General features: G+C 45.6%; 1 protein-coding gene across 1 annotated transcript; it reads right to left on the reverse strand.

Annotated features, from left to right (window-relative positions):
• Nucleotides 1-16183: 16183 nt before the first annotated feature.
• Nucleotides 16184-18376, reverse strand: LOC115931699 (disintegrin and metalloproteinase domain-containing protein 21-like). The gene is given in 3 exon segments (XM_031004731.2): nt 16184-17000; nt 17002-17542; nt 17545-18376. Coding segments are annotated over 3 exon segments (2190 nt in total).
• Between the last annotated feature and the right edge of the window lie 53713 nt (nt 18377-72089).

Here is a 72089-nt window from a genome sequence, read left to right on the forward strand (position 1 = left end):
CAACCTCCTCTAGGAGATTTTAACCTTAGAGTGACTATTGGACCTGAATAAAGCAGTGTGGTCTTGTCCATGGGACAGGGCCCATCTGAAATGAGCATTTCCTTGCCTTCTGGCCTCTCCTGGGGCCCCAGGCTGGCTGTGCCTGCTTGCAGTACAGCCTCGGAAGCCCAACCAGGGTGTTTCCTGGGGGCCCTCATCATAGCTCCCTTGCCAGCAGACCATGCCTAACCATTGGAGACCTCCAGCAAGCCAGCCTCTGCTGATGTGCACCAGTCCACCCGTAGCACCTCCCAACTGCTTTGCTGGCATGAGTGCACAGTGGGTCACAACTCCCTCTACCACCAGCAAGCATGTGCATGTGCACCCCGCCACCGTGTCCCTGCCAACACACAGGCACCTCACTGTCCTGTGACTGCCAGCAGGAACCTATGTAGGGATGCTGCCACCCTGCTCCTGCCAGTACCCGCCCCCCAGCAGAGGCATGTGCACCCTGCCATGACACCACAACTGCTGGCACCCATGAGTGAGAATGGATCCCACTGCCACCACTCTAATGAAGTGCTTTGGCCAGCACCACCTACTATAGTGTTGTGGCCAGTGGACTGGGAACAACTCAGCCCCTCCAATGCAGCAAGTTTCTAAACTCAAGGGGCCAGAGAATAAAGCCAGGGGCCCAGTCCCAGAGCAGAGAACACACCACAGGAGTGCTGAGGTGAGCCTGGACCCCCTAAGATTTTCAAGAAACACAGCTAACTGAACCCACTTTATACCACAATCAAACCTGCAAGAGTATCAAAGAAGATAAGAGCAAAAAACAAACAAATGGACAAACAAACAAAATCACACACCAAAAAACAACAAAAAAGAAAAAAACATCCAAAGGACAGCCACTTCAAAGATTAAAGAAACAGCCCACAAAGATGAGAAAGAATTAATGCAAGAAACTCTGCAACTCTAAAACACAGAGTGTCTTCTTACCTCCAAACGACCACACTGGTTTCCCAGCAATGGTTCTTAACCTGACTGAAATGGCTGAAATGACAGACATAGAATTCAGAATATGGATAGGAAAGAAGATAACTGAGATTCAGGAGAATGTTGAAACCCAATCCAAGGGAGCTAAGAAATAAAGTAAAATGATACAGAAGCTGAAAGATGAAATGGCCATTCTAAGAAAGAACCAAACTGATTTGATAGAGCTAAAAAACTCACTTCAAGAATTTCAGAATACAATTACAAGTATTAACAGCAGAATAGACCAAGCTGAGGAAAGAATCACAGAGCTTAAAAACTGATTCTCTGAATTAACTCAGTCAGACAAAAATAAAGGAAAAGAGAATTAAAAAGAAGGCATAAAACCTCAGAGAAATGTGTGATTATGTAAAAAGATCAGATCTATGACACATTGGTATCCCTTAAAAAGAGAAAGAGAAACAAAGCAACTTGAAAAACATTTCAGGCTATCCTCCATGAAAATTTCTCCAACCTCACCAGAGAGGCCAACATTCAAATTCAAGAAATGCAAAGAACCTCTGCAACCTATGCAAAGAACATATAGCCATCAGACTCTTAAAGGTTGAAAGGAAAAAAAGGTTGAAAGGTTGAAAGGAAAAAAAATGTTAGAGGCAGCTAGAAAGAAGGTTCAGGTCACATACAAAGGGAACCCAATGAGGCTAACAGTGGATATTTCAGCAGAAACTGTACAATCCAGAAGAGATTAGGGGCCTATATTCAGCATTCTTAAAGAAAAGAAACTCCAAGCAAGAATTTCATATCTAGCCAAACTAAGCTTCATAAGTGAAGGAGAAATAAGATCCTTTTCAGACAAGCAAATGCTAATGGTATTCATCACCACTATATCTGCCTTACAAGAGGTCCTTAAGGGATTGCTAAATATGATAATGGAAGAATGTTACTGACCACCACAAAAACACACTTAAGTACATAACGATTGCCACTATACAATCAAATCTGCATATTGAGCAGCTAACAACATGATAACAGGATGAAATATGCACATATCAATATTAATCTTGAATGTAAATGGACTAAATGCCCCAATTAAAGGGCACAGAATTGCCAAGTTGGATAAAGAAGCAAGACCCAAATGTATGCTGTCTTCAAGAGACCCATCTCACATGCAGTGACATCCACGGGCTCAAAGTAAAATGATGGAGAAAAATCTACAAAGCAAATGGAAAACAGGAAAAAGCAGGTGTTTCTTTTTTTAAAAAATTTTTTATTATACTTTAAGTTTTAGGGTACATGTGCACAATATGCAGGTTTGTTACATATGTGTATATGTGCCATGTTTGTGTGCTGCACCCATTAACTCATCATTTAACATTAGGTATATGTCCTAATGTTATCCCTCACCCCTCCCCCCACCCCACAACATGCCCCAGTGTGTGATGTTCCCCTTCCTGTGTCCAAGTGTTCTCATTGTTCAATTCCCACCTATGAGTGAGAACATGTGGTGTTTGCTTTTTGTCCTTGCAATAGTTTGGTGAGAATGATGGCTTCCAGCTTCATCCATGTCCCTACAAAGGACATGAACGCAGCCTTTTTTATGGCTGCGTAGTATTCCATGGTGTATATGTGCCACATTTTCTTAATCCAGTCTATCATTGTTGGACATATGGGTTGGTTCCAAGTCTTTGCTATTGTGAATAGTGCCGCAATAAACATATGTGTGCATGTGTCTTTATAGCAGCATGTTTTATAATCCTTTGGGTATATACCCAGTAATGGGATGGCTGGGTCAAATGGTATTTCTAGTTCTAGATCCCTGAGGAATCGCCACACTGACTTCCACAATGGTTGAACTAGTTTACGGTCCCACCAACAGTGTAAAAGTGTTCGTATTTCTCCACATCTTCTCCAGCACCTGTTGTTTCTTGACTTTTAAATGATTGCCATTCTAACTGGTGTGAGATGGTATCTCATTGTGGTTTTGATTTGCATTTCTCTGATGGCTAGTGATGAAGAGCATTTTTTCATGTGTCTTTTGGCTGCATAAATGTCTTCTTTTGAGAAGTGTCTATTCATATCCTTTGCCCACTTTTAATGGGGTTGTTTGTTTTTCTTGTAAATTTGTTTGAGTTCATTGTAGATTCTGGATATTAGCCCTTTGTCAGATGAGTAGATTGCAAAAATTTTCTCCCATTCTCTAGGTTGCCTGTTTACTCTGATGGTAGTTTCTTTTGCTGTTCAGAAGCTCTTTAGTTTAATTAGATCCCATTTGTCAATTTTGGCTTTTGTTGTCATTGCTTTTGGTGTTTTAGACATGAAGTCCTTGCCCATACCTATGTCCTGAATGGTAATGCCTAGGTTTTCTTCTAGGGTTTTTATGGTTTTAGGTCTAACATTTAAGTCTTTAATTCATCTTGAATTAATTTTTGTATAAGGTGAAAGGAAGGGATCCAGTTTCAGCTTTCTACATGTGGCTAGCCAGTTTTCCCAGCACCATTTATTAAATAGCGAATCATTTCCCCATTTCTTGTTTTTGTCAGGTTTGTCAAAAATCAGATAGTTGTAGATATGCGGCATTATTTCTGAGGACTCTGTTCTGTTCCATTGATCTATATCTCTGTTTTGGTACCAGTACCATGCTGTTTTGGTACCAGTACCATGCTGTTTTGGTTACGGTAGCCTTGTAGTATAGTTTGAAGTCAGGTAGCTTGATGCCTCCAGCTTTGTTCTTTTGGCTTAGGATTGACTTGGCAATACGGGCTCTTTTTGGGTTCCATATGAACTTTAAAATAATTTTTTCCAATTCTGTGAAGAAAGTCATTGGTAGCTTGATGGGGATGGCAATGAATCTATAAATTACGTTGGGCAGTATGGCCATTTGCAGGATATTGATCCTTCCTACCCATAAGCATGGAATGTTTTTCCATTTGTTTGTATCCTCTTATTTCATTGAGCAGTGGTTTGTAGTTCTCCTTGAAGAGGTCCTTCACATCCCTTGTAAGTTGGATTCCAAGGTATTTTATTCTCTTTGAAGCAATTGTGAATGGGAGTTCACTCATGATTTGGCTTTCTGTTTTTCTGTTATTGGGTTATAGAAATGCTTGTGATTTTTGCACATTGATTTTGTATCCTGAGACTTTGCTGAAGTTGCTTATCAGCTTAAGGAGATTTTGGGCTGAGACGATGGGGTTTTCTGGATATACAGTCATGTCAGCTGCAAACAGCGACAATTTGACTTCCTCTTTTCCTAATTGAATACCCTTTATTTCCTTATCCTGCCTGATTGCCCTGGCCAGAACTTCCAACACTATGTTGAATAGGAGTGGTGAGAGAGGGTGTCGCTGTCTTGTGCCAGCTTTCAAAGGGAATGCTTGTAGTTTTTGCCCATTCAGTATGATATTGGCTGTGGGTTTGTCATAGATAGCTCTTATTATTTTGAGATACAGCCCATCAATACCTAATTTATTGAGAGTTTTTAGCATGAAGTGTTGTTGAATTTTGTCAAAGGCCTTTTCTGCATCTATTGAGATAATCATGTGTTTTTTGTTGTTGGTTCTGTTTATACGCTGGATTACGTTTATTGATTTGTGTATGTTGAACCAGCCTTGCATCCCAGGGATGAAGCCCACTTGATCATGGTGGATAAGCTTTTGATGTGCTGCTGGATTCAGTTTGCCAGTATTTTATTGAGGATTTTTGCATCGATGTTCATCAGGGTTATTCGTCTAAAATTCTCTTTTTGTTGTTGTTTCTCTGCCAGGCTTTGGTATCAGGATGATGCTGGCCTCATAAAATGAGTTAGGGAGGATTCCCTCTTTTTCTATTGATTGGAATAGTTTCAGAAGGAATGGTACCAACTCCTCCTTGTACCTCTGGTAGAATTCGGCTGTGAATCCATCTGGTCCTGGACTTTTTTTGGTTGGTAAGCTATTAATTACTGCCTCAATTTCAGAGCCTGTTATTGGTCTATTCAGAGATTCAACTTCTTCCTGGTTTAGTCTTGGGATGGTGAATGTGTCGAGGAATTTATCCATTTCTTCCATATTTTCTAGTTTATTTGCATAGAGATGTTTATAATATTCTCTGATGGTAGTTTGTATTTCTGTGGGATCAGTGGTGATATCCCCTTTATCATTTTTTATTGTGTCTATTTGATTCTTCTCTCTTTTCTTCTTTATTAGTCTTGCTAGTGGTCTATCAATTTTGCTGATCTGTTAAAAAAACCAACTCCTGGATTCATTGATTTTTTGAAGGGTGTTTTGTGTCTCTGTTTCCTTCAGTTCTGCTCTGATCTTAGTTATTTCTTGCCTTCTGCGGGCTTTGGAATGTGTTTGCTCTTGCTTCTCTAGCTCTTTTAATTGTGATGTTAGGGTGTCAATTTTAGATCTTTCCTGCTTTCTCTTGTGGGCATTTAGTGCTATAAATTTCCCTCTACACACTGCTTTGAATGTGTCCCAGAGATTCTAGTATGTTGTGTCTTTGTTCTCATTGGTTTCAAAGAACATCTTTATTTCTGCCTTCATTTCGTTGTGTACCCAGTAGTCATTCAGGAGCAGGTTGTTCAGTTTCCATGTAGTTGAGCCGTTTTGAGTGAATTTCTTAATCCTGAGTTCTAGTTTGATTGCACTGTGGTCTGAGAGACAGTTTGTTATAATTTCTATTCTTTTACATTTGCTGAGGAGAGCTTTACTTCCAACTATGTGGTCAATTTTGGAATAGGTGTGGTGTGGTGCTGAAAAGAATGTATATTCTGTTGATTTGGGGTGGAGAGTTCTGTAGATGTCTATTAGGTCTGCTTGGTGCAGAGCCGAGTTCAGTTCCTGGATATCCTTGTTCACTTTCTGTCTCATTGATCTGTCTAAATGTTGACAGTGGGGTGTTAAAATCTCCCATTATTATTGTGTGGGAGTCTAAGTCTCTTTGTAGATCTCTAAGGACTTGCTTTATGAATCTGGGTGCTCCTGTATTGGGTACATATATATTTAGGATTGTTAGCTCTTCGTGTTGAATTGATCCCTTTACCATTATGTAATGGTCTTCCTTGTCTCTTTTGATCTTTGTTGGTTTAAAGTCTGTTTTATCAGAGACTAGGATTGCATCTCCTGCCTATTTTTGTTTTCCATTTGCTTGGTAGATCTTCCTCCATCCCTTTATTTTGAGCCTATGTGTGTCTCTGCATGTGAGATGGGTCTCCTGAAAACAGCATGCTGATGGGTCTTGACTCTTTATCCAATTTGCCAGTCTGTGTCTTTTAATTGGAGCATTTAGCCCATTTACGTTTAAGGTTAATATTGTTATGTGTGAATTTGATCCTGTCATTATGATGTTAGTTGGTCATTTGGCTCATTAGTTGATGCAGTTTCTTCCTAGCTTTGGTGGTCTTTACAATTTGGCATGTTTTTGCAGTGGCTGGTACAAGTTGTTCCTTTCCACGTTTAGTGCTTCCTTCAGGAGCTCCTGTAGGGCAGGCCTGGTGATGACAAAGTCTATCAGCATTTGTTTGTCTGTAAAGGATTTTATTTCTCCTTCACTTATGAAGCTTAGTTTGGCTGGATATGAAATTCTGGGTTGAAATTTCTTTTCTTTAAGAATGTTGGATATTGGCCCCCATTCTCTTCTGGCTTGTAGAGTTTCTGCTGAGAGATCAGCTATTAGTCTGATGGGCCTCCCTTTGTGGGTAACCCAACCTTTCTCTCTGGCTGCCCTTAATATTTTTTTTCTTCATTTCAACTTTGGTGAATCTGACAATTATGTGTCTTGGAGTTGCTCTTCTCGAGGAGTATCTTTGTGGGGTTCTCTGTATTTCCTGAATTTGAATGTTGGCCTGTCTTGCTAGGTTGGGGAAGTTCTCCTGGATAATATCCTGCAGAGTGTTTTCCAACTTGGTTCCATTCTCCCTGTAACTTTCAGGTACACCAATCAGACATAGATTTGGTCTTTTCACATAGTCCGATATTTCTTGGAGGGTTTGTTTCTTTCTTTTTACTCTTTTTTCTCTAAACTTCTCTTCTCCCTTCATTTCTTTCATTTGATCTTCAATCACTGATACTCTTTCTTCCAGTTGATCGAGTCAGCTACTGAAGCTTGTGCATTTGTCACGTAGTTCTCGTGCCATGGTTTTCAGCTCCATCAGGTCATTTAAGGACTTCTCTACACTGGTTATTCTAGTTAGCTATTCATCTGATCTTTTTTCAAGGTTTTTAGCTTCTTTGCAATGGGTTCCAACTTCCTCCTTTAGCTTGGAGTAGTTTGATCATCTGAAGCCTTCTTCTCTCAACTTGTCAAAGTCATTCTCCATCCAGCTTTGTTCCATTGCTGGCGAGGAGCTGCATTCCTTTGGAGGGGGAGAGGCACTTTGATTTTTAGAATTTTCAGCTTTTCTGCTCTGTTTTTCCCCCATCTTTGTGGTTTTATCTACCTTTGGTCTTTGATGATGGTGATGTACAGATGGGGTTTTCATGTGGATGTCCTTTCTGTTTGTTAGTTTTCCTTCTAACAGTCAGGACCCTCAGCTGCAGGTCTGTTGGAGTTTGCTGGAGGTCTACTGCAGACCCTATTTTGCTGGGTATCAGCAGCAGAGGCTGCAGAACAGCGAATATTGCTGAACAGCAAATGTTGCTGCCTGATAATTCCTCTGGAAGCTTCATCTCAGAGAGGCACCTGGCCGTGTGAGGTGTCAGTCTGCCCCTACTGGAGGGTGCCTCCCAGTTAGGCTACTTGGGGGTCAGGGACCCACTTGAGGAGACAGTCTGTCCATTCTCAGATCTCAAAGTCCACATGGGAGAACCACTACTCTCTTCAAAGCTGTCAGACAGGGACATTTAAGTCTGCAGAGGTTTCTGCTGCCTTTTGTTCAGCTATGCCCTGCCCCCAGAGGTGGAGTCTACAGAGGCAGACAGGCCTCCTTGAGCTGCAGTGGACTCCACCCAGTTTGAGCTTCCCAGCCACTTTGTTTACTTACTCAAGCCTCAGCAATGATGGGCACCCCTCCCCCAGCCTTGCTGCCACCTTGCAGTTTGATCTCAGACTGCTGTGCTAGCAATGAGCGAGGCTCCGTGGGTGTGGGACCCTCCAAGCCATGCGTGGGATATAATCTCCTGGTGTGCCGTTTGCTAAGACCATTGGAAAAGTACAGTATTAGCGTGGGAGTGACTGGATTTTCCAGGTGCCATCTGTCACCACTTCCCTTGGCTAGGAACGGGAATTCCCTGACCCCTTGCACTTCCTGGGTTAGGAAATGCCTCACTCTGCTTCAGCTCACTCTTGGTGGTCTGCACACACTGTCCTGCCCCCACTGTCCAACAAGCCCCCATGAGATGAACCCAGTACCTCAGCTGGAAATGCAGAAATCACCCGTCTTCTGTGTAGCTCATGCTGGGAGCTGCAGACTGGAGCTGTTCCTATTCAGCCATCTTGGAACTGCCCCCTCATAGATTCTTTATATTAGACTTTTGTCACATGTTGATGTGGTTTGGCTCTGTGTCATTAAACAAATCTCATCTCAAATAGAAATCCTCATGTGTCAAGGGATGGACCTGGAGGGAGGTGACTTGGTCATGGGGGTGATTTCCCCCATGCTGTCCTCATGTTCTCCTGATAGTGAGTGAGTGCTCATGAGATCTGATGGTTTTATCAATGTATGGTGGTTCCTCCTTCATTCCCTCTCTCTCTCTTTCTCTCTCTCTCTCACCTGCTGCCATGTGTCACATGCCTGCTTCCACTTCCACCATGATTGCAAGTTTCCTGAGCCCCCGACCCTAACCACACAGAACTGTGAGTCAATTAAACCTTTTTTCTTTACAAATTACCCACTTTCGGGCAGTTCTTTATAGCACTGTGAAAACAGACTAATATAGTAAATTGGTACCAGGAGTGGGGAACTGCTATAAAGATAACTCAAAATCCAGAAGCAACTTTGGAACTGGGTACCTCCTGACAGAGGCTGGAACAGTTTGGAGAACTTGAAAGAAGAGGGGAAGATGTGGGAAAGTTTGGAACTTCCTAGAGACTTATTGAGTGGTTTTGACTAAAATGCTGATAGTGACATGAACAGCGAAGTCCAAGCTGAGCTGGTCTTAGGTGGTGAGGACTAAACTCTGATTTTTTTTTTATCTTGCCCAAATTCCTATCTAAAGAGTCTGGGGAGGCATGCTCTACAAATCATAAATTCTCATCAGATAGGTTTTATTTAAACCTATATATCATGATTTACTTTCCAAACTGACTCTGGCATAACATTATGAGACAAATAAGAAAATCAAAATATTTTACCCCAAAACATGTTTCTTTGCCATACTCTGAGATGGCCCTGCAGGCCGGGCATGGTGTCTCATGCCTGTAATCCCAGCACTTTGAGAGGCTGAGGTGGGTGGATCACCTGAGGTCGGGAGTTCGAGACCAGCCTCACCAACATGGAGAAACCCTGTGTCTACTAAAAATACAGAATTAGCTGGGTGTGGTGGTGCATGCCTGTAATCGTAGCTACTCAGGAGACTGAGGCAGGAGAACTGCTTGAACCCAGGAGGTGGAGGTTGTGGTAAGACAAGATCATGCCATGGTACTCCAGCCTGGGCAACAAGAGCAAAACTCCATCTAAAAAGAAAGAAAGAAATGAAAGAAAGAAAGAAAGAAAGAAAGAGAGAGAGAGAGAGAGAAAGAAAGAAAGAAAGAAAGAAAGAAAGAAAGAAAGAAGGAAGGAAGGAGAGAAGGAAAGAAAGAAAGAAGAAAGAAAGAAAGAAAGAAAGAAAGAAAGAAAGAAAGAAAGAAAGAAAGAAAGAAAGGGCCCTGCAAAGCTGTTCTTTGTGGGGGGAAATTTGCATCTGTAAAGAATCTCTATTAACATGGCTAGATCTTTTTCTTCTAGAACTTCCCAATCCTAAAGAGTTGAACTGAGATCTGAATAGGAAACATTTGCCACCTATTATTTCTAAGGGCAGCCACTATAAGACTTCAAAAGAACTTTGGACTCTAGAATCTTTATCTTAACCTGAACATTACCTTTGTATCTATCCCAGGTCTTTAGACAAACTCAACCAATTGTCAACCAGAAAATGTTTAAATTCACCTATAGCCTGGAAGCCCTCGCTTTGAGTTGTTCCACCTTTCTGGACCAAATCAATGTATCTCTTAAATGCATTTGATTGATGTCTCATGCCTGTATAAAACAAAGCTTGATGGAATTTTGTCCCTGACCTAGAAATCTGTGGAACTTTGCCCTTGAGAGAGATGATCTGAAATAGGAACTTATGTTTAAAAGGGAAACAGAGCATAAAAGTTTGGAAAATTTGCAGCCTGGCCATGTGGTAGTAAAGAAAAACACATTTGCTAGGGAGAAATTCAAGTTGGCTGCAGAAATTTGCATAAGTAATGAAGAGATGAATATTAATAACCAAGACAATGGGGAAAATGTTTCCAGGCCATGTCAGAGATCTTTGCAGCAGCCCTTCCAATCACAGGCCTGGAGGCCTATCAGGGAAAAATGGTTTCATGGGCTGGGTCCAGGGCCCAGCTGCTCTTTGGAGCCTTGGGACTTGGTGCCCTGTGTCCCAGCTGCTCCAGGTCTAGCTGTGGCTAAAAAAGTCCAATGTACAGCTCAGGCCATTGCTTCAGAAAGCCCCAATCATTGGTGGCTTCTACATGATGTTGGGCCTATGGGTGTGCAGAAGAGAAGAGTTCAGCTTTGTGATCCTCTGCCTAGATCTCAGAGGATTTATAGAAATGACTGGATGTCCAGCCAGAAGTCTGAGCCAGGGGCAAAGCCCTCATGGAGAGTCTCTGCTAGGGCAGTGCAGAAGGGAAATGTGGGGTTGCAACCCCCACACAGAGTCCCCACCGGAGACAGTGATTAATGGGGCTGTGAGAAGAGGGCCACCATCCTTCAGACCCCAGAATGGTAGATCTATTAACAGCTTGCACTGTGCACCTGGAAAAGCTGCAGGCACTCAATGAGAGCAGCCAGGAGGGCTGAACTCTGCAAAGCCCATGAGAGCAGCCATGGGGTCAGAGCTGCAAAGCCACAGGGTAAGAGCTTCCCAAGGTTGTGGGAGCCCCCACTTTGCATAAGCATGTCCTGAATGTGAGGAATGGAGTCAAAGGAGATTATTTTGAAGCTTTAAGATTTAATGACTGCCCCACTGGAGTTTGGGCTTGCATGTGACCTGTAGCCCCTTTATTCTGGCCCATTTCTCCCAACTGAAATGGGAGCATGTATCTAATGCCTGTACCCCCATTTTGTCTTGGAAGTAACTGACTTGGTTTTCATTTTACAGGTTCATAGATGAAAGGAACTTGCCTTGTCTCCAATGTGACTTTGGATTTGGACTTTTGAGTTAATGCTGAAATGAGTTAAGATGTTGGGGGACTGTTGGGAAGGCACGATTGGTTTTGAAATGCAAAGAGGACATGAGATTTGGGAGGGGTTGGGGTGGCGTGATCTGGTTTGGCTGTGGGTCTCTACCCAAATGACACCATTCCTCAGGGTGATCAGCGAGCTACCTGATGGCAGGTTGGATTATATTGGACCTCTTCCATCCTGGAAAGGGCAGAGGTTTGTCCTCACTGAAATAGACACTTACTGCAGATATGCATGCAAGGCTTCTGCCAAGACTACCATCTGTGGAGTCATGGAATGCCTTATCCACTGTCACAGTATTCCATATAGCATTGCCTCTGACCAAGGCACTCCCTTTATGGCTAAAGAAGTGTGGCAGTGGGCTCATGCTCATGGGATTTACTTGTCTTACCATGTCCCCCATCATCCTGAAGCAGCCGGATTGATAGAAGAATGGAATGGCCTTTCAAAATCACAATTACAATGCCAACTAGGCTCCAATACTTTGCAGGCCTGGGGCAAAGCTCTCCAAAAGGCCATGTATGCTCCAAATCAGCATCCAATATATGGTACTGTTTCTCCCATAGCCATAATTCATGGATCCAGGAATCAAGGGGTGGGAGTGGAAATGGCACCATTCACCATCACCCCTAGTGATCCCCTAGCAAAATTTTTGCTTCCTGGTCCCATGACATTACATTCTGTTGGCCTAGAGGTCTTAATTCCAGTGGGAATAATGCTGCCATCAGGAGAAACAGCAACAATTCCATTAAACTGGAAGTTAAGATTTCCACCTGGCCACTTTGGGCCCCTCCTACCTTTAAGTCCACAGGCTAAGAAGGGAGTTACAGTGTTGACTGGGCTGATTGACCTGAACTATCAAGATGCAATCAGTCTATTACTCCACAATGGAGGTAAGGAAGAATATGTATGGAATGCAGGAGATCCATTAGGGCATCTCTTAACCTTACCCTGCCCTGTCATTAAGGTCAACGGGAAACTACAACAGTCCAATCCAGGCAGGACTACAAATGGCCCAGACCCTTCAGGAATGAAGGTTTGCATCTCTCCACTAGGAGAAAAAACTCGACCTGCTGTGATGCTTGCTGAAGGCAAAGGGAATACAGAATGGGTAGTAGAAGAAGTAGTCATCAATACCAGCTACAACCACGTGATCAGTTGCAGAAATGAGGACTGTAATTGTCATCAGTATTTCCTTCTTCTTTTGTTAAAAACATGTTTGTGCATGTACACACTTGTACTAAGAAAATTCCTTCAGGATTTATTTCTTTTTTCCTTTATCATGTGACATAAAATTTATTGACTTCATATCAGCATTTAAGTGTTCTTAACTTTACATAATAGCACTTGGGTTGGGGATTGGTGCATTTCTGGTTGTACAAAAGATAGTTGTATTACATTAGGTGTAATTATGACCTTATTATTGTCTTTATTTGAAGATTATGTATGATCTCAGGAGATTCGTATGGGTTCAAGTTGACAAGGGTTGGACTTGTGATGGTTGATACTGAGTGTCAACTTGATTGGATTGAAGCATGCAAAGTATTGATCCTGGGTGTGTCTGGGAGGGTGTTGCCAAAGAAGATTAACATTTGAGCCAGTGAGCTGGGAAAGGCAGACCTACCCTTAATCTTGGTGGGCACCATCTAATCAACTGCCAGTGTGGCCAGGGTATAGAGCAGGCAGAAAACGTGAAAAGACTAGACTGGCTTAGCCTCCCAGCCTACATCTTTCTCCTGTGCTGGATGCTTCCTGCCCTCAAACATCAGACTTCAAATTCTTCATCTTTGGGATTCGGACTGGCTTCCTTGCTCCTCAGCTTGCAGGTGGCCTACTGTGGGACCTTGCAGTTGTGTGAGTTTAATACTCCTCAATAAACTCCTACATATATATAATATATAATACATACTAGGGTTCTCTAGAGGGACAGCACTAGATATATATATATATAGTTTCCATAGTCTGTGGTGTAGACTATGTGAAATGGACTTTACAACCTCCTGAAGGGTAACACCCAGACTGTCGCCTGAACTCCCTGAAATCCTGTGCCCTGGGGATTGGAGAAACCTTAAAACCAAAGCCAGTGTTAAGTTAGCTCAGTCTTTGATTAAACATGGCAATCTGCCTATACTTGGCTTCCAGGGGTGGGTGAGGGAGAATTCCTGCCTGGAACAAGGTCACATTACAAAGAATCTTCACAATGCTCATGAGACATCTTGGACCTTCCATCAGAAGCATTCGGGATGGCAGGAGACTGGACATGATGAGCAAACATGGGGAGAGGAGGAAGGAAACAGAGAATGGAAGGAGGTGACAGCTGACAAGGCCTTATGTTCCCAGATGCTGAGCGTGAAATGAAGCGTTTATGATGAAGGAAACAGAACAGATGTACGGTACAATATTAAATATAAAACAGTAAATTACATCAGGTAGCTTCACAGCAGCTTAGACACAGCAGAAGAGAAGAGGATGGAATTGGAAGATCGATGCTCAGGACAGATGCAGAGTGAAGCTGAGGACCTGAGAAAGAGGATTTGGGAGTTGCAGGCTCTGGGAGAGGATCCACCCCAGAAAGAGAGAAGGAGGGGGTGGGAGAAAGAAGGAATGTTTGAAAGTACTCCATAGAGAACCAGGACAGCCCCTTGGGCCAAGCAGCCCACGACCCTTGCAGCTTCAGAGGTGCAGACTCCAGCCTGGCCTCACATGCTGGTTGTTCTTATCCCAGCCAGGCCAGAACCCTCTTCAGAACCCAGAGCCCCCACAGCTCTCCCTCACCCTATTCCCAGGACATGTCTCCTGTGTACTCTTCCCTGGCCCACAGGTGGGAGTTTACACCTGCTTTGGTAGCCTCGGCATCCACACCAACAACCTGGTAGCAGTTGTCCTGCTCCCTCCACCTGGCACAGCTCGAATCTCCCACAGTGCAGGCCCCATGTATAGGAGTGATTAGGACACACAGGAGGGCAGGTCAGGACAACAGGTGCTGAAGCAGGCAGATTTCGAGGATTTAAGTGCTGATGCTCTTGGAAGACCATTTCCGTGGGGTTAATTGTGGTTTTTCTTGGTGAACTGTTTGCTTGTTTTTGATATTGTTGTTGCTCTAAATAGTGTTTACCTGGCTTCAATACCAACTCTATTGGTCATGTTCTTTGTTAAAATATGTATCATTCTAAAAGTTCACATGACATTAGATTTTTTGCTCAAACTACCTATAATATTTCTCCAACAGAGTGCACATTTGCCTTCCTTCTGCACATACCACCACCCCCTGCCCTGAGCATTGTTCCAGTGGGTCCATCTGTTTAGGGGTTGAGGAAGGGGACACAGGCCCTGACACAATGTGGGGCTGTGCCAAGCTTGGTGGTCTTGCACGGGCACTGAGTGGGTGGGCCCTGGAGAGAGGGGAGGTCATTCCCCCAGGGAACCCCCCAGGCCACAGGGAAGAGGTCAGCTGGGTGCGTGAGGTGGAGGGTGGAAATGCATAAAGGGTGGGACAGGGCCTGCTGTTCTATCAGCAAAACCCCTCACACCCAAAGGACACACAGGGCGAGGGCATTGTATTCACTGACCTCACACTTCACTGTCCATTAGCGTTCACCCACAAAATAATAGAACACACTGACAGAGGCACAGGAATGGATTGCTCACATCTTTATGACAGCTGAATGGAGGAAATTTCTAACAGGTTCAGAGAAAGGATATCAAGCTGTGTTTGGAGAAGGGTGGGAATTCTAAACAATATCTATGGAAGCAGGACATCTAGAACCACAGACGTATTCAGAAAAATGCTAGATCTCAGTACTACTATAGAATACCAGCAGTTTTCTGTTGATGGTATGGGAAGGGTGATATCTTCCGTTGGTGGGCTTTGCCTTTGAAATTCTCTGTGACATATCTACACTGCATTTTAAACGTCAATATTATTGTGAATTTTAAGTTAAAATAAAGTGTTACCTCATTCAGTTATTTATACATTTAACTTCCATTTTCCTTTACAATAACTTAGCGACACACCTAGCCCTGTTTTCCACCCAGACCAGCCTGTGCTGCTACGAGCCTGGTTTCTCTTCCTCATCACGACTTACTCAGCTTCCCTTCCTGTTTCAGTTCAAGGAAATGTGGGGGCAAGAAGAAAGGGGACAGCTGCCACTCACAGAGCTCACACTAAATGACAGACAGCTTGCCCTCACGTCTACCTATTTTTCTAGTCGAATTTCATTGCATGCAGCAATCAGCCTCAGGGATTCATTTTCCCACATACGGGAAGCTCGGCCCCAGGTAGGGGGATTTGCTTGGTGGGGGATTTGAACCCAAGTCCCTCTCACTGCAAAGCCCACAGCACCCCCGTGAGGAACAGACAGGGAACAGGGAGTAGCCCTGGATCAACCTAAACTGACTTCGGGTTTAGAGAAGGACTGATTACCTGGGGAATGAGGAAGCTTATCGCTCTGGAGCTCTCTTCTGGAGAAATGTCATGAGCGTGCCCTGTAAGGAGCTGGTGGCAACTTCCATTAATTCCGGGACCAGCGACCTCAGGTCAAGAGCCAGATGCTCATTCATGTCTCTCCAGGCCAGAGGTTCTGGCCAAATTTGGGCTCCCAGAGGAGTCTAAGAAAATGTGGAAGGCACCAATGTGTGTTTTTGAAGATTTATTTCAGAGTGAACATCAGTGACCTACAAGAACGTGGGATAGAAGCCAATGCCTCCCCTTTCCCTGTGACGTGAGACAGGACCATGTGCCTCCTGTGGACTTCAAGAAATGTGGACTTGAGCTTTGCCATCCCTTCCCCTGATCCTATTTCATAGATTTTGCTGTTATATTCTCTGTATCTTTACGGGGATTGGGAGGCTGAATTAGTCTTATTCAGGGTTAGTAACTGTCTCTTCCTTAACGGTGGTGGTCCTGATAGTTTGCACATTTGTGGCTGTCCCAAAGAGCAGTGCAATTCTGAAGGCGTAAATACGACCAAAGACCACTCTCAGATACATCACTGATTGTTGGCTTTGTCTGAGAGAACGTGTTCTTTTTGGAGGTGGCCTGCTGTTGACATTCCCACGAGCACCTCTTCTTAGGCACAGTGGAGGATCCCAGCCTATATGGCAATGGCAGTTCCTTCTGTTGTTGCAGACCCCTCTATGACTGCACTTCTCAGGGCGACAGTCATAGCCCAGTGAAGTGATAGTTGCATTGCACCGGGTGTTATTACAGAAGTTTCCATGAACACAAGGAGTGCCATCTATCACACGCCCAACATCAGTCATGTCTGTTGCACAGTGTTCATCCAGTCTAAAACACTGAAACCCTCCTCTCACTGAGTGATGGAATGAAACATGTTCCTGCAGCTGGGGAAGATGGGTCACATTGGTACACTGCAGTCTTCCACAAAACTTATCTATTCCTGTACAAGCCTGGTAGCTGAGATATGTTTGTTGTCTAATACAATGTCCAAATTGGTAGCTTTCAAGATTTATGTCATAGCAGACCTCAGGAGCATCCTCAGCACTGACACCAAACATCGCCTTGCAGAGCACTTTGCGGTCAGTGCAGTTCCCATGATAACAGTAGCCTTCTTCCGTGCACAGGGTTCCATCTTGCATATAAAAGTTTGCTGGGCATGTCACGGTGGTCCCGTGACAGTATTCTGGAAGGTCACATATATTTTGGATAGGTCTGCAGAGTCCCTGGTGGAGAGAAGCTGAAGTTTGTACAGCCCTCTCCTATATGACAGATGCTCCCCGGTGTTAAGTGACAGTCACTTTGGCAGCAATAACTATCATAACACTGCTTGAAGGAGCCACAGACACATTCCTCCCTCCCCTCCACTATAAGGTTTCCACAGCGAACCGTTGTCATGGTTTCGTTATACACAGGAGCAAGTGTTTCGAAAACACACCAGCCTGGACACATAAAACAATTTTGTGCATGTCCATAAGAACAGTTACTGAATGCATCTGTCATCCCAGGAAATCTCTGCATAATGCAGGAGGCCCTTCTCTGACATGTGCAGTAGTTATCATCATACTCCAGACCAATACTTCTCATCTGTGTCTGGGTTATTATGATGGCTACCAATAAATAATGTCTGCCTAGAGTACCAATGTGTAATAGGCCTAAATGTGTACAGAAGCTATACCTTTCAGGTTCATAGTTAGATTCATGTGGTGCGTCTTTAATAAGTAGTGTGGATGAATGAACATGAAAAGTATCAAAAAAGTTGTTTTAAAATAGGTAAACATTGCACTCTGAATTCGATATTGATTCACAGGGGCTGGGTCACGATTATTATATATGGTCAAAAGATAAATATAGTACCGCAGATCAATATTTTGAACAGTGCTGTCAATGAGACTGAACATCTGGACCACCTCTTTGGAACAGGTTGTAATATTGCCATATATACGATAATATGAATTGGAACATTGAACGTGGCCTTTTATATTACCTCTATGAGAACTATACAGCGAATTAGATATCCTGGGATTCATGCTGTTATTTGGTTCAGAGAACAGGGGGTCTGTCTCCTCATTGTCAGCATCTCTAAATGTGGGCCCCATTGCGTTGGGCTCGGCCACTATCTGAGAAACATGTTCAAACCTGCAGGAATCCTGGAGGGGTTTGATTTCGTAGGCAAGGTCGTCCAGCTTCATGATGCCTCTGAGGCCCCCATAGCACGTGTCGATGGTGACCATGGACAGAGGCACCTCCTCCAGGTAGCCGAGGTAGTAGCAGTCTGGTGGAATGTAGGGGCCATCCATCTGCAAGGCTCCTTGGTCATCCTGAGTTGTCACTAGCAGATGTCTGGGCCAAAGAAGGTGTTTCCTCCGCATGTGAATGACGTGTCTTTGACCCCCAAAACGCAGGCTGTAGGACAGCCAGCCGGGAAACTGAAGGCCTTTGCAGTGGTGCATCTCCTTCCTGGGAATCACCACCTCAGAGGAGGCGTAGTGCCACAAGGGATGGCCTTGAGAACACTGGACTGGAGCCAGGAGCGCCCAGAGCCCCAGCAGCAAGAGGGGGGCCCTAAGGGTGACCCGCACCTCTGCCTGCCTCATGTCCCAGCCCAGCAATAATTACCCAACGACAATGGGAAAGGAAAGGACTGTCCTTGGTGAAGCCAGGCCCCAATCAGCTGCAGTGGCTGCGTCCCTCCCAGGGAGACCCTGACAGAGAACAAAGGGCCGTCCCAGGCTCCCGCACCACACCCCGGGGCACCTGTACTCTGGGAGGAAATGAGGTAATAGTCCCAGGGAGGGGCAGGAGGTGGGTCTGGACAGGACGGCAGCTGCTGCACTGCGGGATGAGGCTGAGGGTCACGGCTTTGAGGGATCATTGGGAAGGGAAAAGGGAGAGGGAAGCAGGGCTGTCTCTTTTACCACCGTCAATCTTTTCTGTTGCTTTCTGAATCTACAAAATACAAAGATGTGTGTTCAATGCCCTCGCATCACCCATGTTATTCTCGGTCACTCTGTGGGTCAATATGCTCCTTTCTTTGGCTCACACTGCTTACTCCTTTGTCATGTGGAGGTGGACACTGCCAATATTTTCCTTGGGGACTGAATGTTTTTCTACTCTTAATAAGTACCCATGTCTTATTCTTTTTGTTGTTGTTTTGTTGTTTTGTTGTGGCTTTGAAGTTTTGTTTGAAGTTACCAGATTGTGAAAGGAAAATATCTTGGGCCCCATGAAGCTGGGAACCACTCAGGGCAAATCTGCCTCCCACTCTATTTAAAGCTGTCCCTCTGCTCACAGAGACAGATGCATATTCTCATGACCTCCTTTGCAAACACTTGTCAGAAACTCAAAAGAATGCAACCATCTGTCTCTCACCTACCTGTGACCTGGAAGCCCTAAGTGGGGAGGACTTGCTTTGAGTTGTCTCAGCCTTTCTGGATGGAACTAGTGTCCTTCTTACTTATATTGATTGATGTCTCATGTGTCCCTGAAATGCCTAAATCAAGATGTGCCCGACCACCTTGAATCCAGAGTTCCTGGATTCACAAGATCAACAGTTGATATAGGGTAACTTTTTCTTCTGTGCTATGTAAAACCCTTGTGAATTATGATACTTTTTACTTAGTCCATCTATTGGGAACAGACGCTATTCCTGACCCCATTAGAGCCCCAGGTGCTGTCCCTCCGATGCTTCTGTGTGGTTCTCTCATGGTCTTTGGTCATTTCTTCAGATGCAGGAGCTGATCAGCTCTCAGGGAAGGACACAGGGGGCCCTCTCTGGGTGTCTCATGTCTGAGAACTAATGTTTCACATATTTCTGCTGATTCTGTCATTGCTTATGAGGGGAGGGAAAATCCAAGGCCAGATCATAATCAGAAACACAAATTACTGTTTCCTCAAAAGTGTAAATATTTCCCTTTTCTGGTGAATGTGGTCACTCCATTTAAACTTAACATGACCATGGTGTGTTTCGAAGCCTGCGTTGTGTGGCACTTTGTCTTCCAATGCCCCGTACTCCCATCTTCCATCGCTTCAAATCCTGCCTTTTTACCACAAATGAACGATTACTAATGAAGCTGGTTTCCCCTCTATGAGCATGCAGGTTGGATGCCCTTTCCCTACCCCTTTAGGGTTTTCACAGGGAGCAGAAGGAAAATATTTGACATCCCTGAAGGAGGCTGCTAGGGGAGACTGTGTCCCTCCTAAATTTTTGTGCTGAAGTCCCAACCCTTGGTCCTTCATAATGAAATCATACTTGGATTAGTGTCTTTTAAAGAGGTGAATAAGTTAAAGTGAGATTCCTGGAGTGGGGCCCTAATGCAATCTGACTGTTGTTATAAGAAGGGGAAGCAGGAGGGAGGGTGCACACGCCCTGAGGGATGGCCATGTTACCACAGAACAGTGAGAAGGCACCGTCTGCACACCAGGGAGTGAGACCTCAGAGGAAACCCACCCAGCTGGCAGCTTGATCTTAGGCTTTCATCCTCCATAAGTGTGAGGAAATTGGTTTTGTATTGTAAGCCATCCAATCTGTGGTATTTCATTATAAAAGCCCTATAAAATGAATACAGTAGGTAATAGGAGATCTTCTAAAAATTGAAAAAGTCGGATGGCCAGACAAACCTAGACACTCCTGTTCAGACCTGAGCAGGGTGATGGACCTGCTTTGGGACAGGAGAGGGGAAGAGATGAACCCAGCACCCAGACCCAGCTGAGCCCATTCCTCAGCAGGCTGTCCCTGGGCCGGAGCTTGCACTGGTGTGAAAGAGCCTGTCTTGGTCTTCAGGGGCTCATGGAGTTGGACAGAGAATGGTGTAGACTCAAGAACACGTCATCGGTGTGCCCGTGTTTATGTGAATGGGATGTGTTTCTAGGGTGTGCTCATCCCCAAAGAAGAATTAATCAGGTCTCTTGGGCTAGAAAGAGGTTGTGGCATTTGTGTGTATTAATAACTGCGGTCGGACAGTAAATTACGTTAAAATGCTTATGGGAAGGCACAATGGAAAGAAACAGTTTGTTACAGAAGGGAAAAATGGTGATTATTTAAAGGAGATGCCTTTGAAGGTCACCATGCCAAGAGGAGCCAATCACATGATAGTGTTGGGTTTCATGTTCAGGAGATCAGGAAGGTCCATTTGCTGGCTTTTACGATACCTAGACAGAGCTGAGAGTATAATGTGTGAATGGAGGGGACGTGGAGAAAGGGGAGGCCAAATGTTTGATGGGAATGGAGGGTCACTATTAGAGCCATTAGGAAATACACAAGCATGATTTGTGCTGAAGCACAGAACAGTGTTCCTGGGGAATATTGTGTTGCTTTGGCAGCTGCTGAACATACAGAAGTTTCACTGTTCTTAGTTCTCAAATTCTCTAGACTCTCTTGACAGCCCAGTTTTAAATATTGGGAATATAGGTAAGACACATTCGTTATTAAAAATTATTAAGAGAAGATGTAGGAAGAAGTTTAAAGTAATCCATTTAGGTTATGAAAATTTAGTTGCGGCGAACTGTGATGTCCGTTTCTTACTTGGAATAATGGAATGTAAGTCATTAGTCATCTCAATGGTTCATTTTTCCATAACCATCAATTACAAAACTGCTGCGTAATTTCCTGAATTGTCCGCCATAGAAGCCGACCTCACATTTCCTCAGTGAGAAACTGCCAGTCCCGTTGATCCAGCCTCGTTCTTCCCATCGGGGATTTTGTATCTCTGTGGACATGTGGTACAGTGCTGCATATCCATCGGCATATGGCCTCAGGAAAGGTTCCAGCCTATCCATGCACGATGAAGCTTACTTAGGGGATGAAGCCGGAATGCTGGGTGTGCCAGTGCCGACAGCCGAAAGAATCAACTGCCTGGTGTATGATGCTTTTGTGAAAACAAGCCCAGGGCCTCTTGCTTTCTTCTGTATTAGATTCTCTGGTGAAGATTTTTATTCATCTCTGCCAGAAATTGCCACATATAATTACCTAGAAGCATTACAATAAACTGATTTGGAAGTTAACTGACTTCCTGGTGAGGTTAAAATGAGTGTCAGGTGCATAGTGAGACAGACCGGAGACATGCGTGCATAGCAAACTTGTGCTCACCATGGTTTCTATCTTAGGGAAACTTCTGTACCTTCCTTAGATGTTCAGGCACTCCATTGAGGACCCTGACATAACATTATTTATTGACGGACCATAGCTCAAACTATAGAACTGGATATTACCAAGGAGGATATACTATTACTATTTTTTTTTTTTTTTTTTGAGACAGAGTCTGGCTCTGTCGCCCAGGCTGGAGTGCAGTGGTGCAATCTCAGCTCACTGCAAGCTCCGCCTCCCGGGTTCACGCCATTCTCCTGCCTCAGCCTCCCGAGTAGCTGGGACTACAGGCGCCCGCCACCACGCCCGACTAATTTTTTGTATTTTTAGTAGAGACGGGGTTTCACCATGTTAGCCAGGATGGTCTCGATCTCCTGACCTCGTGATCCACCCGCCTCGGCCTCCCAAAGTGCTGGGATTACAGGCGTGAGCCACCGCGCCCGGCCTACTATTACTATTTTATCTTTATCTTAAAATACACTCTTCCAACTGAGGTGAAAATTAATCCAGATGGTAGAACTTATTGCAGTTACTACAGCATTTTAGGAAATCAAAAGCTGCAGAACAAACATATGGACAGATGGCAGGTATGTTTTTGGAATCGTAAACAACTTTGTGATGATTGTAAAACCAAGGGGTGTCTCACAAGGGCTGGAAACCTCTCAAAATGAAACAACACGCTGAGGATCTTTGAGAAGTACTCTGACCTCCAAGTGAGCTGGCTGATATGGAGGCTGAGCTCCATGTAGAAACCAAAGGAATTTCTGCAGGACATCATCATGCCAAGCACAGCCATAACCTGGGTCCCAGCCCTTTTCACATGCTCAATGGTTGGATCTTGGGAGGGAATCAAAGAAGCCATTGTAAAATATCAAAATTTAAACCCTGATTTTGAATTTAAAAAGTGTTAAAATATGGTTGCAGCCTACACTCAGAAAGTCTGTGTCCTTCGGATGGTTTCTCGGTGGCGCCAGATGGTTTCAAGTGGCTATTCTTTAGGTTTCTCAGTGAAATTACCAGATATAGAATAAATAAATTGTCACTGTCTTAAATCAACCCATGGGAAAGGAAAACTGTATAAAGACAGCAGAGAGGAAACATTGTCCACACCAAGGAAAAAACAATCTCCAGAAACTTGTTGAAGAAACAGAGGCATCACACTTACTAGAAAAATATATTGTATTTCATATATTATGGGCATACAACGTGATGTTTTGATATATGCGTGCATTGTGAAATTATTAAATCAAGTAAATAAACATGTCCGTCACCTCACATACTGCTTTTTTATGGTGTAAATGTGTAAAATCTACTCTCTTATCAGTTTTCAAGTATATATAGTACATTAGTATCACTGAGGTCTGACCATGATGTGTAATAGATCTTCAAATGAATTCCTTCTGTCTAACCAAAACTCTGTACCCTTTTACCAGCGCCTCAGCTTTTACATTCTCCTAATGCCAGCTCCTGGTAGGCAACATTCTACTCTCTACTTCTCTGAGTTCAACATTTTTAGATTGCATGTGTAAGTGAGATCATTGAGTAATTTTTATACCAGGCTTATTTCACTCAACATAAAGAGTCAAATGCTCAACATCACTAATCATCAGGGAAATGCAAATTAAAACTGGGATGAGATGTCACCTCACACATCTTACAATGGCTTAGTCTGAGTCTGTTTTTGTGTTGCTATAACAGAATACCAGAGACTGGGCATTTATTTTTTTTTGAGACAGAGCCTCGCTCTGTTTCCCAGGCTGAAGGGCAGTGGCGTGATCTCCGTTCACTGTCAGCTCCGTCTCCTGGGTTCACCCCATTCTCCTGCCTCAGCCTCCTGAGTAGCTGGGACTACAGGCACCCACAACATGGAGACTGGGCAATTTTTAAAGAAAAGGAATTTATACTTAATGGTACTTGAGTCAGAGAAGCCCAATATCAAGGGGCTGGCATCTGAAAAGGGCCTTCTCACTGCATCATCTAACAGCAGAGGAGGATGAGCAAGAGACCACTTGTCTGTGAGAAAAAAGAGGCCATCTTTTATTAGAAACTCACTCCTGTAATAACTAGCCCACTCCCATGATAGTGACAGTAATCCATTCATGAGGACAGAGCCTTCATGACCTGATCACATAATAAAGTCCCACCTCTAAACACTGTTGCATTAAAGATTTTTTCCAAATCATAAACTTTGGGTGACACATTTAAACCATAGCATTCCATTCCTAATATCAAAATGTATGTCCCAATTACAATGTAAACTACATACATTCCATCCCAACTGTCTTCAAAGTCTTAACTCATCCAGCATCAATGCAAAAGTATGAAGTCCAAAGTCTCATCTAAATCAAATGTGAGTGACACTGAAGGCACAATTTAGCCTGATATAAATTGTTTCCATCTATGAGCCTATAAAATCAAAATAAGTTATCTACTTTCAAATACAGTGAATGATGAGGCAGGTATGGGATAGAAATTCCCATTTCAAAGCTCAGAGAGAGGCAAGGAGAAGGAGTGCATAGTCCAAAACCCAACATGGAGAACAACATTAAGCCTTAAAGCTGGAAAAAATCCTCCTTGACTGCATCTTGTGTACACCGGGGAGGGGGATGGGCCCCCAAGGCCTTCGGCAGTCTTGTCTCTATGGATTTTCTGGGTTCAGTCCACTCAGCCCCTCTCACAGGTGGGACTCTCAAGCCTCTAGCTCTCCTTGGTGGACTGGATACCCTTTGTGGTGCCTCCAAACCCATATTTCTGCTTGGCATTGTGCTGAGGGCTCAGTGTGGTGACTCTGTCTCTGCAACAACTCACTGCCCAAGACCTTAGGCTGTCCACAGCATTCTTTGAAATCTAGGTGGAGAAAGCCATGCCCTCGTGGTTCTTCTATTCTGCACACCTGCAGAATTAACAACACATGGATGCCATGGAAGTTAATGACTTGTACCATTAAAGTGATGGCTTGAGCCACACCTAGGTCCTCCTGAGCCACAGCATGGGCAGCCAAGGAGTGCTGTGCCTGGACACAGGGAACAGAGTCCTAAAGTGCCTGCTAGAAGTGAGGCCATAGATTTGCTTCAAATTTCTTCCATCATATAGCCTCATTCATGGCTCTGAACTTCCACTTTACAGAAAGACCTAGGGATGAGCACAGTTTAGCCACATTCTTTGCCACTTTATGGCAAGGATGGCCTTTGCTCCATTTTCTGATGAGCTATTCTTCTTTTTCTCCTGAGACATCATCAGAACGGCCTTTATTGTCCATGGTTCTACCAACATTCTAACGGTCATCACTTGAATAATCTCTAAGAAGTTTCAGAATTTCCTCACAACTCTCTTCTTCTGAGTCCTCAAAAGAATCACCTCTAGTGTTCTATTCAGGGCAATCTAGACTTTTTATAGTCTGATCCTCCAAATTATTCCAGTCTTTGTGCATTACTACATCCACTTCTACATTTTGGAGTATTTGTAATCACAAAAGCCCCACCTCTTGATACTGATTTTTTTGTCTTAGTCCACTTTGTGGTGCAACGAGGCAATACCACAGACTGACTAAGTATAAGTAAAAGAAATTTGTTTTCTCACAGTTCTAGAGCCTGGGAAGTCCAATATCAAGGTGCTTGCATCTTGCAGGGGCCTTCTTGCTGTGACACCTATGTGGGAGGCAGGAAAGCATGTGTGAAGGAGAGAAATGGGGCTAAATTCATCTTTTAATGAGGAACCCAGGCCTGTAGTAACTAATCTACTCCCTCTATGAGTAACCCACTCTGCCAATAATGGCATTAATTGCTTTATGAGGGCAGAGCCCTCATGACCTAATCATTCCTGAAAGTTCTCACCTCTGGACACTATGGAATTTGGGATTAAGTTTCCAATATACATTCTTTCTAAATAGCCAGAGCTTTTTAATAGGTTTACCACCCAAGGCTGCATGAGGCTCTGAAGCAGTGGCCTGAGGGTGGCTGTCCTTTGTGAGAATGGAGAGGAGTGAACTGACTCATGGAGACACAAGTAGATGAAGTAAAGGGACTCATTGCTTCATTACATGGATAGTGAGGGTGACTGAAGGCATTAACGGATTAATCGTGGTGGCAAAACCATCTGAGGTGGACACCATGGGGAGCCAACCAGAAAAAGAGGACACATCCCATTAAATGGTGCTTCATCTCCTTGCAAAACCAATGAAAGAAAGCGAAACACAACGCCATAGTGTATACCAGACAGTGGAATGAGGGAAGAGTTTCCTAAGTCGTAATCGACAAAGTGGAGAAAACATACAAATCTTTGCATGGTGCTAACATTTGGACTGTGGCTTCATTGTTTCTTATTAACATTTTAGTGAAATATTGCTAGAAGGAGACTGAAAATGAAGTATGAAAAGTTAAATGGGATTTCTGTTCCAAGTTAGTCCTTTTCAGATGAGAGGAACTAAGAAGTTACAGGGAAGAAACAATAATATCTGCTGAGCAAGATTTTTGCAGGGCAGGCCAAAGAATTACCAAGAATAAAAAGGAAATGTCAGCTTCACCTTGCATCTGCTCCCGAGCCAGGTCCTGAGCGCCCCCTGCTGGTGCTGATCATCACCTGGTGTCTGATCCCCTCTGGTTCCCTCAGCTTCCCTGGTGGTGTCTGAGCCGCTCTACTGGTGTCTGAGCCCCTCTGCCTGCCCTCAGCTCCCCCTCGTGGTCTGAGCCACCCTGGTGGTGTCTGAACCCCGCTGGTGATGTCCTGAGCCCCCCTATTAGTGTCTGAGCCCTACTGGTGGGTCCTGAGCCCCTTTGGTGGTTTCTGAGCCCCCCTGGTTTTGAGCCCCCCCTTCTGCATCCTGAGCCCTCCTGGTAGTGTCTGAGTGTTATTTTCACCATACACTCAAATAAGATTGAGCAGTGATTCTTTCATCTGTGGTGGTCATTCCAAGTGAGCTGTCCCAGGGCACATGGGGACTCTATCCCTAGGACCACTTGTCCCCACAGAAGGAGGGACCACAGTAGCAGCACCAAGGGTAGGTCACAGCATTGTCACCAGGAGTCCCCATATTCTTCTCCCAGACGCAGTGAACCTTGTCACTCTCTTCCCACACTCCACAGGGGGTGTACAGAGAGGCATCTTGCAGTGACCTGACCCTGGGATGTTATGCAAAAGGAGACAGCCTGAGCTCATGACTCCTGGAATTACATGCTCCAGTCTTGGCTATATACAGACCTGCAATTCTTTTCCTTTTTACTCAGGCACTTTGCCTTCTGGGTGAGGACAGTGTTCTACAGCCGTCCACAGTGTGCTAGAGCTGACTAGAGTCGAATAGCCACTTTCTTTGTGCAAGTTTCCTTTCTGCGACTTTACTGGATTTCATTGGTAGTAAGTGTTCATCCAGACAGATTCCAAGGCAGTCTCCACACGAAAGGAAAACAAAGGCTGATGGGCAGAGATGCCCTGAGCATCCAGTCCCAGGGTACCTTTGCAAGCTGCCCTTCCTAACATCCAGAGGCAGGGAAGGGAGGAGCCCTGCTGAGCAGTGCACACATGTCCGCAGAGAGAATGTCACAGAAATGCAGCTCTGCTCCCGCTCATGAGAAGCAGCTCATCCGCTGTCCTGCAGGCCCTGGTGAGGAGCCAGCCCATGTTTGGGTCCCTCCTCAGCATCCCCACCATGGAGCCTGTGCCTGCTCATCACTGTTGAGGGAGCATCCCTCCTGCAGCAGGCTCACCTGTGACTGCCCCACAGAGGGCTGCTCTCAGTGTGTTTTCTCTGTGCTTCCAGGACTCCCTTGTGAACTTCAGCTGGGGGAGGTCGAGGACACGTGAGGCTGCCCTGGGCATTCTCTGAGCCTTCTGCAAAGACTCTGGTTTCACCTTCACTAACAATAGCTTGAGCTGTGTCCAGCAGGCTGGAGTGGGTGGCACAAGTGTGTAATCCAGCTGGAAAAAATCAGTACCATTCTCCATCAGACAAGGAAGAACTCAAAAGAATTCTTGCTGTTTAACAGGGAGCTGAGCAAGAGTAAGGTGTAGAAAGTTTACTTAAAGAAATAATAACAGATAAATTTCCAAAACTTGAGAAAGATATAAATATCCAGGTACCGGAAGGCATGACAACACCAAACAGAGTCAACAAAAATAAGACTACTACAAGACATACACTAATCACACTTTCAAAGACAAGGACAAAAAATGGATCCTAAAACCAGCAAGAGGAAAGAAACAAATAACATATGAAGGCATTCCAATTCCTCCGGCAACAGGCTTCACAATGGAAATTACACAGGCCAGGAGGGAATGGATTGACATTTTTTAAGTGCTCAAAAGAAAAAAAACCTGCCATCCAAGAATATATTCTTCAGCAAATTACCCCTCCAATTCAAAAGAGAGATAAAGACTTTCCTAAACAGACAAAAGATGAGAGGATTCACCACCCTCAGGCCCATCTTACAAGAAATGCTAAAGGGAATTCTTAAATCTCAAAGAAAAAAATGCTAAAGAATAAAACAAAACTTTTATAAATATAAAACCCACTGGTAAAATTAGGTACATGGAGAAACCCAGGGGATGGAGTCAAAATGTAGATTTTTTCTGTGTCTTTTTTGCCTTTGCTTGTTTCTCTTCTTTCATCTGAGTTGTTGTCTCCTTTAAATAACTTCTCATATCTATAAGGTGTTTCTTTTAAGACTCATGATGACCACAGCACAAAAACCTATAACTGATTCACTAAAAATCAGAAGCAACAAATTCTACCAGAGAAAATCACTGAAACACAAAGAGAAGAAAAAGAAAGAAAGAAAGAAGGAAAGAAAGAAAGAAAGAAAGAGAGAGAAAGAAAGAGGGAGGGAGGGAAGAAGGAAGGAAGGAAGGAAAGAAGGGAGGGAGGGAGGGAGGGAGACAGGAGTCTCAAAACTGCCAGAAAATGGGCAACAAAATGGCAGTGGTTGCTCCTTCCTTCTCTTTTCCCCCAACCAGATGGCATCGCTCCCCACACTATGCTACCTGGCATTGGGACAGGAGTGACACAGGTCATGCTAAACTGTTGTTCTTATTCTCTTCAGTGTGTCATTTCTTACTTTTAGGCTGTAACCAGGTACGGGGATCTCTCACTTGGCTTCCTTAGCTCTTGTGAAGGTATTTTTGGCGTGGATAGTTGTTCAGATTAATGTTCCGGCAGGGAAGCATCACTGGAGAGTCCTATTCCACCATCTTGCTCCTGGATGATCACTCAAGACTGTCAGACTAAAGGACACACATACATTGAAACTGAAAAGAAGGAATGAAAGAAGACATTTCATGTAAATGTTAACCAAAAGAGAGTGAGGTGGGAGTATGTACATATATATCAGAAAAAAAATAGATTTTAAGTAAAAAGCTCTCACAAAAGACAAAGATCTTTGTCTTATATAATTATTATATGTGATACAAAGTTTCAATTATCAGAAAGATACAGTTATGCACACACACACATGCATCCAACATCGAAGTACCTAGACATATAAAACTATCATTTACAGATCAGAGAGGAGACACAGAAAGCAATACAATACAATTAGGAGATTTCAACACCCCACGTTCATCAATAGATAGAACATACAGACAGAAAATCAGTAGGGAAACAGCAGACCTGAATAGCACTAGAGACCGAATTGACCTAACAGATAGATACAGAACATTCAATTCAAGTCCAGCAGAGCACGCATTCTCCCCAAATGCACAGGGAACATTCTTCAGGATAGATCACGTGCTAGGTACTACACATGACCTTAGCCAAAAGGCTGAGGAAGGATTACCTCACATGTTAGGTCACAAAGAAGACTCAACAAAATTAAGAAGACTGAATTGCATCAAGTATCATTTCTGACAATGGATTGAAACTAGAAATCACTAATAGGGAAAAAACTGAAAATTTACAAAGAAGTATAAGCTAAGCAAACTTAAAAGATAAGGTAGAAAATATTTTGAAATAAATGACAGTGAAAATGCACTACATTGAAACGTGGGATACTGCAAAAGCAAGACTAAGAGGGAAATTCATAATGATGCACACCTACATTAAAAGAGAAGAAAGGGGCTGGACACGGTGGCTCTCACCTGCAATTCTAGCACTTTGAGAGGCTGAGGTTGGTGGATCATTTGAGGTCAGGAGCTCAAGACCAGCCTGGCCAACATGGTAAAACCCTGTCTCTACTAAAAATACAAAAGTACAAAAATTACCTGGGTGTGGTGACTCATGCCTATAATCCAAACTACTCAGGAGGTGGAGGTTGTGGTGAGCCAAGATTGCACCACTGCACTCAATGTTTATTGCGGCACTATTCACAACAGCAAAGACTTGGAACCAACCCAAATGTCCAGCAATGATAGACTGGCTTAAGAAAATGTGGCACATATACACCATGGAATACTATGCAGCCATAGAAAAGGATGAGTTCATGTCCTTTGTAGGGACATGGATGAAGCTGGAAACCATCTTTCTCAGCAAACTATCACAAGGATAAAAAACCAAAAACCGCATGTTCTCACTCATGGGTGGGAATTGAACGATGAGAACACTTGGACATAGGGTGGGGAACATCACACACCAGGGTCTGTCATGGGGTGGGGGGAGGGGGGAGGGATAGCATTAGGAGATATACCTAATGTAAATGACGAGTTAATGGGTGCAGCACACCAACATGGTGCATGTATACATTTGTAACAAACCTGCACGTTGTGCACATGTATCCTAGAACTTAAAGTATAAAAAAAAGAGTTTGAAAAAAATAATAGAAAAATAAAAAAAAGAAGAGAAAGAACCTAAATTAATCTTATTAATCTTACACCTCCAGATTTAGAGAAAGAATAAGTAAGTCCTAAGTTAGAATGAAATAATAAAGATTAGAGTAGAAATTAATGAAATACAAAACAGAGAAATAATAGGAAAAATCAACAAACTAAGGGCTTTTGAAAAAAAGACAAAATCGACAAAACTTTAGCTAGACTACAAAAAAAGAATACTCAAATAAATAGCATCAGAACTGATCAAGGAGACATTACAACTGATGCTACAGAAATAAAAATGGTCATGATGTGATATGATCTGGATCTGTGTCCCCAACCAAATGTCATGTTCAGTTGTAATCCTCAGTGTTGGAGGTTGGGGCTCAGCGGGAGGTGATTGGATCATGGGAGAAGGTTGGTTTCTCATGGTTTAACACCATGCCCCTCGGTGCTGTCGTCCGATAGTGAGTTCTCCTGAGATCTGGTTGTTTAAAAGCATGTAGCGCGGCCGGATGCGGTGGTTCACGCCTGTAATCCCAGCACTTTGGGAGGCCGTGGTGGGTGGATCATGAGGTCAGGAGGAGACCATCCTGGCTAACACGGTGAAACCCTGTCTCTACGAAAAAATACAAAAAATTAGCCGGGCGTGGTGGGGAGTGCCTGTAGTCCCAGCTAGTCAGGAGGCTGAGGCAGGAGAATGGCGTGAAGCCGGTAGGCGGGGTTTGCAGTGAGCTGAGATCGTGCCACTGCACTCCAGCCTGGACCACAGAGCGAGACTGTGTCTAAAAAATAAATAAATAAATAATAGAAAAAATAAAATAAATAAATAAATATTAGGAAAAAATAAATAATTAAATAATAGAAAAAACAAATAAATAAATAAATAAATAAAGCATGCAGCACCTCTGGTTCTCTCTCTTGCTCCTGCTTCAGCCATGGAAGATGTGCCTGCTTCTCCTTTACCTTCCACCATGACTGAGTTTCCTGAGGCCTCCCCAGATGCAGATCTTGCCATGCTTTCTGTACAGCCTGCAGAACTTCTTTTTTTTTTCATAAATTACCCTGACTCAGGTATTTATAGTAGGGCAAAAACAGACTAATACATGGAGACGACTATAAATCATTATTGAATAAACACCAACACATTGGATAACCTAGAAGCAATGGGTAAATTCCTCAAAACATACATTCTACCAAGACTAAATCATAAAGAAATAGAAAACCTGAAGAGACCAAAAATGAACAAGGAGATTGAAACAGCAATCAAAAATCTCCCAATCAAGAAGATTTGAAAATCAAGTTCAAGTGGTTTCTCCAATGAATTCTACCAAATGTTTAAAGAAGAACTAAAACTAATAACTCTAAACTCTCCTAGAAAGTTAAAGGAACACTTTCAAAATATTTTTATGTGAACACTCTCAGTCTGGTACCAAAGCCAGGCAAAGACCATTTAAGAAAAGAGAACTACAGTTCATATCCTTAATTTGTATAGGTACAAAATTCAACAAAACCCAGCAAATCAAATTCAACAGCACAATAAAAGGAACCTATCCCACCACCAGAAATGCATGATAAAGTGGGATACATCTCTGAGATGTTCCTGTTTGAAACACAAAATCAAACATCTTTGTAGTAACTCTAAGAGCTGTAGCCTGGCCTGGCACGGTGGCTCAAACCTGTAATCCCAGCACTTTGGGAGGCCAGCATGGGCGGATCACCTGAAGTCAGGAGTTCGAGACCAGCCTGACCAACATGGAGAAACCCTGTCTCTACTAAAAATACAAAATTAGCAGAGTGCAGTGGCGCATGCCTGTAATCACAGCTACTTGGAGGGCTAAGGCAGGAGAACAGCTTGAACCAGGGAGGCCGAAGTCGCAGTGAGCGGAGATCTTGCCATTGCACTCCAGCCTGGGCAACTCCATCTCAAAAACAAACAAACAAACAAACAAACAAAAACCTGTAGCCTTTTGGCAAGGAGATGCTTCAAGCCATTCTGAATGTAGTCGCACCATAAATAACACATACCCAAACTCCAAGTGGATGATTCTTGGGTTAAATCGTTTTAACTCTGTTCAAAGTATTTTTGAGCTTTGGTTTCTCCCCAGGGTTACCATCACTCTTTTACCAGCACGACGTTGTTGACTGGTCACAACTGATGCAACGACAACCACAGCTGTGACTTTAAATTTTACCATCAGATGTTGATTGGAGACAATAACCAATTACCATACACCTCAAGATTCGTGGAGAAATCATGGTTTCATGAAGAAATCAAGCTAACATCTACTTGAGCTCATCTGGTACCACCAAGCATGTATCTTGAGAGCTTCATAAATTACCAGAGTTAGCAAACAAATTTACAAGAAAAAAACAACCCCATCAAAAAGTGGGCAAAGGATATGAATAGACACTTCTCAAAAGAAGACATTTATGCAGCCAAAAGACACATGAAAAAATGCTCCTCATCACTAGCCATCAGAGAAATGCAAATCAAAACCACAGTGAGATACCATCTCACACCAGTTAGAATGGCGATCATTAAAAAGTCAGGAAACAACAGGTGTTGGAGAGGATGTGGAGAAATAGGAATACTTTTACACTGTTGGTAGGACTGTAAACTAGTTCAACCATTGTGGAAGTCAGTGTGGCGATTCCTTAGGGATCTAGGACTAGAAACACCATTTGGCCCAGCCATCCCATTACTGGGTATATACCCAAAGGACTATAAATCATGCTGCTATAAAGACACATGCAAACGTATGTTTATTGTGGCACTGTTCACAATAGCAAAGACTTGGAACCAACCTAAATGTCCAGCAATGATAGACTGGATTAAGAAAATGTGGCACATATACACCATGGAATACTATGCAGCCATAAAAAAGGATGAGTTCATGTCCTTTGTAGGGACACGGATGAAGCTGGAAACCATCATTCTCAGCAAACTATCGCAAGGACAAAAAACCAAACACCACGTGTTCTCACTCAGAGGTGGGAATTGAACAATGAGACCACTTGGACACAGGAAGGGGAACATCACACACTGGGGCCTGTCATGGTGTGGAGGGAGGGGGGAGGGATAGCACTAGGAGATATACCAAATGTAAATGACGAGTTAATGGGTGCAGCACACCAACGTGGCACACGTATACATATGTAATAAACCTGCACATTGTGCACGTATACCCTAGAACTTAAAGTATAATAAAAATAAAAGAAAAAAGAAATGCTAGATGACGAGTTAGTGGGTGCAGTGCACCAGCATGGCACATGTATACATATGTAACTAACCCGCACAATGTGCACATGTACCCTAAAACTTAAAGTATAAAAAATAAAAAAAATAAAAATAAATAAAAATAAATAAAAAAAAGAAAATAAAAAAGAAAAAAAGAAAAAAAAAGAAATTATTGGAGTTAGTTACACAACCAGATTTTTCTATTATTTTAAATTTAAAATCAGGAGTTAAACATTCATATTCTATAATGGCTTTCTGAATGCCTCCAGAGCTTGATCACTTGAATGTTTAAATAGGATTATAACCTAGGTTACGGCGACTAGTTTTGAATAATAATCTGCTGGAGTATGCTCTTTCGCTTCCTTACTACCTAATTTGTGTGGGTGTCAATCTTCACATCAGCCAGCACAGGGAAAGGAGGTGTGTATTTAAAGGTTCCTTAACATTGTCCATCTTTTTTGGTGATGATTATGTTCTACTTGTTTTCAATGTTTTCTGCTGTGTACGTTAAGAGTGTACAACATGGTGTTTAAATATACACATGCATAGTAAAAAGGTTACCACAACCTATCAGCAAATTAACCAATCAATTACCTTTTATGGTTACCGTTTTGTAGCAGGAGAAACTAAATTCTACTCTTTTAGCAAATGTTCAGTATACAATAAAATATAACTACAGCCTACCTGCTGCACACAAGAGCTCTTGATTTTATAACTGCAAGCTCTTTCTTGTGTAGCGTCTGCATAACTGCAAACTCTAACTTCTGTAGCTTCTGCGTGACTGCAAATTTGTTAACTTTCACCTATTTCTCCCCATTTCCTACCTCTCCACACCCCTGGTAGCCATCATTTCACTCTCTGTTTCTATGGATTTGATATTTTTAAAGATTTTACATGTAAGTGAGAACTTGCTGTATTTTTATCTTGTGTCTGGCTCATTCCACTTAGCACTATGTCCTCTGGATCTATCCATGTTGTTGTAAATGACAGTCGATCTCCTTCCTTCTTGTCCAGTATTGGTGTATATTTCATCAAATCTTCTTTTTCCCTGAAAACATCCCCAAATCATGCACTATTTCAACACTTACCTTCTAGATATCAGTCTCTTTGTCTATTTTTGAGATTTGGCTAGCTTACACATTCTAGTCACTGGCTTAAATTCTGCTATTAAGCATGGGTTTACTTCAGCTGATGGTGATGGTACCTCCTTCTCCATAATATGCAGTTTCAGTTTTGAGATGTGGTCCATCAGCACATATTGTGAGGCTCACATTACCAATGGGAGTCTGTAATACACCTAAGCAATATGCAGGCAGTTTCCTCACTAAGATGAGACAGGGGTGAGCACAGCTTGATACTCAGCCACACCTCCTGCCTGTCTCACTACTCACTACACACTAAATTTGAAGTCACGTGAAGTTCAGGTTAATGTTTCAATCTGTTTGGTTTAATTTAATTTTTACTTCAAGATTATTTCCACTATTATATGTGGCTATTTCAGTACAAATTGAAGGAAAGGCAACTTTTATTGCCTTTATTTATGAGGCTTTATTTATGGGCATGATGACAGCAGTTTTAAAAGTCACGTTCCGACATAGTGATGGGCTGGATGAAGAGAGAGGGCATTCCCTCTGAAATGCTCTTCGGAAGGATCAGAAATGCCTCAATCGACCAACTCTCCTGTCCTCATGACTAGAGCTGTGTCACATCTTCAGAGAGACACACATCCGTGGTAGGAAGGATAAGATTACATGGATGAATCTGGCTGTTTTCTAACGTTTTGCCTGAGATGAATCCAAATATATGGGGAATGGTTATTTTTATTATTTTGGGATTTGTAAGCAATGGCTGAAAACAAGAATACTTTTTAAGATGACATATTATTTTTGTGACATTCTGTTATTTCATTGTAGAGATTGACAATTACATATTCTTTTTCAAAAAATAAATTGTATTATGTATATCTAAGACATACAACATGATATGCAATACATATATACAGTAAAATGATGACTATAGTGAAATAAATTAATGCAGCCCTCAACTTACAGAGTTACCCACCTCCCCCATTTGGCAAGAACAGCTATAACCTCAGTTAGCAAAGTTCTGGATGCAATGCCCCATTATTAACTTCCTCATGTTGCACATTGGATCTGTGGCAGCTTCCAGATGGGAAAGCCTCAAAGAGTCAGACGTGACGATATGGGGGTGCTGCATCTGAGCACACAGCTCCCTGCAATCCTCTCTGTTCGCAGGTGTCCTGTCCCAGGTGCAGCCGTAAGAGGGGCAAAGCCCTCGCAGGCAATCTCCGTGTCCCGTGCTGCTTCCCGCTGCTCCGTTACCAGGGGTTACTCAGGGAGGTGGATCCCCCGACCTGCAGGGAAAGGTTGGAATGCAATGGATTGCTCACCTCTGTTATGGAGGGAGCATATAGTTTATCCCTACCATCAAAGTTGAGTATCCATCTCCAGAGATGCATTCAGGATACATCCGGTTCTCCTTGCAGCTGAATTTTGTGACTACTGAGGACACAGTCCTGTATGACTGTGCAAGAGACACAGAGAGGAGATCCCAGTGTGAGCCCAGACACAAACCTCACTGCAGGGGTGCCTGGGACCTGGATGGCAGGGGTCCCCAGGGCCCAGCCTCAGGGCATATGCAACCAAGGAGGGCACATGGGGAGGGAATCATCACCCAGGGTTTCCTTTCCTTAATGAACAGCATCTGAGCCATGGAACCTCTGCTTTATATCTGGGCTATGGAGTGGCCTGAGGCACCTGAGATGCAAGCACAATGGAGATGTTTAAGATTCTGTATGAGCATATGTGACATCACAGTTCTTTTTCCTCATCTCTCGGATTTCACTAAAACTGTGAAGAGAACTGTCATCCTGCTGGCACTGTGTGCTGTGCAGGAAATTTCTAAAATATGGTAACCATCATGAGGGATGCCTTCATGGCTGCACTGTGCTGGGAAGAGTCACACCAGGGAGAAATCCTGTGAGGAACCGTGGACTCCGCCGGCTGTGCCCAGCACAGCTGTGAAAGACCCAGTTGATGTCCAAGAAATGAGAATGCAAACATCTGCCTCCAGCACGTAGGAAATTATAGCAAATGATTCCATGTCCCGTGGTCCCTCTATCCCCAAATTCTTTCCCTTTTCCCAAAATCAAGGAGGAGAACTGGAGTTTCCAGTCCATAGCCTGAGCCAGCCACCACGTGTGTGTCCCCAGCCTTTCCCAGAGCTGCCTGAGGGGCTGGACAAGCCCTGCTCCCTTCCATCCTGCCCACACAGCTGCACAGGGGAGCTCCTGCAGGCTGTTAGCATCCCAGTTTCCAAACAGCTTTCATATCCACAGGATTCATTTCTTGCTATTACTATTGTTATTTTGCCTGAGCATTCTCATGACGGCATCACTTGTCAGAGACACGTGCCCTGCACTGAAACCCCACTCTCTGCTTTCCACAAAGATGGAGTTCCTTAGACCTTCATCTGCTAGAAAGATCTGATGTCTTGTCCTTACACTGGCCAAGCATTGTCTGATATGCCCCAGTTGGCACACAGACATTATGGAATATTTGCACCTGTGTGGGAATGGTCTATAATTTGGACATGTGTCTGGACTCAAAGATGCCTGGATGGTCTATAATTTGGACATGTGTCTGGACTCAAAGATGCCTGGATGGTCTATAATTTGGACATGTGTCTGGACTCAAAGATGCCTGGATGGTCTATAATTTGGACATGTGTCTAGACTCAAAGATGCCTGGATGGTCTATAATTGGGACACGTGTCTAGACTCAATGATGCCTGGATGGAAAATGTGCAGGCTGCTCCACTGATGTCACCTGTTTCATCATAGTTTTATGATTTAATAAAAGTCATATTTTTTTTCATTTTTGCACATCAAATTTTTTTCTGTGATCCATATTCCTAATCCCATCTTTGAGCTCACAGCCCTTTCCCAAGAAATCAACTTCTAGACCTCCCTCTTCTCGGGGCTCCGAGGTGATTTCTGAGTGGCATCCTCTCCACCTCCCTGCTGGGAACAGAGCCAGTCGCAGGGCTCATGGGCAGCCTTAGAATGCCTGCTACTCCGGGGTGTCCCCCTGCTTCTCACTGGAGAAGAGGTCTCTGGCTTGGTCACAGCCTCTTTCTCCACATGAACACTGAGAGTTCTTCCTGAGCTACACAGCTGGGGGAAGACTGCCCTAAGAGACGTGAAAAGAGAGACATGGGAAGTGAGGTGTCTCAGCTCTTGTCTCCCCTGGGTGGTGTGGCCTGACCTCACCAGAGCCCCAGCCTAACCCACCTGACCTGTCCCCAGGAGCTCTACTGAGCGATGGCTGCACCTGCTCAGTTACCTGTGGGGCCCAGTGCCTCTGACAGAGGTGCCCAGTGAGGGCTCTGCAGGGCTCCCCCCGAGCAGGAGCTGGGCTGAGGGAAATCAGCAGGAGGGAGGGGCTTCCCAGTCCCAGGGGAGGCAGGCAGCATGGAGAGGACACAGACGTGCACTGGGAGGGAGCAAGCCCGTCAGGACCACCCTCTCAGCTCTGAGAAATGAGCTATGCTCATGGAATGCTCACACTGACCACTGAAAGACTTGACTACGATGATGACTCTCCCTGTGTTAGCAGGTGGGTGTAAGCACCTGCTTCCCGGGTTCAAGCCATTCTCCTGCCTCAGCCTCCTGAGTACCTGGAATTACAGGCACCTGCCACCACGCCTGGCTAACTTTTTGTATTTTTAGTAGAGATGGGGTTTCACCGTTCACCATGGTGGTCAGGCTGGTCTCGAACTCCTGACTTCAGGTGATCCACCTGTCTCAGCCTCCCAAAGTGCTGGGATTATAGGTGCTAGCCACAGCACCAGCCTCAACACAACTTTTTAGGGTCAATATCTTGAGACCCACAAGGAATTTCCTTTGAGCAAATTCTGTGGGAGGTATGTAGCCTTTTATCTTTATAGTTATGTATTTAGGAAAAAAAAAAAAAAGAGAGAGACAGGTTTGTGTGACACAGTTCCCAGCTAGCCTTTTCCCTGTAGTGTAGTGAGTCTGAGATCCCAAGATTTTATTTTTCTTTTGTAATATAAACATGAAATAATAAGAAATGTATATTTGTAAGATCTGAGAGCTACAGTGTAAAAGAAAATAACACACAAAAAGAATACACACACTTGCACACACACACATACACACAAACACACATATATGGTCTCTGTCCCTGTCTCCTGGTGCACAGCTCCTGAAACCCTTGGAATCTCCCAAGTGATGTGTCTTTATGGATGCTAATGAGACGACTGATTTCTGGGGACTCCCAAAGGACTGGTGGCCAGGGGAACCAACCTCGTGATTACGGGGTTAAACTTTTCAGCCCCCTATCCCCTGATTTCCAGGGATGGGGAGGAGATGAAGGTTGAGTTGATCACCAGTGGTCAATGATTTAATCAATCATGCTTATGTGGCCATCGTGGGTGGCTCATGTCTGAAATCCCAGCATTTTGGAAGGCCAAGGCGGGAAGATCGCTTGAGGCCAGGAGTTTGAGACCAGCCTGGGCAACATACTGAGAATTCAACTCTACAAATAAAAAAAAATAGCCAGGCATGGTAGTGCATGCCTGTGGTCCAGCTACTCAGGAGGCAGAGGTGGGAGGATCAATTGAGTCCAGGAGATCAAGGCTGCAGCCAGCTATGATTGCAGCACTGCATGCCAGCTTGGGTGACAGAGCTAGACCCCTGTCTCAAAAACAAAACAAAATGAAACGAAACAAAAAACAAACTAAAAACCAAATCATGCCTGTGTCATGAAGTCATGAAACTCAGGACAGCGGCCGGGCATAGTGGCTCATGCCTGTAATCCCTGCACTCTGGGAGGCCAAGGCAGGCAGATCACTTGAGGTCAGGAGTTTGAGACCAGCTTAGGCAACATAGTGAGATTCTGTCTCTATTTTTTTTAATTAAAAAAAAAAGATAAAGTAAACATGGGGCAGTCAGATATTCATTTGTCCCAGGTGAGCAGAGGGATGACCTTGAGTTCTGTCCTTTGTCCTGCAAGGATAAGCTATCAATTTACATTGTCAGGGAAATTCAACAGAACTGTTCTAAGGTCAAAATCTTGAGGCCCACAAGGAATTTCTTCATGGGCAAATTGTGAGGGAGGTATGTAGCTTTTTAAAAAAATCTTTGTAGGTATCTATTTAGGAACAAAATGGGGGAGGCAGGTTTGCATGATCCAGTTTCCAGCTTGACTTTTGCTTTTGGCTTAGTGAGTTGGTGGTCCTGAGATTTCTTTGCCTTTAGCAGTCATTATTCAGGGAAGAGGGTATGGTCTTGATACTCAAAATTTCTTAGGTGAGAAATCTACCAGGGTTTGGATGAGACCATACATTTCTCATTCAGTATCTCAAACCCAGAAAGATGAGTTACTGACATTGAACATGTGAAAGGAAAACAAACAGCTCTGTTGAATTTCTTGAATTTCATCTAAAACAGTTCTGGGTTTTGTTTTGTTTAGTTTTTGAGACAGAGTCTTGCTCTATTGCCCAGGCTAGAGTGCAATGGTGTGATCTTGGCTCACTGCAACCTCTGCCTCCTGGTTCAAGCAATTCTCCTGCCTCAGCCTCCTCAGTAGCTAGTATTACAGGCATGCACCACCATACTCGGCTAATTTTTGTATTTGTAGTAGAGACAGGGTTTCACCATATTGGCCAGGCTGGTCTCCAACTCCTGGCCTCATGCAATTCACCTACCTAAGCCTCCTAAAGAACTGGGATTACCGGCATGAGCCACCATACCCAGCCAAAACAGTTCTGTTGAATCTCACCCTGACAACATAAATGAAAAACTTGTCTTCACAGGTAAGGGACAAAGGACAGATTTAAAAGTCATCCATCTGCACACTGGAGACAAAAGTATATCTGACTGTTTCCTGTAGTCTATGTGTATTTTTCTTCTGTAAAAATGCAAATTCACTGAGTGCAAGATGAATACATAATTGACTATTCCTCCACCCTTTTCTTTCCACATGTAAAATGTGGGTTCCATGAATGCTGATCAAAGACTAAAAGGAACACAATCGCTTGGCTTTTCAATATGCTCTCCCTTCCCGCTTGTTTTTCCTTTTGCCTTCCCCTACTGGCCACTCTTTTTCCATTTACTTATTCATTTATTTATTTATTTATTTATTTATTTATTTGGAGATGGAGTCTCACTCTATTGCTCAGGCTGGAGTGCAATGGCATGATCTCAGCTCACTGCAACCTCCATCTCCCAGGTTCAAGCAATTCTCCTGCCTCAGCCTCCTGAGTAGCTGAGACTACAGGCACCCGCCACCACACCTGGCTAGTTTTTGTATTTTAGTAGAGACGAGGTTTCACCAAGTTGGCCAGGCTGGTCTCGAACTCCTGACATCATGATCTGCCCACCTCGGCCTCCCAAAGTGCTGGGATTACAGGCATGAGCCACTGCACCTGACCTATTTTTTTAAGACGGAGTCTTGCTCTGTTGCTCAGGTTGGAGTGCAGTGGTGCAGTCTCAGCTCACTGCAACCTCTGCCGCCTGGGTTCAATCAATTCTCCTGCCTCAGTCTCCTGAGTAGCTGGGATTACAGGCATGTGCCACCACACCCAGCTAATTTCTGTATTTTTGGTAGAGACAGGGTTTCACCATATTGGCCAGGCTGGTCTTGAACTCCTGACCTCAGCTGAGGAGACTGAGACAATCCTGGTCAACATAGTAAAACCCCATCTCTACTAAAAATACAAAAATTAGCTGGGCGTGGTGGCACATGCCTGTAATCCCAGCTACTTGCCAGGCTGACACAGGAGAATCACTTGAACCAGGGAGTCAGAGGTTGCAGTTAGCCGAGGTCACACCACTGCACTCCAGCCTGATGACAGAGCAAGACTCCGTGTCAAAAAAAAAAAAAAAAAGGCTGGGCGTGGTGGCTCACGCCTGTAATCCCAGCACTCTAGGAGGCCCAGGTGGGCAGATCACGAGGCCAGGAGATCGAGACTGTCCTGGCTAACATGGTGAAAACCTGTCTCTACTAAAACTACAAAAAAAAATTAGCCAGGTGTGGTGGCGGGCACCTGTAGTCCCAGCTACTCGGGAGGCTGAGGCAGGAGAATGTGGTGTGAACCCAGAGGCGGAGCTTTCAGTGAGCCGAGATCATGCCACTGCACTCCAGCCTGGGTGACAGAGCGAAACTCGATCTCAAAAAAAAAGAGAGAGAGAGAACTTAGTGATTTTAAAGGTTTTTTTCCTTTTTTTTGATATCTAATGTTGGATTTAAAACTTTGAAATGCAAAACTACATGTACAAATCTGTGAAACACAGGGTAGATGCTTGACAAAATATGCCAGAATTTCCCAGTGATTACCTCGATTGGAAAATTTCATCTCCAGACTTTTCCATACATTATGCATTTTCTACAGCAAACAAGCATTGCTTTTGTGATCATAAAATACAAGCAGACACAATCAAGACTGGGGGAGGTTTCCTGGGGGAGAGCAGCCAGGCCCAGGATGCAGGGCTCTCCTTCCTGGGACATCAGCCAGGTCAGGGCCCTTGAGGCACAGGTCTGGGCAGCTCTACCAGTGGGCATGGGCAGAGAAGGACCCAGCTGGTTGAGCCCCTGATGCAATTGAGGGCAGGCCCCTTGCCGGAGAGGGAGACAGAACAGCTGCCAAAACACAGCCTTGAAGCCAGGCTCTGTCTGGGGGTCTCGCTGCTGCTCCCGGGCCCACAGGGCTTCCAGCCGCACCAGGACAAGCTTCACTGCAAAGGCGGGAGAGGAGGGGAGGGGATGTGCCTTACCTTGGGGCGTGTGCAGTGTGGACTGTGTGTGCGTGTGCATATGCACATACATTTGTACGTTTGTGGGATACTGGTGGGTGCACAAGCTTTGTATGTGTGGACGTACATGTGTCTGTGTGTGGGGTGTGTATGCACGTGTGTTTACACATATGGGGTTTGGGTGTGCACGTGTTCATACATATGATGTGTGCATGTGTGGGCATATACATGTGTCCATTTATGGGGTATGGGATGCAGATATGTGCATGTATTCATGCACATTCATGTAGCACATGTGTGTGTTAGAGCATATGGTGAGTGCATGGGTGTTCATATCTGTGGGATACAGGTATCATGCATGTGTGTTCATCTGTGTGGGGTGTGGGTATACATGGACCGTGGCCTGAGGCTCCCCCACAGGACACTGCTCCCTGCCGCCTCCCCAGGGGCTAACAGGACCCTGCTCCTCTTGCTAAAGCCAGTTTGGGAGCAGCCCCACCCAGGCAGCCCCAAGCCAGCCAGGCTCGCCTCTGACCAGATGGCTGAAGGAGCAGGTAGAGCAGGAAGTGTGAGCCAGTGACCCAGGTTCCCCTGGTGGCCAGGCTTGGTGGCCCATGTCCATGGAGTCCCCCACCTGCCAGTGACCTCCAGCCATGCCTCCTGGGTACCAGGCCACCCATGGGTGGGGGTGGGGGTAACTCCCTGCTGACTCGCTGCTCAGCTGGCACCAATGAGGTCTCCACCTCAGCCCTGGGCTGAGTGTCCAGTGCTGACTCCTTCCTACAGGCAGGTGAGCTTGGGAGGCAGGGGCCCTGTGGACTTGGGGAGCGGGCTCAGGGTCTGGAGGCCAGAGGCCTTGTCCCCAGGCCCGGCATCCCATCAGCAAGAGCCCAGGAGGCTCTCAGGGCAGCACTCCTCTAGCAATCTCAGGGGCAGCGTCCTCCCAGGAGTCACATCGAGATCACCATACGTACCTGCTGGCCCCTAGCATGTCCCATAAGTGGAGAGGGATTCGCCTGTGGAGGCAGGGGTGGCCAGAAGATGTGCCGGAACCCCATCTACAGGCTGACACGTAAACCCAAATGGCACAGGGGAGCCTGAGCATGAAGTGGCTGGCCTCTCCCTAGCGGGGGCCCAGCAACTGCTGACTCCATGTGCCAAGCCCCGCCTGCCCGCTGGAAAGCCTCAACAGACTGCTCCCTGTGGTGACACCACCACTCGGGTCGGCTTGGCTGAGGCCAGTGGAGCATCTCCCCTCTGGGTCCATTCACATCCATCTTCCCTGGACAAATGAACACTCCCCAAACACTCACTTCCCACTTTGACCCCAGACCAAACACACAGCCACTCCTGGAGTGCCGGTGACTGAGGGTGGCTGGGCCCTTCTGTGCCCACAAACCAGGGCCTGGGCTATACCTGTGGGGCTGCACGACTGTGCCAGGACAGCCTTACCTTTGCTGGGGGCTTCGTGCCCTCCCAGCTGCGTGTGTCCATGGACGAGGGGACCTGGTAGATGCCATGCCCCATCCCGGCAGAAGGTGGCACTTGGTAAATATCCTGGGCAGGGCCTCCAGGCCCTGGGGACACCTGGTACAGGTCTGTGGCCGGGCTGGGAAACGGGTGATGGGGCGTCTGCTTCGAGAAGGTGGATGTCTGCTTGGCTGGGGGCGACTGGAACTGAGGGCTGGGACCCGGGACTTGGTAGAGGCCTTGCTGAGCCTTGCTGGGAGTGGGCACCAGGTAGACGCTGTCGGGCTGGGGCTGGTAGGTGTTGGGGAGCATGGGCGTGTACTGGGAGGCCAGAGGCGCTGGGGCATGGAGGCCAGGCTGCGGCTGGGCCGGGGTGGCAGGAGGGCCGGGGCCAGGCCCTGCTGGCTTCTTATCATACATACCCACCAAGATCTTGAGGTGGTTCCCAGGCACGATGCCCTGGCGCCCGTGCAGCGAGCAGAGCCACCAGCCGTCCAGGCCCTGTGTGTCCTGCTCCAGCACCGTCATGATGTCGCCCTTGCGGAAGGAGAGCTCATCCGGGGACTCGGCCACATTGTCATAGAGGGCTTTGGCCAGCACATTCAGGTGGTTCATGGTGTCCGGCGGGCCTGGGGCCCCGGCTCCCATGGGGGCGCACACCGAGCTGCCCGGGCCGCGTGCCCTCAGGGCTCTGAGCGCGCCGCAGCCACCCCGGTGCTGCCGCGCAGCTGCCGCCTCGGTCATCCACAGCCGGTCCCTAAAGTTTTTTTTTTCTTATTGTGACAAAAAGCATATAAGATTAACTGTCTTAACCATTTGTAAATGTACTATTCAGTAGAATTATGTATATTGACATTGCTGTGAAACGTCTCCGGGACCTTTTCATCTTGTGAAACGGAATCCCTGTACCCATTAAACAGCGATTCCCCAGTTCCCCTTCTCCCAGCCACTGGTAACTATCATTCCACTTTCTGTTTCTATGAATTTGACTACTTTAGATACCTTATATAGTGGAATCATGCAGTATTTATTGTTTGTGACTGGCTTATTTCCCTTAACATAATGTCGTCAAGGCTTACGTATGTTACAGCACGTGACAAGATTTTCTTCCTTTTTAAGGCTGAATACTACTCCATTGTATGTATAAATCACATTTTGTTTATCCATTCATCCATTCATGGCCTTTGGGTTGCTTCTATCTCTTGTGATTGTGAACAATGGTGCTGTGAACGTGGGTGTGCAAATAATCTCTTTGAGACCCTGCTTTTAATTCTTTGATTATATATCCAGAAGTGGGATTGCTAGATCATATGGTAGTTCTATGTTTCATTTTTTGAGGACCCTCCGTACTGTTTCCCATAACCATAATGGCTGCATTATTTTACAATCCCACTAACAGCACACAAAGCTTCTGGTTTCTCTACATCCTCAAAAATGCTTGTTTGTGTTTTTTTCTTTTTTTTTTTTTTTTTGAGACAGAGGCTTATCCTGATGCCCAGGCTGGAGCACAGTGACATGATCATAGTTCATTGCAGCCTGGAGCTCCTGGGCTCAAGGGATCCACCTGCTTCAGCCTCCTGAGTAGCTGGGACTACAGGCATGCACCACCACACCCAGCTAATTTTTGTATTTTTGGTAGCAACAGGGTTTTGCCATGTTGCCCAGGTTGGTCTCCAACTCTTGGCCTCAGATGATCCACCTGCCTCAGCCTCCCAATGTGCTGGGATTACAGGCGTGAACCACCATGACCAGCCAAATGAGGCTAATTTTAAATTCTTTTGTAGAGACAGTATTACATTATGTTGCCCAGGCTGGTCCCAAACACGTAGCCTCAAGTGATCCTCTTGCCTGGGCTGCTCAAAGTGCTGGGATTGGCCGGGTGTGGTGGCTCATACCTGTAATCCCAGCACTTTGGGAGGCTGAGTTGGGCAGATCCCGAAGTCAGGAGTTTGAGACCAGCCTGGAGAATATGTTGAAGCCCCGACTCTACTAAAAATACAAAAATTAGCCAGGCATGGTAGAGCGTGCCTGTAACCCCAGCTACTTGGGAGGGTGAGGCAGGAGAATTACTTGAACCTGGGAGGCAGAGGTTGCAGACAGCTGAGATTGCACCATTGCACTCCAGCCTGGGTGACATAGCAAGACTCTGTCTCACAGGTGGGGAAAGCGGGGAGGGCTGGGATTACAGGTGTGAGTCACTATGCCTGGTCCACTTATTGTTTTTGATGGTAGCCAACCTAATGGGTATGAGGTGATATCTCACTGTGGTTTATTTCTCTGATTAGTGATGGTGACCATCTTTTCATATGCTTTTTTGGCCATTTGTATGGCATATTCACTCAGAATAGGTAATTTTCTTAAAACATAAAAATTTAAAAATTATTTTTTTAAAAGAAATAATTCGTGTGTGTGTGTGTGTGTGTGTGTGTGTGTGTGTGTGTGTGATGGAGTCTTGCTCTGTTGCCCAGGTTGGAGTGCAATAGCACCATCTTGGCTCACTACAACCTCCACCTCCCGGGTTCAAGCAATTCTCCTGCCTCAGCCTCCCAAAGAGCTGGGACTACAGGCGGGTGCCGCCAAGCCTGGTTAATTTAGGTATTTTTGGTAGAGACAGGGTTTTGGCATGTTGACTGGGCTTATCTTGAACTCCTGGCCTCAAGTGATCCTGTGCTGGGATTACAGGCGTGAGCCACTGCACCGGGTCTCTGCTCTTGTCAAAAATCAATTAATCATAGATATTTTGATTTATATCTGGACTCTCATTTCTGTTACACTGGACTGTATCTCTACCTATAGGCCAGTACCAGAGCCTTTTTTTTTCCTTTCTTCTTACTGGTAAACTGAAGTCACATCACAGTCTTGATTATTGTAGCTTAGTAGGTTTTAAGATTGGAAAGTATAAATTCTCCAACTTTGTTCTTCTCTTTCAAGATTGTTTTGTCTAATCTGGGTTCTTTGCATTGCTATATGAATTTTAGGATCAGCTTCTCCATTTCTGCCAGAAAGGCAGCTGGGATTTTGATAGAGGTTGCATTGAATCTGTAGATTAGTTTGGGGATTATTGTTGTCATAACTATGTTTAGTCTTCCAATCCATGAATATGAGATGTCTTGATTTAGGTCTTCTTTAATTTTTTTTTTGTTGGTGGTGGTGAGATGAGGTCTCCCTCTGTTACCCAGGCTGAAGTGCATGATCTCAGCTCACTGCAACCTCTGCCTCCTGGGCTCAAGCCATCCTCCTACCTCAGCCTCCTTAGTAGCTGGGACTACAGTCATGCACCACCCCACCTGGCTAATTTTTGTATTTTTTGTAGGGATGAGGTTTTACCATGTTGCCCAGGATGGTCTTGAGCTCCTGATCTCAAAGCAATCCACCCGCCTCAGCCTCCCAAAGTGCTGAGCTTAAAAGCATGAGCCACTGGGCCTGGTCAGGTGTTCTTTAATTTTTTTCAACAACGTTTCAGAGTTTTCAGTATATGAGTCTCAGACCTCTTTTTTTGAATTATTTCCTATGTGTTTTATTCTTTCAGATGTTATTACAAATGGAATTTCTTAATTTCATTTTTGGATAGTTCATTACTAGTGTATGAAATATAATTGATCTTTGTGTACGGATCTTGTGTCCTTGACCTTGCTGAACTTGTTTATTAGCATGTGTTTTCTCTTTCTCTCTCTGTCTCTAGTGTGTGTGTGGGTGGGGGAAACTTTCTTAGGCTTTCTATATACAAGATCACATCTGCCGGTCACAGTGGCTCACGCCTGTAATCTCAGCACTTTGGGAGGCCGAGGTGGATGGGTCACCTGAAGTCAGGAGTTCGAGACCAGCCTGGCCAACATGATGAAACCCTGTCTCTACTAAAAAAAATACAATTAGCTGGGCGTAATGGTGGGTGCCTGTATCCCAGCTACTCAGGAGGCTGAGGCAGGAGAATCACTTGAATCCAGGAGGCAGAGGTTGCAGTGAGGCATGATCGTGCCACTGCACTCCGGCCTGGGCAACAAGAGCAAAACTCCGTCTCAAAAATAAATAAACAAATAAAAAGATCACTTCGTCTGGAAATATAGTTTTACTTTTTCATTTCTAATATGGATGCCATTTATTTTATTTTATTTTTTTCTGCCTAATTGTCCTGGCTGGAACTTCCTCTTTTTTTTGAGACCGAGTTTTGCTCTTGTTGCCCAGGCTCTGAGGTGCAGTGGCATGATCTTGGCTCACTGCAACGTCCACCTCCCAAGTTCAAGTGACTCTCCTGCCTCAGCCTCCCGAGTAGCTGGGATTATAGGCATGCACCACCATATCTGGCTAATTTTTGTATTTTTAGTAGAGACTTGGTTTCACCATGTTAGTCAGGCAGGTCTTGAACCACTGACCTCAGGTGATCCACCCTCCTTGGCCTCCCAAAGTGCTGGGATTATAGGCGTGAGCCACCGTGCCCGGACTGAAACTTTCAATATAATGTAGATTATAAGTGACAAGAGTAGACGTACTTGCCTAGTTCCTGATCTTTGGGGGAAAGCTTTGTTTTCCCCATTTAATATGTTGTTAGCTGTGGGTTTTTCACAGATGCCTTTAGCAAGTAAAGAAAGTTTCTTTCTATTCCTAGTTTGTGGACTGTTTTTACATGAAAGGGTGTTGGATTTTGTCAGAAAATTTTTGTGTTTATTGAGAAGATCATGTGGTTTTTGATTTTTATTCTACTTTTATGGTGCATTATATCAGTTGATTTTTGGGTGTTACTCCAAGAAGGCATGAATCCTACTTGGTCATGTTATAGAATCTTTTTATGTATTGCTGGACTTGGCTTGCTAGTATTTTGTTGCAGTTTTTTTTTTTTTGGTCTTTATGAGAAATATTGGTTATTATTTTTCTTTTCTCATGATGCCTTTGGTTTTGGTACCAGGGAAATATTGGCCTCAATGAATGAGTTTGAAAGTGTCAGCCGGGCACGGTGGGTCACACCCGTAATCCCAGCACTTTGGGGGTCTGAGGTGGGTGGATAATGAGGTCAGGTGTTCCGAGACCAGCCTGGCCAACATGGTGAAACCCCATCTCTATTAAAAATACAAAAAAAAAAATTAGCCAGACATGGTTGTGCGCACCTGTATTCCCAGATACTTGGGAGGCTGAGGCAGGAAAATCACTTGATTCCGGGAGAGGTTGCAGTGAGCCAAGATTGAGCCATTGCACTGCAGCCTGGGTGACAGAGGGAGACTCTGTAGTATAAGAGGAAGGAATGCATGTTTGTAGTATAAGAGGAAGGAAGGCATTAGAAGGAGGCCTGAAGATTCATTTGGGGGATTTGGGGTGATAGGTAAGGTCAGGGCTTGGAGAGGACAGGAATCTTTTCTTTTTTTTAGACAGTGTCTCACTCTGCCTCCCAGGCTGGAGTGCAGTGGTGCAGTCTCTGCTCACTGCAACCTCCACCTCCTAGTTCAAGTGATTCTCCTGCCTCAGCCTCCCAAGCATCTGGGACTACAGCCACACACCACCATGCACAGCTAATTTTTGTTTCTTTCTTTCTTCTTTTTTTTTTTTTTTTTTTTTGAGACAGAGTCTCACTCCCTCACCCAGCCTGGAGTGCAGTGGCACGATCTCAGTTCACTGTGACCTCCGCCTCCTGGTTCAAGTGATTCTCCTGCCTCAGCCCCCCAAGTAGCTATGATTACAGGCATGTACCACAAGCCTGGCTAGTTTTTGTATATTTTATTTTATTTTATTTTTGAGATGGAGTCTTGCTCTTTCACCCAGGCTGGAGTGCAGTGGTGCAATCTCGGCTCACCACAAGCTCTGCTTCCTAGGTTCATGCCATTCTCTTACCTCAGCCTCCCGAGTAGCTGGGACTACAGGCACCCGCCACCACGCCTGGCTAGTTTTTGTATTTTAGTAGAGATGGGGTTTCATCAAGTTGGCCAGGCTGGTCTCGAACTCCTGACATCATGATCTGCCCACCTCGGCCTCCCAAAGTGCTGGGATTACAGGCATGAGCCACTGCACCTGACCTATTTTTTTAAGACGGAGTCTTGCTCTGTTGCTCAGGTTGGAGTGCAGTGGTGCAATCTCGGCTCACTGCAACCTCTGCCACTTGGGTTCAATCAATTCTCCTGCCTCAGTCTCCTGAGTAGCTGGGATTACAGGCATGTGCCACCATGCCCAGCTAATTTTTGTATTTTTGGTAGCGACAGGGTTTCACCATATTGGCCAGGCTGGTCTCAAATTCCTGACCTCAGCTGAGGAGACTGAGACAATCCTGGTCAACATAGTAAAACCCCATCTCTACTAAAAATACAAAAATTAACTGTGCGTGGTGGCACATGCCTGTAATCCCAGCTACTTGCCAGGCTGACACAGGAGAATCACTTGAACCAGGGAGTCAGAGGTTGCAGTTAGCCGAGGTCACACCACTGCACTCCAGCCTGATGACAGAGCAAGACGCCATGTCAAAAAAAAAAAAAAAGGGCTGGGCACGGTGGCTCATGCCTGTAATCCCAGCACTCTGGGAGGCCCAGGTGGGCAGATCACGAGGTCAGGAGCTCGAGACTGTCCTGGCTAACATGGTGAAAACCTGTCTCTACTAAAACTACAAAAAAAAATTAGCCGGGTGTGGTGGCGGGCACCTGTAGTCCCAGCTACTCGGGAGGCTGAGGCAGGAGAATGTGGCGTGAACCCAGGAGGCGGAGCTTGTAGTGAGCTGAGATTGTGCCACTGCACTCCAGCCTGGATGACAGAGTGAAACTCGGTCTCAAAAAAAAAGAGAGAGAGAGAACTTAGTGATTTTAAAGTTTTTTTTTCTTATTGTGACAAAAAGCACGAGCTTCTCAAGGTTCATGCCACGATCGTGCCACTGAACTCCAGCCCCTTCCCTCTACTTTGCTGCCACTTGGATGGGGGAAGCTCTGGAAGACTTCTTAGGGAAGTGGCATATAAACTGTGTGTCACACTTGTTTTTTTTTTTTTTTTTTTTTTTTTTTTTTTTTTGGAGACAGGGTCTTGCTGTGTCCCACAGGCTGGAGTGCAGTCGCATGATCACAGCTTACCATGGCCTCAAACTCCTGGCTCAAGCAATCCTCCCATCTCAGCCTCCCAAGAGGCTAGGACTACAGGCAAACACCACCACGCCCAGCTAATTTTTAACATTCATCCCACATAGAAGAGGGGGAAAGGCATGAAAGGGCATTTGTGGCAGAGGAACAGTGTGAGCAAAGACCAATAGTCTGGGAAAAGGAGGAGGACAGGCTGTAGGTGGAGCAGGAAATGTGGGTGGTTCTCTTTGCCAAGGATTCTGAATGCCAGGTGAGCAGGATGAATGTATCTTGTGGGCACCAGAGAGGCCTGGGCCTCAGCCTGCCCCCTGTAAAATGAGGTGATTAGACTGGTCTGCTTCAGGCCTTCCTAGGGCAAGGGGCTGTCACAGAAAGGGTCTACTCTAGGTTCTTCCAGGTTCAACCCTGGAAAGGCAGAATGGGAAGTGGCTGGAGCAGCTCAGAGGCTAGGGGTAATATTTTGCTCCAGAGCCCAAGTCTGAGAATGACTATTTTACCAAGCTGTCTGCGTTGCATCCCTAAGTCACCCTGGCTAACCCTCAACCCAGTCAGGGTCCTGCAGGGAAAACCCAGGCCTTGGGTCAGGAGGCAAGAAGGGTGATGGGTGTCTTAACCCCTGGCTCCATCCTAGGTAAGGGTTGGCCCTCTTGGAGCCTCATCTTGCTCATATGCACAACGGAGGAGCTGTGCCTTGGGCTCTCTAAGCCTCTCTCCCCAGGACAGCACTGTCATTCTGGAGACGGGAACAGCATCAGCAAAGGAACGGAAGTAGGATTGTGAGGACCTTGTTGGGCAACAGACAGGCAGGTGAGGCTGGAGAATGGAGTCCCTAGAGATGGATGGTTCTTGTTGGGGTTGGCTGGATCCAAGGGGTATGACCTTCCTCCTTATGTGCAGAACTGGGTGCGCCCTAGGTCATGGCCAGCAGCCCTCGGAGTGGTACTGAGGACCTGTTGGGAAACCAGTTTGGCAAGGCCATCATCTCCATGATGTCATCCAGCCACTGTGTTCTCTGGGCAACAGTGCCAGGCAAACTTCTGGCCCTGCAGGAGGAGAAGGGGCCTCAGATGCCCACTGGGCAGCAATGAATTCCAGGAGACCCAGCCTCACAGACAAAGGAGAGGCAAGGGGCTGGAACAGGAAGGAGAGAGTTCTGGATGTGCCAGCCTGGACCTCTTTAGACTTCTGGGAGTCCCTGATGCCTGGACACAGGGAGTGGGGGTCTAGGCTCATGGCGGGACACTATGTAATTGCTACCTGATGGGTTGGACACTGGCTCCTGATCATGCTTATACTACATGTGTGGCAATTTTGTTACCACTATGACCTTCACAGCTTGAGTCCTGTGAGGTAGGACCACCATTATACAGATAAGGAGACAGGCTCAGAACCCTCATTCTTTTGTTGTTTTTGTTTTGTTTTGTTTTGTTTTGTTTTGTTTTGTTTTTGAGACAGAGTCTCATTCTGTCACCCAGGCTGGAGAGTGGAGTGGCACAACCATGGCTTACTGCAGCCTTGACCTCCCAGGCTCACAGTGGGACTACAGACACATGCCACCATGCCCGGCTAATTTTTTTTTTATTTTTTGTAGAGACAAGGGTCTCCCTGTGTTGCCAGGGCTAGTCTTGAACTCCTGGGTTCAAGCAATCCGCCTGCCTTGACCTTCCGAAGTGCTAGGATTACAGGTGTGAGCCACTGCGCCTGGCCAGAACATTTGTTCTTAATCACCATATTCTACCATCCACCATTTGGAAGCGCCACTTGGATGAAGCCTGAGCACTGGGGAGACCTGGGCCTCAGTCTGCCCATCTGTAAAATGAGGGGGTTTGACTGGCCTCCTTCAGGCCCTCCTAGGGCAAAAAACTGTAACGAGAAGGGTCTAGATTCTTCCAGGTTCAGCCCTGGACTGGCAGAGTAGGGAGTATCTGGAGCAGCTCAGGGGCCGAGGGTATTTTGGCTCCAGAGTCCAGTCCGAGAATGAATATTTTACCAACCTGTCAGTGTGGGATCCCAGCAAACCCTTCTCTCTACTTCTGAACATAGCACCTGAATCTTGGCATCACAGAGTCCTGGATACCCACCTTATGGTTCAAATAGGTAACTGAGTCCCAGAGAGGACAAGGGACAGGCTTCAGGTAGTGTAGCAAATCAGGAGCAGAGCCATTCTGCATCCTGGATTCTCAACCTCCCAAAACTTTGTTTCCTCCTCAGGGCCTGGCACACTTAAACATGAAATAACTGATGCATATTGAGTGCCTATGGCATACGATGCACTCATGTAACCATCACCACAGCCCTATAAAGCAGATGCTAATAGTCTGTCCCTTTTATGGGCAAAGAAACTGAGGCTCAGAGAGGGGAAGTCATTTGTCCAAGTTGACACTGCATGTTGGTGGTAGGGAAGGGATTTGAACCCAGGTATATAGGCCCTTCCCCCTCAGCAGATCCAGTAAGCCTCACTGGAGGCATGAAGACCTGTAGACAGCAGGGTGGATGGCTCCTTTGCTGGTTCTGAAGGCACGCAGTGTCCAATTCAGAGTTTCCACGCAGGCCTGGCCCTTCTGGGGCAGGCGGAAAAGTGCTGAGGCTGCAGAAGGGCTCTGAATCTTCCCAGAGGAGGTGGCCATGGTGAGAGGGAGTGCTCTGCACCAACTTCAGAGCCAAGTGTAGACGTGGTGGCTGGACCAGCTGCAAGCAAGGGAAGGCAGGCAGGGTGGGGCCCAAACCCTAACCCAGCCTCCAAGACGCGTTCCCAGCCTTCCGCCAGCCAGGCCCTGCCCTACCCACCCTTCTCGCTCCCCATCTGGATTTGAGATGAGGCCTCCGGGCCTAATAATAGCCAAATGGCAGCAGAGGCAGTGCCTGGAGCCACTGCCAGTTGGGGCCTGGGGTCCCCCATGGTCTCATGTTGGCCTCCAACAGGGTTCAGAACTTTAAAAGTACTGCACTCCAGCCTGGGCGACAGAGTGAGTTCTTGTCTCAAAAACAAAACAAAACAAAAACCCTTTAAAAAAAGCAACTGCTTATGAAGTTTATAATATGTGCTGGGCACTGTGCTAAAGCTTAGCCCACAGTAACTTACTTATTCCTCACCCTACCCCCACTGGCTAAGACTATTCCTTTTTTTTTTTTTTTTTAAAGGCAGAGTCTCACTCTGTCACCCTGGCTAGAGTGCAGTGGCGCAATCTTGGCTCACTGCAACCCCTGCCTCCTGGCTTCAAGTGATTCTCCTGCCTCAGCCTCCCAAGTAGCTGGGATTACAGGGGCCCGTCACGACGCCTGGCTAATTTTTGTATTTTCAGTAGAGACGGGGTTTCGACATTTTGGCCAGGCTGGTCTTGAACTCCTGAACTGAGGTGATCCACCTGCCTTGGCCTCCCAAAATGCTGGGATTACAGGCATGAGCCACTGTGCCTGGCCGGGCTAAGACTATTCTTAGCCCTTTTGATGGATGGAACACTGCCCCTGATGATAACAGGAACTTGGCAGCCTTCAATTGCTGAGCAGGCATACTGTCCCTCCTTGGCACTGTGCTAAGCACTTTCTTTGTATTTTCCCATTGATTCCCCATGGCATTATGAGACAGATGCTAATTTCTTTAGACAAAGAAAAAAAAAATGAGGCCCAGAGAGAAAAGTGACTTGCCCAAGGTCACACAGCTATAACGGACAGAGTCGAGACTCAAACCTAGGACTTTCTAACTGTAGCGAGGCTAAGACCTTAGATTCTGGAAACAGACAAACTTAAGTACGGTGGGTTCATCACTGCTCCTTAGCTATGCAGCCTTGGCAAGTCACATCACCTGCCTGAGCCTCTGTTTTTCTCCTCTGTAAATTGAGGGTTTGGGTGAGATAATACTAACACTCCCTGACGGCTATTAAGCCCACGTTGGGTGTAATAAAATAAGTAATTTACAGCACACATTTCCATGGTGCATTCCCTCAGTCAATTCTCACAATAGCCCCCAATGTTAGGACTCCTCTCTTCCAGCACCTGTGTTTTTTGGTTGTTGTTTTTTTTTTTGTTTGTTTGTTTTTTAAAGTTTCACTCTTGTTGCCCAGGCCGGAGTGCAATGGCACAATCTCAGCTCACTGCAACCTCCACTTCCTGGGTTCAAGCAATTCTCCTGCCTCAGCCTCCTGAGTAGTGAGTAGCTAGGATTACTGGTGTGCGCCACCACACCTGGCTAAGTTTTATATTTTTAGTAGAGACGGGATTTCACCATGTTGTCCAGGCTACTCTTGAACTCCTGAACTCAGGTGATTCGCCTGCCTTGGCCTCTCAAAGTGCTGGGATTACAGGTGTGAGCCACCATGCCCGGCCCCAGCACCTGTTTTATAGAAGGGAAATGTGAGTCTCAGAGAGGGGACGGCACTTGCCCAAAATCAATAGCAAGTGAGTCAGGACTTAAGCCCAGGGCTGTGATTCTAGAGGCTGAGCTCCTTTTTATTTTTTAAGACAGGATCTCTGTCACCCAAGCTGGAGTGCAGTGGTGTGATCATGGCACACTACAGCCTTGACCTGTCTGGGCTCAGGTGATCCTCTCACCTCAGCCTCCCGTGTAGCTGGGACTACAGGCACTCACCACCACACCTGACTAATTTTTATAGAGATGGAGTTTCCCCATGTTGTCCGGGCTGGTCTTGAACTCCTAGTTTCAAGTAATCCGTCCACCTCAGCCTCCCAAAGTGCTGGAATTACACAGGTGTGAGCCACCATTCCCAGCCAGGCATGTGACTATTTTTGGCCAATAGAATATACGGAAGTGGCATTGCCAGTTCGGAGCCTGGGTGTTAAGAGATTGGGCCTTAAGAGATTCCACTCATTCTCTTGGAACTCTCACAGCTGTTATGTGAACAAGCCTGGGCTATCCTGCCTAAGAGACCACTGGAACAGGGACTAGTTATCCTAGCTGAAGCTGTCCTAGTCAGTCACCAGCTAATCCAATAGCTGACCACAGATACATGAGTAAGCCCAACTGAGACCAGAAAAATCTTTAGCTGAGCCCAGGCTAAAGTGCCAGTCCATAAAATCTTGAGCTAAAAAAATGGTTGCTGTTTTAAGGCAGTAAGTTTTGGGGTGGTTTGTTATGTAGCATTGTTGTGACAATTGATAACTGATAACACAGTTTTATTCAGTGTAATTAATGTTGGCTGCTGTAACAAACCAAATATCTCAGTGGTTTAACCCAATCAGAGTTTATTTCTCACTCCTGCAAAGTCTGATATAGGTTGGGGCTCTCCCAGGGAGCTCTTTTCCAAGCAGTGACCTTGTCCCCCAATCCTGCCTCCACCCCAGGCTCTCCATGGAATCTATTCCTGAATCCTCTGCATGTGGAAAGGGAATCAGAAAATCAAAGGAGGCACATCCACACTTAACTGCCTTTGCGCAGGGGTCACATATAATTTCATTGGCCTTTATGTAGTCACATGACTCTACTAACTGCAGGAAAAATGAGAACATGACTTTCCTGTGTGTCCAGGAAAAGGAAACAGGTTACAGAACACAAAGCATTGCTTCTGTTACGTTCCTCCTGTTGTGGGGCTGGCGTGCATGCATGCATGTGTGTGTGTGTGTGTGTGTGTGTGTGTGTGTCTGTGTCTGTATGTGTGGTGGGAGTTGGAGGGGCGTGTGTGTTAAGTAGAGAATTAACATCTATAAAGAATCAACAGTGGTGCATGCCTGTAATCCCACTACTCTGGGAAGCTGAGGCAGGAGGATCGCTTGAGCTCAGGAGGTTGAGGCTGCACTGAACCGAGATCATGCCATTGCACTCCAGCCTGGGTGACAGAGCAAGACCGTGTCTCAAAAAAAAAAAAAAAAAGAGAGAGAGAGAGAGAATCAACTTCAGCACCCACTATGTGTTAGCTTAAATAAGGGACAAGTTATAGGTAAAGAATTTGAGGCTCAGCTTAACTGGGCCTGGTGCCGCATGCCTGTAGTCCCAGCTTCTTGGGAGGCTGAAGTGGGAGGATCACTTGAGCCTAGGAGGTTGAGGCTGTAGCAAGCAGAGATTGCCCACTGCATTCCAGCCTGGGCGGCAGAATAAGACCTTGTCTTAAAAAAAAGAAAAAGAGGCTGGGCACAGTGGCTCATGCCTGTAATCCCAGCACTCTGGGGGGCTGAGGCAGGAAGATCACCAGAGGTCAGGAGTTCGAGATAAGCCTGGCCAAGATGGTGAAACCCTGTCTGTACTAAAAATACAAAAATTAGCCAGGCATGGTGGTGGGCACCTGTAATCCCAGGTACTTGGGAGACTGAGGCAGGAAAATGGTTTGAACCCGGAAGGCGGAGGTTGCAGTGAACTGAGATTGTGCCATTGCCCTCCAGCCTGGGTGAAAAGAGGGAAATTCCATCTCAAAAAAAGAAAAAGAAAAAAAGAATCTGAGACTCAGAAAGGTTGAGGAACTTGCCCCAAATCATACAGCAAGCCAGTTGAGTAGCTATTTTGCGGTAGTGAAGGGCTCAGGGAGATCTGGAGTTGGACAGATCTAGGTGCAAATCCCAACTCTGTCAATTCTTCACTGTGTGACATTTGGCAAGTTACTTAATTTCTCTAGGCCTCAGTTTCCTCATCCACAAAGTGGGGAGCTAATACTTCCAACCTTATAAGCTTGGGAGTGATGATTCACAGAGCTTGCATGGGATGGGGATCCTGGTACATGGGACTTACATAATGAATGTCAGCCACATAGGCAGAAATGATGCTATCTCTGATCTTACCCTGCCAGGGTCCATGAATTTGGCCAACGGGATTTATTATGTTTTGGACAAATCCTATCCCTTCCGTCTCTTGTGGTGTAAATGGTTTTATTTACTTCATTAAGAGATGGCAATTTGGCTAAGTGTGGTGGCTCATGCCTGTAATCCCAGCACTTTGGGGGGCTGAGGTGGGAGGATCGCTTGAGTCCAGGAGTTCAAGACCAGCCTGGGCAACATGGCAAAACCCCATCTCTACAAAAAGTACAAAACTGAGCTGGGTGTGGTGGCATGCACCTATAGTCCCAGCCACTTGGGAGGCTGAGGTGGGAGAATCCCTTGAGCCTGGAAAGTGGAGGTTGCAGTGAGCCAAGATCATGCCACTGCACTCCAGATTGGGTATCAGAGTGAAACTCTGCCTCCAAAAAAAAAAAAAAGAGAGAGAGAGAGAAAGAGAGAGCTAGAACTATTTCCCCAGTTGAATTTTTTTAAATTAATTAAGTTTTTAATTTTTTGAGGCAGGGTCTCACTCTGTCTCTCAGGCTGGAGTGCAATGGTGTGATCGCAGCTCACTGTAGCCTTGACCTCCTGGGCTCAAGCGATCCTCCCACCTCAGTCGGTGCATGCCACTATGCCCAGCTAATTTTATGTATTTTGTTTTTTGTAGAGATCAGGTCTCACTTTGTTGCCCAGCTGGTCTCAAACTCCTGGGCTCAAGCAATCCTCCTGCCTCAGCCTCCCGAAGTGCTAGGATTACAGGTGTGAGCCATGATGCCTGCTCCAGCTGAATATTTGTTACTAACTAAACCTTTATACCCCTATGGCTGCTGACAGATGTCTGAAATGCCTCCATTACTGCACTTTTTTTTTTGAGATAGGGTCTAGCTCTGTTGCACAGGTAGGAGTGCAGTGGCGCAATCATGGCTGACTGAAGCCTTGAACTCCTGGGTGCAAGCAATCCTCCTGCCTCAGCCACCGAAGTAGCTGGGACTACAGGCACACACCACCATGTCTGGCTAATTTTCTTATTTTTTGGGCAGATGAGATCTTGCTGTGTTGCCCAGACTGGTCTGGAACTCCTGGCCTCAGCAATACTCTTGCCTTGCCTCCCAAAGTATTGGGATTACAGGAGTGACCCACTGCACTCAGGCTTAAATCATTTTTTTTTCTTTTTTTTCTTTGAGACAGAGTTTTACTCTGTTGCCCAGGCTGGAGTGCAATGGCGTGATCTCAGCTCACTGCAACCTCTGCTTCCCAGGTTCAAGCAATCCTCCTGCCTCAGCCTCCCAAGTAGCTGGGATTACAGGCTCCTGCCACCACACCCGGTTAAATTTTGTATTTTTAGTAGAGACGGGGTTTCATGATGCTGGCCAGGCAGGTCTTGAACCCCTGACCTCAAGTGATCCACACACCTGGGCCTCCCAAAGTGCTGGGATTACAGGCATGAACCATCGTGCCTGGCTGGCTTAAATAATTTTTAAAGTTTTGTTTTGAATAGGTAGTTCTGGGAGGTCAGAGGAGTTATCTCTCAGGAGATAATTATGCTCAAGTCTGGAAGATAAGAAATTGTTGAACAAAAAACTAAGTTGGTCTCGATGTGAGGGTGGGGGTGTTCCAGGCAAGGGGAACAGACTACACAAATGTACCAAGGCAGGAATAATCTCCAGAAACTGATGGAAGACCAACGTGACTGAAGTATGAAGGGTAAGGGAGAAGTGGGGTTTGGATGAGGAGAGGGGAAAAGGGGCCAGACTGAAAGGTCCCTGTGGGTCCCTTCATAATTTGCAGGGCCTGGTGCAAAATGAGAAAAAGGAGCTCCTTGTTCAACAATTATTAAGTATTTCAAGACAGTGACAGCAGAGCATTACACTGACCCTTCATTACATGAAGCTGGCCCTGCCCATGGACCATAGTAAGAAGAAAGGACTTTCATGTGAGGGCTGCAGGGACCCATGGAAGGTTTTTGAGCTAGAGGTGATCAGATCTGATTTGCATAAGCTTTAGTTCCTGTCCTCACTACCCCACACCTGGATGATGTGTGTCTCTGCACAGGTGGCCCGCTTCACTTTCCTATTCAACATGTCACTCCCCTGCTCAAGAACCTGGGGTGATTCCTACTTCCTATTAGACCCAGCCCAGATTCCCTATCCAGACACCCAGAGGCCCTTCAAAATCTTCCCTTACTGGATTTAGTTAATCTAATGTCAACAAAGGCTGTGTGCTGAATCCCAGAGAGATGATGAATCAACCCAAGTTCACACAGCAGTTATAGGAGAGCAAGTCAGGCCTGGAACCCAGGTTTCCTGAGGTCGGCCCATCCAGCCCCTGAGCCAGGGTGCAGTCCTCTGAAGTGTTTTGTATCCCCCATCCTAGCACAGAGCCATGCACACAGTAGGTGCTCAAGCTGTGCCTGTGGCCGTGAGTTCGTTCCTCTTAGGGCACATCTCTGCCAGGGCATGGGTGTCCCAGAGTCCAGGATGCAGTTAGCATCCTTCCTGACTCCTTCTCTCCCTCATCCCTACCTCTAGGCGTTCACCAAGCCCCACAGCACCCAGGCCAGCTGGCCAGGTCCTGCCCATAGACATGTTGTTTGGCCTGTGCAGTGTTTTAAAGCTTTTCCAATTCATCGTTCTAACATTTTAAAAAATCCAGAAACTTCACATGGCAATCCGCATCTTGTGTCTCTTTGCAAAGTCTCAAGCCTGGGTCTGGGTTCCTTCGGGGAGGCAGTTCTCTCCAACCTCTGAGCTTGCAGTGGGTGGGGTGGGGAGCAGTCGCTCTAGTCCCCAGTGGGGCGCCTGAATTTGGGACTTTGAAGCGACAGCGCCCTAATTACCTCCAAGGACCAATAATGATCCTGGAAGCTGATTCAATCAGACGTATAATAACCCCTCCTTCTGGAGCGGGGCCAGGTGGGGGCAAACGCCACCTCTGGTCTCTAACAACAGGGAGTAGGAGGGGTGTTTTGCCCTAAACCTTACAACTAGCCCCAACCTGATGTTTGACTTCGGAATCCCTTAGGGCTTCATAGATGAAATGAATGCCCCTGAGAGAGGCCATGCTGCTTCCTCTCCCCTGGCCTCTGCCTTTGCTTTCTTCTCCCCCGGGACTGTGCTCTTCAACCTCATCTTCACTCTGGCTGGCTCTGGATTACCATTCGGATCTTAACTCACACATCACCCCCTTAGAAAGGTCTTCCCAAAGCACGTATCTGAAGCTCCCCAAAATTACTCTGTACTGTAATTACTCCCCATCACAGCACTGACGATCGGAAATGATTAATTTTTTTGTTGTTTGTCTCCTGCTAGACTGTGAGCTCTGAGAAGCCAGGGATTTGGGTTTGTCTCACTCAACATGGTCCCCCAGACCTAGAAAGGATCTGGCATCAACGAAGGGGCTCAACACACATGTGTGGAACAAATGAACCACTGGATTCACAAAACACCGTTCCCTGAAGGATGCATGTGACCCCTGGGTCAGCCAGCCAGCGTAGGTGGGAGCCAGTAAGGAGGTGGCCAATTTGTAATTAGGGAGCAATTAATAACTACCTAATTGGTACAAAAGACAGCTGAGGGGCTGGGAGGAGAACAAGGGAATGAAGCTCAGAAAGGAGCCTCAGGTCTTTCTTGGAAAATACTGGGAGCGGGCAATGAGGAATCCCCGGGGTAACATTTGAAAACCTCTTCTGTTATTGGAGATTTAAATGACCAGAAGCCCCCCTAAAAGGACTTGGTCCCTTTAAAACATTTTTTTTTTTTGAGATGGAGTTTCACTCTTGTCACCCAGGCTAGAGTGCAATGGCATGGTCTTGGCTCACTGCAACCTCTGCCTCCCAGGTTCAAGTGATTCTCCTGCCTCAGCCTCCCGAGTAGCTGGGATTACAGGTGTCCACCACCACACCTGGCTAAATTTTGTATTTTTAATAGAGATGGGGTTTCACCATATTGGCCTATTGGTCTCAAACTCCTCACCTCAGGTGATCCACCCGCCTCGGCCTCCCAAAGTGCTGGGATTACAAATGTGAGCCACCGTGCCTGGCCAAAACATTTTTTAATGGTTTGTAGAGATGAGATTTTGCTATGCCCAGGCTGGTCTTAAACTCTTGGACTCAAGAGATCTGCCCACCTTGGCCTCCCAAAGTGCTGGGATTATAGGCATGAGCCACCGAGCCCAGACAGGACTTGGTCCTTTAAGAAGCAGGTGTGGGCCAGGTGCGGTGGTTCACGCCTGTAATCCCAGCACTTTGGGAGGCTGAGGCAGGTGGATCACAAGGTCAGGAGATCGAGACCATCCTGGCTAACACAGTGAAACCCTGTCTCTACTAAAAATACAAAAAAAAAAAAAAAATTAACTGGGCATGGTGGCCGGCGCCTGTAGTCCCAGCTACTCAGGAGGCTGAGGCAGGAGAATGGCGTGAACCTGGGAGGCAGAGCTTGCAGTGAGCCAAGATTGTGCCACTGCACTCCAGCCTGGGCAACAGAGCGAGACTTGTCTCAAAAAAAAAAAAAAAAGAAGCAGGTGTGCCGGGCGTGGTGTCTGATGCCTGTAATCCCAGCACTTTGGGAGGCCTAAGGGGGAGGATCACGAGGTCAAGAGATCAAGATCATCCTGGCCGACATGGTGAAACCCCATCTCTACTAAAAATACAAAAATTAGCTCAGTGTGGTGGCACGCACCTGTAGTCCCAGCTACTCAGGAGGCTGAGGCAGGAGAATCGCTTGAACCTGGGAGGTGGAGATTGCAGTGAGCCAAGATCATGCCACTGCACTCCAGCCTGATGACAGAGCAAGACTCCGTGTCAAAAAAAAAAAAAAAAACAACCTTTCTGGGCATGGTGGTGTGTGCCTGTAGTCCCAGCTACTCAAGAGGCTGAAGTAGGAAGATTGTTTGAGCCCAGGAGTTTAAGCTTGCACTGAGTCATGATCACACCACTGCACTCCAGCCTGGGCAACAGAGACAGACTCTGTCTCTAAATAAATAAGTAAATCCTGCCTTAGATTAAAATTGCAGACCAGGTGTGGTGGCTCACACCTGTAATCCCAGCACTTTGGCAGGACGAGGTCAGTGGATTGCTTGAGCTTAGGAGTTCAAGAGCAGCCTCGGCAACATGGCAAAACTGTCTTTACAAAAAAAATACAAAAATTAGCCAGGCATGGTGGTGTACACCTGTAGTCCCAGCTACTCAGGAAACTGAGCTGGGAGGATCACTTCAGCCTAAGAGGTTGAGGCTGCAGTGAGCTGTGATTGTGCCACTGCACTCCAGCCTGGGCAACAGAGCAAGACCCTGTCTCAAAAAATAAAATAAAACAAAATAAAATAAAATTGCTGTTGGAATAATTAGGAGGTTTGATATGGAGCAAGTCATCCTTTCATGTTTTGAAGTAACTTTAAAGTATGTCCACTCAGTAAGACACAAGTATCCATTTGGGCTTCTTCAATATTCTATGGGGTTTGGCCAGGCACAGTGGCTCATGCCTGTAATCCCAGCACTTTGGGAGGCCAAGGAGGGCGGATCACTTGAAGCCAGGAGTTCGACACCAGCATGGTAACACGGTGAAACCCCATCTCTACTAAAAATACAAAAATTAGCCAGGCGTGGTGGTGCATCATTGTAGTCCCAGCTACTTGGGAGGCTGAGGCATGAGAATTGCTTGAATCTGGGAGGTAGAGATTGTGTGAAACAAGATCATGCAACTGTACTCCAGCCTGGGCGACAGAGTGAGACTCTGTCTCAAAAAAATAAAATAAAATATTCTATGGGGTTCAAGAGTTTCGTTTTTAGGGCCAAAGCATTATTATTGGAGGAAGGCAATCCCTACTTCTCCCACTTATTTCTGCCATGGGAGGAAGGTTCTCCTGCCCAACACCCACAGGCCCAGGCACCTGGAAGCAACTCTAAAAACAGCAGGAGACTACTGAAGGAAATTGTCCATCTCTACGAGGTGCTCCTTGTGTCTCCAAAATTTATTAAATGACATCACAGTAAGGCTTGGCAAGTAGGATAAGGGAGTTAGACCAGGGAGGACAGACAGAAGTCTGCAGGCCTGAACACAGGCAGGAAGGAAATGGAAAATGCAAACAGGAGAGGTGAGGCCAGAGCTGAGCACTGCAGAAGGAGAATGAACAACCCTAGTTTGTATTACAGAACACTTTCACAAGTACGGTCTGCCTTTATCCACAGCAGTTCTTACTGGTGAGATATAATGATATCCATTTTATAGATAAAGATCCTAAAGCCCAGCAAGGTCATGGATCTATACATAACTGAGCCACACATCTTAGATCAGTGCTTTTTCTGCTTGGCACACCCCACAGGGACTGGCACATAATGGGTAAAGAGTTGACATTTATTGAAGAAAAGTAGAAGGTATGCATTTGACAGCACTTAAAAAAAAATGTAGGCCAGGCGTGGTGGCTCACATCTGTAATCCCAGCACTTTGGGAGGCCGAGGTGGGGGAATCACCTGAGGTCAGGAGTTTGAGACCAGCCTGGCCAACATGGTGAAACCACATCTCTACTAAAAAATACAAAAATTAGCCAGGCATGGTGGCGGGCACCTGTAATCCCAGCTACTCAGAAGGCTGAGGCAGGAGAATCACTTGAACCCAAGAGGCAGAGGTTGCAGTGAGCTGAAATGGCACCACTGCACTCCACCCTGGGTGACAGAGCGAGACTCCATTTCAAAAAAACAAACAAACATACTGTAAATGTTAAGAAATTTACATTTTTGCATGGTCTTAATATCTCTCCACAAGATAATTACTAATTACAAAAGGACCCTTTATAAAAGAGAAACCCAGCAGATAACCTCTTTAACCACATGATCAGTGTTAACATGCCCAGTAATAAGTCATATCAACAGAAAGTAGCCCCTGATCTGATGCACTAAGAAGGGCATAACGTTACTTCTGTGATATTCTTGCCAAAAGTGCACAAGCTCAATCTAATCACCAAAAAAATAATCAGACATTCAAATTGAGGGATATTTTATAAAATGACTAAACAGTATGTGTCAGGGTCATATGAGAAAAAAAGCGAGAGACTGAGGAGCTGCCATAGATTAGAGAAGACTAAGAAGACATTACAACTAAATGCAATGTTGGACCTTGGATTAGATCAAAAGGAAAACAGCTAAAATTCTAATAAGGTCTGTCAGTTACTGTACCAGTGTTAATTTCCTGGTTCTGATATTTGTACTAAGGTGAGGTAAAATGTTCCTATCAGGGAAAGCTAGGTGAAGGTGTAGGAAATGAAGAGTTTAGGATAACTGAACTATTTTTGCCACATTTCTGTAAGTCTAAAATTATTTCAAAATTAAACACCAAAATAACTATAAAATATAATTTATATATGAATTATATCTAAATTTTGAGAACTATAGCTAGGTGTGGTGGTGCACGCCTGTAGTCCCAGCTACTCTGGAGGCTGGGGCTGGAGGGCCGCTTGAGCCCAGGAGCTCAAGGCTGCAATGAGCTATGATCGCACTGCACTCCAGTCTGGGAGGGAGAGCGAGACACCATCTGTAAAAATAAAAAACCTATAAAATCTTGACAAAGTGAGGCATTAATATTTAATTCTTTCGGATGCTATCTTCTCCACTACAAGGGATCATCTTTCTTTTCTAAGGTGAGGTGGCATTTAGAACCTCTGTACGTTCCAGATGATTCTCAGCTTCAAGGCCCAGCTCGAATGCCACCTCTTCCAAGAAGCTCTGACTGATCACCACAGCTGCACAGCTAGAAATTTTGTCTTCATCCCCTAAATGCCCACGACATTTTTTGTGCACCTATATTAGGACATTTATCATCTCCATAGTGGACATCTATGGTATTCTCTTCCCAGCTCACCTGCCCAGTTCCGCTTCTTCCTCTTCTGACTCCAACCATGCAGTTCTCATGGGAGCTGCCATGTTGTTACAGACCCCACAGCTGACTGGTCCAGAGATAGACATCTGACCCAGCTGGGCCAATCAGACACCTTCTCTGTTTTTGTGGCAGTTGCTTTCTTTTTTCTTTCTCACTGAAACTGAGTTAAGTTTAACCTAAAGCTTCTTCCTTACCTGTTGTATATTAATTTGGGTCTAAAGGTTTCTCCGTACATTGTGAACTGTAATCTAACTAGGTATGTAAACAGACCGTAAGCTACTCTTGTAACAAGTGGCTAGGTCTCATCCAGTCACAGCTGCTGAGTTTCAGCCAATCACAGGCCGACCACAGTTCAAACAGTGTACGAATAACGCCAACCGTAACCAATCTAGCTGTTTCTGTACCTCACTTCTGTTTTCTGTGTGTAACTTTCCTTTTTCTGTCCATAAATGTAATCTGACCCTGTGGCAGCCTCTGAGTTGCTGTTAACCTATCCTGGTTCTGCAAGGCTCCGTATGTGTGAATTGCTCTTTCTGCAGTTACACTTTGTTAAATTTAATTTGCCCAAAAGTGCCCCCCCACCGCCAGTTAGAGGTAGGGACTCGCTATGTTGCCCAGACTGGACTCAAACTCCTGGGCTCAAGCGATCCTCCCACCTCAGCCTCCCAAGTAGCTGGGACTACAGGCTCGTGCCACAATACCCAGTTCAGAGTTTTTCTGGTAACATTAGCCACCATGTTTTCTGCCACATGGAGGAACCCTGTCTGTAACTAGAGTGAGAAGACAGCTAATGCAGAGAGAGAAGCAGAGACACAGAATGAGGAGAGAGAGAGAGAAGAGAGAGAGAGAGAGCGCATGCAAATGGGCTGATTCCATGTGTTCTTGAAGTTTTCTGTCCTTGCCAAGAGTGGTTGTTTGGTTGATCCCTAGTCACTACATAACCCTCAGAATCCAAAAAATCTTCTGGTAAAACCCTCTTCCAATAAATCTTTTTTTTTTTAATTAAGGTAATTAGAAGAGTTTTATGCGGCTCTCATCCCAAGTTGCAATGAGCTACTCTGAGTTATTTGCATACATGTTTTCTCTCTCCTACTCATCTGAGGGTTGCCAAATGCCCATCTTAGATACAGTTCTCACTGGCCCAAGGCTAGTGAGAAAACTAGGACAACATAGTGAGTCACTTACATAGGTAATTTTAAAAATTACCAAATTCTAGGATTAGTCTTTGTTATTGAATTTTATGAGATGATGGTAACAGCAGAAAGTAGCAATTTATTTTTCCTGTTAGTATTCTTTGACAAATAACAAGATGTTGGCGATTGTGTACCCCAATTTAGGAAAAAACTTTACTGGGACATGAAATCCCAGTGAAGTGCTGGCCAGGTAATGACACTTCTGGGTGGGGCCCCCTCTTGGCTCTCAGCAGAGAGCCTTGTAAATGAGTGAGATGAGCTAATTTCTGTAGAGAGCTGTTCTGGTCTCCTGCGTCTTGCAGGAATACGATCTGATTTAGAACAGTTACAGCTTATTCATTCCCCCAGTTCTTTTACGATTAAAAAGGATGCTTACTTATTATTTTTTTATTTTTTTTACTTATTTGCAAAATACCCTATTAGTCCTGCAGGGCCCTTCCTTTCAAATTGATCTCATGTTGATTTTATCTTTAATCCTAATCACCTGTGTAGGTGTGGGAGTTGAGGTGAAGTCTCCCATCTGGGAAGGTCAAGGGTCAGCTTGTTGTGGTGGGGAAAGAGCACTGGAGTGGGAGTCAGACAGCACTGTTGTCCACCTATGGTTTCTCCTCTTGCTGGTTGCAAGGCCTCAAGCAACTTGCTTCATTTCTCTGACCCTCAGTTTCCCTGTCTGTGACATGGGGATGATATCTAGCCTACTTTTTGCACAGGGCTGTTGCAAAGGGTTGAATAAGGCTTTGGTGGCAATTTGGAACTGAAGGAGGCAGCAGGGGATGGGACAGGTGCCCAGTGTTGTTTTATAGAAGCTGCTAGGGGCCAGGTGTGGTGGCTCATGCCTGTAATCCCAGCACTTTGGGAAGCTGAGGCGGGTGGATCACTTGAGGTCAGGAGTTCCAGACCAGCCCAGCCAACATGGTGAAACCCCGTCTTTACTAAAAATACAAAAATTAGCCCAGTGTCATTGCATGCGCCTGTAATTCCAGCTACTCAGGAGGCTGAGGCAGAAGAATCGCTTGAACCTGGGAGGTGGAGGTTGCAGTGAGTCAAGATCGCACCACTGCACTCCAGCCTGAGCGACAGAGCAAGACTCCATCACAAAAAATAAAAATAAAAATAGAAGCTGATAGGGTATATTTGAGGGGGAAAAGATTCAATAACAGAAATTGAAATGTAGGTAAGCATGAGGAAGTTGTAAGCACTTCCTAGCTCTGTCTTTTTTTTTTTTTTTTTTTTGAGACGGAGTTTCACTCTTGTTGCCCAGGGTAAAGTGCAATGGCGTGATCTCGGCTCACAGCAACCTCCACCTCCCGGGTTCAAGCGATTCTCCTGCCTCAGCCTCCTCAGTAGCTGGGATCCACCTCCTGGGTTCAAGCGATTCTCCTGCCTCGGCCTCCCGAGTAGCTGGGATTACAGGCATGCGCCACCATGCCCAGCTAATTTTGTATTTTTAGTAGAGATGGGGTTTCTCCATGTTGATCAGGCTGGTCTCAAACTCCTGACCTCAGGTGATCCACCCACCTCAGCCTCCCAAAGTGCTGTGATTACAGGTGTGAGCCACTGCACCCGGCCTCTAGCTCTGTCTCTTACTTGAATGTGATCTCACCCTGTGTGCCTCAGCTTCCTCATTTGGAAATCCAGGTCTCACAGTCAGGAAGTAACTTTTTGGTTACCTTACACTGAACACAGAAGGTTGCATAAGAGTTGGTTACATGCTGGGTGCAGTGGCTCATGCATGTAATCCTAGCACTTTGGGAGGCTGAGGTAGGTGGCTCATCTGAAGACAGGAGTTCGAGACCAGCCTGGCCAACATGGCGAAACCCCGACTCTATTCAAAATACAAAAATTAGCCAGGTGTGGTGGCACTTGCATGTAATCCCAGCTACTCGGGAGGCTGAGGCAGGAGAACCTCTGGAACCCGGGAGGCAGAGGCTGCAGTGAGCAAAGATTGCACCACTGCACTCCAGCTGGAGACAGAGCAAGACTCCATCTCCAAAAAAAAAAAAAAAAAACAGAGAGAGATACACTCCAGGTAGATGGGACTGCATGAGCAATGGCTTGGGTTAGAAATTATGGCAGCATGGATGAGAGACACTGTTCTCATGTATTTTGTTTCACGAGGACAATAATAATACTTGTTTATTGTGATGACAATTAAATAAGATAATGCAGGTAAGGTGCTTAGCAGACGCTTGTACATAACGAACTCAGTAATGGTGCTTGTTTTTACCGCTATTTTTGTTGTTGTTTTTACAGATAAAAACAAAGGCTCTGATAGGTGATATGTAGGCCAGGCACACAGCTATTGGTTGTTGAGCAGGATTTGAACCCACAGTTTTTATTTATTTATTTATTTACTTATTTATTTACATTTTTAAATTTAATTTAATTTATTTTATTTTTTGAGATAGGGTCTCACTCATTGCCCAGGCTGCAGTGCAGTGATGCGATCTCGGCTCACTGCAACTCTGCCTCCCAGGTTCAAGCAATTCTCCTGCCTTAGCCTCCTGAGTAGCTGGGACCACAGGCACATGACATCATGACCAGCTAATTTTTATATTTTTAGTAAAGACAGGGTTTCGCCATATTGGCCAGGCTGGTCTTGAACTCCTGACTTCAAGTGATCCGCCCACCTTGGCCTCCTAAAGTGCTGGGATTACAGGTGTGAGCCCACTGCGCCCAGCCTATTTATTTGCTTTTAGAGATGGAGTCTCACTATGTTGTCTAGGGTGGAATGCAGTGGCTATTCACAGTCACAATCCCACCACTGATCAGCACAGTTTTGACCTGCTCCATTTTCATCCTGGGCCTGTTCACCCCTACTTAGACACCCCTGCTTACAGGAGGTCACCATATTGAAGCTGAACTTAGCACAGACACTTGATCAATATAGCACACTACAGCTTAGAACTCTTGGGCTCAAGAATCCCTAGGCTTTTCCTCCTGCCTCAGCCTTCCGAGGAGCGGGAACCGCAGGGACACACCACTGTTCCCGGCACCATATCTTCTTGACACTAAGAGACCAGGCTCTGAACCACTGTGTTCAGGTTACCCCGTTGTGGGGCCTCTGTTCCTGCCCTAGGGGCCTCCCTGACTCAGCAACTGTGGGTGGCCTTGCTTCTGTGCCTGGACAGCAGAGGAGGTGAGAAGGCTTCCAGTTCCTTGAAAACCAAATACGGCCAGACCAGGCCTCTGAGGCCCAACCCTCAGTCTTGGCCTGCTCCTGCCTGCTCATATGGGCTGTGGGGCGCAACTCCCTACTCAACCTCCTGGCTCTGCTCCAGGGGGCTCTGGCAGAACCTCCATCCAGATCCTCCTTCTCAGGATCTTGTTGGGAAAAATACTAAAAGAGAACATAAAATGAGTGCCTCTCATCCATGCTGCAATAATTCCTAATTCTAAGACTTTGCTCATGTAATTTGGTCCACGGAGTACCTCTCTAATCAGTGCTTAATGTGTCTTTGGTGGCCAGTGTGAGCTATCAGGAAGAGTTACTTTATAACTGTGAGACCTGCAGTAAGTCACTCATCTCATCCATCCACCCATCCATCCATCCATCCATCTACCCACCCATTGGGCACCTACCTGTGCCAAACACATTACATACAGACTCTTCTTCCAGACCGGAAACTCCATGAGAATTGCAGACCAGGTGTCAAAAGATAATTATTCAGGGCAGGCATGGTGGCTGATGCTTGTAACCCCAGCACTTTGGGAGGCCGAGGTGGGTGGATCACTTGAGGTCAGGAGTTTGAGACCAGCCTGGCCAACATGGCGAAACCCTGCCTCTACTAATAATGCAAAAATCAGCCAGGCGTGGTGGCATGCATCTGTAATCCCAGCCACTTGGGAGGCTGAGACAGAAGAATCACTTGAATCCAGGAGGTAGAGGTTGCAGTGAGCCAAGATCATGCCATTGCACTCCAGTCTAGGCAACAGAGTAAGAATCTGTCTCAAAAAAAAAAAAAGAATAAAAAAAAGATAGTTATTCAACCAATATCCATGTGTCTCAATGTGTCTCCTCCAATTTATATATTGAAACGTAATCTGCAATGTGGTAGTATTAAGAGGTGGGACTTTTGGGGGCGATCACTTCATGAAGCTCCATCCTTATAAATGGGATTAGTGCCCTTATAAAAGAAGCCTGAGGGAGTTTGTTCACCCCTTCTACCATGTAAGGACACATAGAAGATGTCATCTATGAGGAACCAGGCCCTCATTGACATCCAATCTACTGACGCCTTGTTCGTGGATTTCTCGGCCTCTAGAACTATGAGCAACATATTTCTGTTGTTTATATATTACTGAGTCTGAGGTATTTTGTTATAACAACAGGAGCAGACTAAGACAATGAACCAGTGGGCCAACAGTCCTGATAAGGCTGTTATCATTATCACCCCCATTTCACAGTTGAGAAGCCCGACTCTCAGAGAGGGGAAGTACAAAGAACATACAGCTAGAGATGAGTGGAGCTGAGACTTGGCCAAGTTCTTAACCCTCCTAACAGGGAGGAACCATGCTAAGGGGCAGGCCCTGGAGGAGGACACGGACCATTTCTCCTTCAGCTCTTGGCTTCCTTGGCGGGAAGTGGATTAATTCTTTCTCTTGCCTCCCTCCTAACCAAGCCTTTGAGGGTGCCCAGCTCAGAGTCTACAAAGTCCTTTTCAAGGTTTCCAGAGCCCTCCTCTCAGCCCTGTAGGGGATTCAGGGTGGGGGGACCTTCCCCATGGTTCAGGTGGGAGAATTGAGGCCTCTACTGCCCACAGTTACGTGCCATATTAGGGGCCTGGAATCTCATGCTTCAAGAAACTGAGCATGGAACTGGCTGCTAGATATTTCCTGTAGGTGTGGTATGAAGCTCTTAGAGTCTGACAGGTCCTAGCTCTGCCACTTACAAGTTATGCAGTCTTAGAGGAATCACTTCACCCCTCTGAACTGCAGACTTCTCCCCTGAATAGCGAGGACAGTGCTAGTACCTATTTGAGAGATGTTGGGAGGATGAAATGAAACAATGCTTGTGACGCACTTAGCGTAGTACCTGGAACATAGTCAGTGCTCCAACAATGAGGCCATTATGGTACTAAGTACCTAAAACAGAACATCAGACTGGTAGGAATATCCATGCTGAGGGTAATGTTAGCTAATGTTTCCCTTTTTTTGAGACAGAATCTCGCTCTGTCGCCAATCTCGGC

Source organism: Gorilla gorilla, chromosome 12, assembly GCF_029281585.2.
Source record: "Gorilla gorilla gorilla isolate KB3781 chromosome 12, NHGRI_mGorGor1-v2.1_pri, whole genome shotgun sequence".
Taxonomy (NCBI): domain Eukaryota; kingdom Metazoa; phylum Chordata; class Mammalia; order Primates; family Hominidae; genus Gorilla; species Gorilla gorilla.